General features: G+C 43.8%; 1 protein-coding gene across 1 annotated transcript; it reads right to left on the bottom strand.

The window, feature by feature from the left end:
• Nucleotides 1-15606: 15606 nt before the first annotated feature.
• Nucleotides 15607-53843, bottom strand: LOC310788703 (H-2 class II histocompatibility antigen, A-Q alpha chain-like). The gene is made up of 4 exons (XM_083650249.1): nt 53763-53843; nt 53195-53443; nt 29213-29494; nt 15607-16192 (listed from the first exon to the last, which is right to left on the bottom strand). Exons 1-4 carry the CDS (start codon nt 53818-53820, stop codon nt 16071-16073), a joined length of 711 nt encoding a protein of 236 aa, XP_083506375.1. The 5' UTR covers nt 53821-53843; the 3' UTR covers nt 15607-16070.
• Between the last annotated feature and the right edge of the window lie 18246 nt (nt 53844-72089).

Here is a 72089-nt window from a genome sequence, read left to right as displayed (position 1 = left end):
GTTGATGGCATGGCTGAAATCTCACACAGTCACCTGGAGGGTGAACCGCACGCGTCCAGCAACGGGCCGGAAAGTTCTTTACAGTGTAAGACACTTTGCATTCAACATCCTACAATCCTATTTTTTTTAGGTTTTTTATTTAGGTTTTTTAGGTTGATGTTCTAGTAAAAAAGAATTGTGTGTGTGTGTGTGTGTGAATTCACATTTTTGGTGGGGTAAATGCAGGTAGTCTATTATAATTATAAGACCTATAAGCTGTTGTAAAATAACACATGTATTGTCCTAAGGTGGACTTAAGATGCCAGCATAAGGTACGACCTTACGTACTCAAAGAAAATGCAGTGCCACGCAGGAGCAAGAACACAAACTGCCCTGCGACGATGACTGTGTCAATCCAAAGCACTGAGCGCAAACAGACTAGGTAAGTAAGGTAAGGCTTGCTCTAAATATGACATTGAGGATGCGGTTTGTTTTCCTAAAGAACATGACATTTTTGTCTATACATTTCTCAGCAGAAGCAAGGACCCTCACATGCTAACCTTTCCTGCAACAGTAACCATCCGCAGCGACCACAACCACAACATTTATGTGGCTGGTGCACTGCGGCACCGCGATGTGGGCAACAAGGCAAAAGAGAAACTGAGCAAGCTTTTTGAAGCAGGACACTCCCCAAGTTCAGCCTTAGATGTGCTCAAGCATGATCTTCAGGTGGAACATGGGGATGATTATGTGTTCGTCACAGCAGACAGAGCACTCTGTCCTACTCTAATGGACTGCTACAGGTAAATATGTTTGATACTTTTTTCTTTTCAAATAAATGCATGATAAAAGTAATTTATTAAACTCTCCTATATAAATTTACTCTTTTTGTCAGTTGTTGCCATTCCAGAAACAGGATTAGTACTTGTGTAGAACCTGCAAAGAATAATGTTTCATACTTGTGCTTCATTCACCTTGTCAGAACCTGTGAAAGAGAAATGTTTTATTCAAGGAAGATATCATTACTAAATAAGAAGCAGCATTAGTTAATTTTGAAAGTTGAGTATACAATTGCCTCGCTAATTTATTGTCTTTGGACAGACTTTACCATCAGATATTCAGTCAGGAGTATGGCAGTTCTGATGGAGTACAGATGGTAGCGGCTCTGGAGAGGCAGATTGAGCAGTACAACACTGAGTGCAAGGACCAATGCGCTAAAGTAACGACATCCAGTGGCAAGCGGCTTTTAATTGCCATCTGCTCCCCCTTGATGAAAAGAGTGCACACCAACCTCAAGCACAGTGGGGAGATGTGCTTCATGGATGCTTCAGGTAATATGGACCGGCATCATTGTCGAATATTCCTGCTGTTGACCCACAGTTGTGCTGGTGGCCTGCCGCTTGGAATTATCATCAGCCAGTCTGAGGAAGAGCAGGTCATATTCGAGGGCCTACAACTTTTGAAGAGCCTCCTTGATCAAGACGCCTTTTCAGGCAGGGGAGAGTCAGGGCCCATGCTTTTCCTCACAGATGACAGCCGGGCAGAGAGAGCAGCACTAAACAGAGCCTTCCCACAAGCCAAACTTCTCCTCTGTTCCTTTCACCTGCTGCAAGCTGCATGGAGATGGTTGTGGTGCAAAGAGAATGACATCAGCATGGGAGACAGGGCTACGTTGTTTGCGCTTGTCAAAGACTTGCTATATGCCCAGGGGGAAAGTTCAATGAACAGCCATTACCATCAGGCTTTACAGAGCTCTGCTTTCAACAGGTTAGTCAATTCTGTGACGTGGACAGCTAGTCTCCATATTTCCATAGCATTTTTTCACTTCAGAACAGTCCTGTTTGTCATTGGAGTTACTGGAATGGTACCTATTAATACTTTTTAATATCCATGCACTGTGTTTGACTCTAAAAGGTATCCGAAGTTCAGGGGCTATTTGGAGAAGCTCTACAGCCGGAGGGAATGTTGGGCTCTCTGTTACAGGGACACCATTCCTGTGAGAAACAACACCACCAACAACTACAGCGAGGCTGCAATGCGCATATTGAAAGACAAAATCCTACATCGCACCAAAGCGTACAATGTTCCACAGTTATTTGACTTTCTGACCACCCGCCTCACTGCATATTATGAGGCCAGAATAACAGCTGCTGCCCTTGGCCATTGGGAAGGCTTTCAGAAGTCCAGGTTGCTGGTAAAGGACAACAGTGTGAAACCTGAAGACATTCACAAGGTAAAACTTTTATTAGATTTAAATTTTTTACAAAGCAGAGTTGGATAGTAAATGTGATTAATTTCTCCTGGCAAAGTTTGAGACTGAAAGAAATGTCCAGGCAGTTTTTTAATATGCATGTTTGCTTCCTGTCTGTTATCCGTCTTCGCTGTCACTTTTCCACATAGATTGATGACAGCCACTTTGAGGTCAAAAGCTCCTCCACTCCTGGAAAGGTCTATGTCGTTGACATACAGCTGGAGATGTGCACCTGTCCCATGGGTAGCAGTGGTGGGCCCTGCAAACACCAGGCAGGTGTCGTCCTCCAGCACAGCGTCCCCAGCACCAACTTCCTGCCACAAACCGCAGACATGAAGGCAAAGCTGCTGTACATGGCAACTGGTAGTAAGTCAAATACAAAGTACAGGCTATGGCAGTGTAGTGTAGTCACAAACTGTAGGCTACTTAATGGAGGTGCGTGACATAAATTTTGGTATCTTGTTTCATTTTCAGAGGATAATGTTCCCCTCCAGTTTCTGCAGCCGTTGAGGGAAGAGGCTGTGCCATCCAGAGGGACAGATGCAGACGTGGACACTGCCAGTGACACCTGTCGAGAAGAGACTGATCTGGTGATGGTAGCTGAAGAGGTTCAACAGGCTGAATCGGAGGAAGGTATTGAGTCAGAACGCGCGCTTTCAACTGTGGCCTATATCAATATTCACATTTTGTTATTCATGTGCAAATACTTTTTGGTGCCGAGTTGGTATAATAGAACCCAATACACCACTAGACAACTAGACAATATTTCACAATTGTTGGTTAAATTACTATTGGTCTCGTTTTCCAGAATCACGTCAAGCTGCTGAAGAGGGATTAGCTGAAATATATAAGGAGCTGTTAGCCATGGTCAACAGCAACCTGTCTCTCACAGCCCCATTACTGGCTGCAGTAAAGGCCTTTAAAAAAATCAAAGACAATCCATCCAAGATCAGCACAGCCTTACATATGTTTGGCCGGTACACAAACAACGGTTTGACATCTGTTAGAGCTAGAGCCATACGTAGAGCTGCCAGGCATGCTGGCCCTGCTATCCCTGCACAGCCAACAGCAGTGGCGAGACGCAGGGTACCCTTGGGGTGAAGACGCCGCCTTGCCACTGGACGCCCCACAAAGGTCACAACAGGACCTGATCATGTTTACGGCCAGCCAGCCAAGAGGGTCAGAGCACCAGCTCCTCATCATCTGACACACTCTGTGTCAGAGAGTAAAAGACACCCAAAATGATACCTACTTCGTCTGAGTAGGTATACTTTGAAATGTAAAAGTTTCCATTTATTCACTGAGATGATTTCCTCGTGTAATTTACCTCCTCTCCTCTTCCCTCTCTCCACTCCTTTCCTCTCCTCCGATATTGTCCCAACCCAGTGACCATGCTGCCTGAAGTCACCTGCTGCTGCTCCTTGTGACCTCTGCCTCCATCACTGATAAGACACAGTAAGTATAGTTTTAAATGTAAAATGTTTCCATTTATCCACTGAGACTATTTCCTCACTATTTACCTCTCCCCTCTCCCCAGAGATGGATGCTGTGACCTGTCCATTCCAGAGACACTGGTCTATTCCATTCCTATTCCCAACAGTTTTATCTAGGTTTTATGATGCATGTTTGCATATAATTTATTTTAATTATAGCTTTATTGGTTGTGGTGTGTTCAACTTTTTATCTATGGTTTTATTGCATGTTTTGTATAGGCTATTGGTGTTTTACTTTATTGCTATTTATAATTTATTATTGATTTTATTGGTTGTGGTGTGTACAACTTTATCTATGGTTTTATATTGTTTTATATGATTATTTTTGTAGTTTTTTTGTTGGGACTGGAAGAGGGATTCCCAGCTGGACTTGGGAAAAATGTAGAAGAAAAAACTGGACTATTTTATTATTGTATTTGATTTTTTAGATAAAAAGTCTGCTTGTTGAAGCTTGGGACTAAAGCACCTGGGTTTATTCATCTTTTAAAATAAAGATGTTTAAAAAACTATTGCTTGTTACATTTATACAGTGCTATACCTTTTCTCTGGGTAAGAATTGAGCTTGACATTAACGATATGATACATTATATTATGAGGAAATTAACGATATGATACATATTATATGAGCTGTGAACACAACACCGTTTATACTATACCTTTTCTCTGGGTAAGAATTGAGCTTGAAATTAACGATATGATACATTATATTATGAGGAAATGAACGATACGTGAACACATGCATGTTTTTGTAGATTGTGTACATTGTGTAGATTACAATTATTATGCGACCATAATTCATTTCAATGTCCGCTCTCAATGTCCGCTGAAATCGCTGTCTGTTCTCAAGAGTTATTCAGTTGGTTCATGAAATCGCTGGGCTGCTGCGTGCCCTCCAGTGTTTGTGGTGTGGGAGATTCCATCTGTCAAAAGAAAAACACAAAAGACTTGCTCCGGCCAATCCCGGTGCTTGACTGCTGCGTAGGCGGGCACAGGGCGTGGTTATTGCCTATCTTATGTGGGGTTAGAAATCACGCATCACAGTCACCGTAGGCGGGGGTCGTCTGATCCAGAAGGTTCTGATTGCTGCTTGCGTTCTTCTGCAGGGTTGTGTCTAGTCTGATTTCCTCCGGTCGGTACAGACCCACAGGACCTAGTTTAAATCCACCAGTCTGGTGCCGTTCCGATGATGCCTTTTGTTGGTAGGTGGGTGTCTTTTCAGTGATGTCCATAGATGTCTGATCTATAAAAATACACAAGGAAGACAACATGTATTAGTAAAAAGTATAACACATGTACACATTAGGGCTGTTGAAACGAATTTTGATATTCGAATATTATTCGAATTTAATAATTATGAACGAAATTCGATTATTATTATTTTTTAAAAACGAATATTTTTTTATTAAAAAAAAAAAAAAAAAAATTTTAGAACACTAGAACAGTGACAAGTTCTGACAACATACTTGAAGAAAAGAGTGTTAACTGAAGTTGACTGTTGAAGCTGCTATACTGATGTAAACCTACCTGTAGCTCTTAAAATATGAAAATGAAAATATGTTCATTCATTGTTAACTCATTGAGTGCCAGCCACTTTTGGAGAACGGACGCTCCCAGTGCCAGAGTTTTCAGAGCGTTTTCAGTGATTTCTCGAGGCCCACAGAATATTGTGTGATATTACTATGTAAACACCGAACACGCAAAAAGAACAAGGAGACTCTATTGTATCATCAGCAAAAAAAAGTTTATTGATACCATTTTCCGTTCTTTAGTTATGAGCCGGAGAAGATAGGTTGTTTTCAGCGTTTTCAGGCATTTCAAATTATAAGCTGAGATATTCAGCCTTTTGTGAAATGCAGCATTTCAAGCACATTCACTGACTCTAGATACGGTAATATTTTCTGATGTAGTGATGTGGTGTAGTTGTGTCCTGCCCTGCGTGCCCCACCCCCCCTCCCCCCCCTCAGCTGAAAACTCCTCCCCACACTAGTAACACACAGCCTCGCACCAAGCGTCTCTAGGAAGCCTGGGAAGCGCCGCCTCCCAGGCAGCGCAACATGGAGAAGCCACACGCGGACTGCAGTGAAAGGTTTGGCTTTTCAGTGTCGCACTGCTGCTTTTCTAGCGGCTAATCATGTGGAGAAACTATGCTGACAGACAGACAGAGGCAGAAGGACTCAGTTGTGTGCGCGGATTGACTGTGTTCGCACGCACCGTCAGTTGCAGCCAGAACAATCTACATGGCTCTGGATTGCAGCATGAGCGGGTTCTCTTTCATCAAGGCTAATTCAGGCTGTGTATTCCTGACATTTCTGTAATCTGGAGAGCACTGTCGCCACCTAAGGGTTCTGTAAAATAGGTTATAGACCTCCAATAGCTACTATAGTTGTACAGGAGCTGCGGAAGGCTTTGATCGACGTCCCACCGTCAAAAAACGCATTGGACGTCGAAGGACGTCCGTGGCACTCTACGTCACTATTTAATTGGACGTCGAAGGACGTCCATGGCATTCAATGAGTTAACTGAAGTTGACTGTTGAAGCTGCTATACTGAATGTAAACCTGTAGCTCTTAACTAAGCTCTGGTTATCTGACCTATTTTCTAATGCAATGAATGTATGTACATTGTACAAGGAACATGTTTTCTTAAATAAACATCATTGCTGGACTATTTGTGATAAGCCTAATATTATTTTGAATATTCATCCACCATTCACTTTTCCATCTACATTTGGTAAAATGCTTAGAAAAAGTTTTACTTGGTCAAACCCAAAGATTCAGCTATATTTAGAATCAGAACATAACATAAGAGAAGACAACAATTCACTCAGACCAAATTTTTTTTTTTTTTTTTTTTTAATTCAATTAAAAATTAATTAAAATATTCTAATATAATTCGAATATTAAAATGTATAAAGCACTGAAATTCGAATTTGATTATAGAGGGAGATTGACAGCCCTAGTACACATACACACAGACACATATCAACAATAATGTTAATATCACAATCCTACCGTTTGCGGTTTGATGTTGTCGAGACTCTCAGCCATTTAAATCAAGGAAGGATCATCATCGACGCAAGCCTCTTTAGCGCTGCCATGGTCACTGTATACAAGACGCTTCCTAACATCACCAAGACGCTCATAAACCTTGTCGCGTCTAATGACCGCATCGACCTTGCTAAACATCGTGCGCAACCTATCCCAGTCGCGATATTGAAGATAAAAAAAAACATCAGTCCATTTTTCCACTCCTGAGTCACCCGTAGCGCGTGTAAAATCGAGCGCGCTAGATACACCAGTGGCTTCCAAATCTGGGCATCTGCTGAGATAGATGAACGAATCTCCACGCGCATTGCAGTCAGAACTACACCAGCGTTTAACTTCGACTCTGTAAAGCTCGGGGCCTGTACGACTGCCAAACAACCAAACCTGCCGCTGCATGGGGCCGTTTATCAATTCGAAGTCTATGGCCCTTGCAACTTCGGTCCCCATCAGGAACGAAAAGGCCTTCCAGTCTTTAACCGACATGTGACCCTCAACGTCGTGTCTAAAAGGGAATGGGGTGCTAGTAAGATAATCATCTTCGAGAGAGCCTCCAGCTGTCAGCCAACGTCGACCCATATTTTCACATGCACTAAAGTAGCTTGATTCTCTTGAGGGTACATTGTGTTTCAGGCCCAAAACAACCCCGCCGTCTCTATAACTTATATTATATACGTATTGATGATACCCTTCAAATTCAAATTCCCCCTCAACCCGCACTACACTTTGGCCCCTACGAACCCTGGCGGGGGCCCCTGGGATCTGGTTGATGTCGCACATACCTGTGTTAACAGCCGTCATCGTGAAAATATAAAATGGAGTAGCGCTCTAAGAGACCGATGGAGGAGTAGGAGTTTCCCGGAGGGCTGTAAAAAAAGTTTGAATAAAACGATGGAGGCGTAGGAGTTTCCCCGGAGAGCTGTAGAAAAAGTTTGAATAAAAACGATGGAAGGCGTAGGAGTTTCCCCGGAGAGCTGTAGAAAAAGTTTGATTAAAACGAGAGCGCCCTGTAGCAGCAGGTTAGGGATGATGAGTTTAATGCTGAGTTGACACGGGCTTTTATGCCTGAAGCATTGTAGGCCCCTCCTACGGGGTGGGCTCTAAAGACAATTGCATTACCAGCCCACCTGACACACACTAATTAACGACGGGGGGCATCCAGGACAGGGGGGGTCTGAGAGACCCGACCTAATATTCACACCTTTTACAATGACCCACTGTCTTCGAGCCCAGCTTCAAAGGACTAATTACCCCGTCTGGGTCCAACATCAACCTTATTTTGTCTCTCTGGCTGATGCCAGAACAGTACTATAACCAGACTAAATAGATTTGCTATGCATGTGTCGCTGAAAAAGACAGTGAACCAGCTAAGCCCTTGATAAACACACATTTTAGCATACAAGACAAGAGTCTGAGACCAAAGCTATTTAATTAAGCACCCTAGGAAGACCCACTTCGTGGGCTATCAATATGCAGCAGCCATTATTTAATTAAGCAGCCCCAGGCAGACCCCAATAAAACCATAACATTAATACAGTTTATATATATTTATTTATATGCATACATAGATTCACAGCACGCCACACTATGACCAGACTAAATAGATTTGCTCTGCAGTATATGTAGGTTATTTGTAATCACATACCTTTCAGACCTTTCAGGCGAAAGTTCATACAGGACAGGGTGTGTAGTGTGAAGGCCACAGAGTCTGAGACCAAAGCTATTTAATTAAGCACCCTAGGAAGACCCACTTCGTGGGCTAGCAATATGCAGCAGCCATTATTTAATTAAGCAGCCCCAGGCAGACCCAATAAAACCATAACATTAATACAGTTTATATATATTTATAGACCCCTTATACAGCTTGTCAACATTGAGCTGCGCGCGCAACGTGTAGGCAGAAAACCTCAGCCCAGCATTCACAGACAGTGAAAAAGCCCCGCTGTCAGGACTGCTCTATGCCCATCTGCAACACACAGTTATATTTTAGTTTTAAAATGCAGTTCTCGGCTTACTACCACAGCTTATCGCCTAGTGATAAGCAATGTTATGCATCGAAATTAACGTTGTTTAATGGGATATGTCTTACAGACCCATACGCACTGGCGCTGTCAATTGGCCAAGCCTAGTCATACATATCGTGCATTCCTTTATAACTGGGGATAGCGTAGATAATTATTCTGTAACTTGCAAAGATATATTGTTATGTTGATAATGCACACAACTCAATGACATTATGTAACGTTACTTGGTCGTTAACTAACCGAGCGATGTGGCTGAGCAGCCTACAGCTACAGGCAGCTTACCTGATTATGAAGAGCACTACAAAGTCGGGCATTTTTAATGATGTCCTCGTTCCAATCAGTTCAACTCAATAATGACATTATTTAACGTTACTTGGTTGTTACCTAACCGAGCGATGTGGCTGTTACTAGCAGCCTACTACAGTTTACCTGATATGAAATGAGCGAGCACTGCAAAGTCGGGCATTTTTAACGATTTCCTCTTTCGGCTTGCAACCAAAGACACCTACGGTTAGCATAAAAGCAGTATGAGTTGACGGGATTCGGTAAAACTTTAGTCCTTGCTTTTAATGCTAACCGTAGGTGTCTTTGGTTGCAAGCCGAAAGAGGAAATCGTTAAAAATGCCCGACTTTGCAGTGCTCTTCATAATCAGGTAAGCTGCCTGAAACTGTAGGCTGCTCAGCCACATCGCTCGGTTAGTTAACGACCAAGTAACGTTACATAATGTCATTATTGAGTTGTGTGCATTATCAACATAACAATATATCTTTGCAAGTTACAGAATAATTATCTACGCTATCCCCAGTTATAAAGGAATGCACGATATGTATGACTAGGCTTGGCCAATTGACAGCGCCAGTGCGTATGGGTCTGTAAGACATATCCCATTAAACAACGTTAATTTCGATGCATAACATTGCTTATCACTAGGCGATAAGCTGTGGTAGTAAGCCGAGAACTGCATTTTAAAACTAAAATATAACTGTGTGTTGCAGATGGGCATAGAGCAGTCCTGACAGCGGGGCTTTTTCACTGTCTGTGAATGCTGGGCTGAGGTTTTCTGCCTACACGTTGCGCGCGCAGCTTGCTTTGTTGTCATTGTGACGTAGGCGTATAATTGGTCTATTTATATGCATACATAGATTCACAGCACGCCACACTATGACCAGACTAAATAGATTTGCTCTGCAGTATATGTAGGTTATTTGTAATCACATACCTTTCAGACCTTTCAGGCGAAAGTTCATACAGGACAGGGTGTGTAGTGTGAAGGTCACAGAGTCTGAGACCAAAGCTATTTAATTAAGCACCCTAGGAAGACCCACTTCGTGGGCTAGCAATATGCAGCAGCCATTATTTAATTAAGCAGACCCAGGCAGACCCCACCAATAAAACCATAACATTAATACAGTTTATATATATTTATTTATATGCATACATAGATTCACAGCACGCCACACCTGAAGCCTGCATAAACCAGCACTGTTGTATGGATTAGACAGGGTTTTTTAGCATACAGTGCGCTTAGCGCAGAGGTGAGGGGCGAGGAGGGGGTGGGCACACATGATGCCCCGTGGAGAGGGGCGTGGCAGCTGCCCCCTGAGAGATGGGCGTGGCAGCTGCCCTCTGAGAGATGGGCGTGGCAGCTGCCCCCTACGAGGTGGGCGTGGCAGCTGCCCCCTGAGAGATGGGCGTGGCAGCTGCCCCCTGAGAGATGGGCGTGGCAGCTGCCCCCTAGGGGTGGGCGTGGCAGCTGCCCCCTGAGAGATGGGCGTGGCAGCTGCCCCCTAGGGGTGGGCATAAGAGGGGGGGTCAATATGCCACCCCCATATTACTACTACCAAGAGAGCTAGCTCCGTTGGCGGAGCTGGTTAACATGGCTTTATACCTGGGGAGTGAGTTTAACCAATCCACTCGCTACCACTCGGGACTCACGAGGAATCCGCGCTGATTCAACTCGGTTACACATACATCAGAAATACCTACATATCATTACAGATGTGTAGAATATACATAAACTACATCACATATTATGTATATACCATTACCATATCTTATATATATAATTATACATATAACTATTACCATCACCATATATATTATATATTACTCAACTCTGGGAGGGCTTCTGCAGAAACTGCAAAGAAGACGAGCCAATCAGCGACCCGCCTCGTAGTTGACATCGTAACCGGCCAATCAGAACGTCGCTAGCAAAACAGTAATGCCGCCTCCTTGCCTGTCCGCCTCAAGGAGTAACGTCAACATTCATCTTGTTTAAACAGCCATAAAGTGCAGTTATTGCAGAAATAGACTCAATAACAAGAATAAAACAAGTACAGGAGTATGCAACAGCAGAGTTTCTGGGCGGAAGTTTATATTAGTTTGACTGGATCCAACGCTGATTGGTTGACGGAGTTGTCTGTCAAGGCAAGTACACCCGCCCAACTTCCGCCCACTGTAAAAGACTGTTGTGAAGGCTTCAGGCCAGACGGGAACGAAGAACGAAATGTGAGTTCACATGACCGGCTGCTTTACCAGGCTAGAGTTTAACAGTCTATATTGAAGAAGATCCCTATTTATCATCCAGTCAAACGCCTTCTGGAAATCAATAAAGCAAACAAAAGAAGATTTTTTTTCCTTAATTCTTGACTGTATAAATATGATCAATACAGCCTCTAGCTATTCTAAATCCATTTAGCTCATCAACAAGCACCCCTGTCCTCTCAGGATGGTCAGTAAGTATACAGTTTAACAATGAGCAGTACAATTTCTACACACAACTAAGGAGGCTTATACAGCTTAAACTGTTGAGGGTTATGGGTTTGTAGGTGGTCAATATGTAATGAAAGGCCTCTATCAAACTTGCGCTTCACAGTGCTTAACCTCTTATCAAACTTTGCTTGCTTTTCCTTAAAATTTACTCTCAGCTTTTTGTCTATCCACCTTATGTCTAGATGCCATGATGCCTTATGTGAAATATGGGTGCTTCTTCCAGTGTAATCCTAGCACCCCCCCCCCCCCCCACCTGTTACATTCCCTCAAATAAGTCGTCAAATGAGTGTATTTATTGTGACAAGCAAGTTTTTTCCCCAGTGTTGGAGTTTTTAACGAGGAAATGCGCAATAATTTAAGCTGCTACAATCAGTCACGTTCTAAACCGGACCTTGCACCCATAATTATTTTACAGCGGGGCATTCCAAAAATAAGGTGGATACCTTAAACACCTTAAAAACGGTTTCTCAGCTGTTCTCACATTAACCCACAGGGCCACAGGGATTGCAGTTTCCAGTAAGGTTTGATCTGAAGACCTCAGATCTGCCCCAACGTTACTTACTTTTAAAAATAGACTAAAGGCTTTTATGTTTACCCTCGCTTTTAACTGCTGACAGCTCTTTACTGCCCCAACGTTACTTACTTTTAAAAATAGACTAAAGACTTTTATGTTTACTGTTGCTTTTAACTGCTGACAGCTGTTCCTCAATCACTATTATACAATTGGTTTTAAAACATAGATGAATTACTGCTAAAAGCTGCAGGTCTGGGGGATGGTTCCGTAATACGGATATACTCACAAGAGGGTGAGGTGATGCGTCAGGAGGGACGCACGCGTAAGGGAAGCTTACTTGAGCCGTGTTTTCTGTCCAGTGTCAGACTGAAGTTTATTTCTTTCTAAGTTGGCATCACCAATTTACTGACATTCTCCCGTAGGGAATTCCCTGTTTGCGCACCTGACCAATTCTGAGGTCTGGGGTTGTCACCCTGATGTGAGTGTGGTGGGGCACGGGAGGAGGAATCACCTGTTTCCCCGTGACCCTAATACAGAGTGAGTCAGTGAGCCTCCCGAGACATCTTTTATGTAGAAGCGGATGAAGGGACTGACTGAGGCCCATGATGCTGCCGCACAGATGTCTGCCACAGACGTGCCTCTCAGCAGCGCCATGGAGGCCACGGCCCTGGTGGAATGTGCTCTGATGCCCTGTGGAGGTTTGGTTCCTGTCATCCTATACTCTAGGGCCTATAGGCCTCTGTGATAGCGTCAGAGAGCCAGTGGGAGAGCCGCTGTGAGGAGAGAGCAGATCCGGGCGACTGGGCCCCGTAATGGATGAACAACTGTTGTGTTCGTCTGATGTATTCCGTGCGTAATACATATTGCGCCAAGATGTGTATTGGGCACAGGCGCTGCGCTGTTTTTGTGAGGAGGGGGAAAGAATCCCTCTCGAGAGATACCTCTTCATATGAAAAAGCTGTCCAGAGGGGGGGTGAAAGAGGGATTCGGCAGCAAGGTGGCTGACCCTCCGTCAGCTCTAATGGCTAGGCACGATGGTGCCATGGATAGAGCACAAGTTACTGACCCTTTAGGCTGATGTAAAAGCCAATAAAAGGGTTGTTTTTAATGAGAACATTTTGAGCAATATTTCGTGTATCGGCTCAAAGGGCGGCTCTCCAAGGGCGCATACGTAGCACTAGCGGTAGGTCCCACTGGGGCGCCAGTGAACGTACGATCGATTTGCTGCGTCTTAATCCTCTCAAGAAGCGATTAAGAAGGTTATTGGAAAAGACCGACCTGTCTCCAAACCCTTCATGGCAAGATGAATTTGCCGCTGCGTAACCCTTGATGGTTTCTGCGGCCAGATTTTTATCTGCCAGAGATTGCAAATATGAGAGGATGGTGGAGAGGGAGCATGATGTGGGCTCTGCATCCCTCTCTATGCACCATTTTTGGAACGTCTACCATTTCGCCATGTAAATTACACTCTGGCATTGTGGATGGTGTGCACCATGCTTGGAGACAACCCTATAGTCTCTTCAAGCGCTCGCGTTCAGCGGCCAGGCCCACAGGCGCTGTGATAACACCGGGGGGCGTTGGAGCTGTCCAGCTGTGACAGGGGAGCTGCTACAGTCTGCCCTTCAGGAGCTGGATTATTGATGGGAACTAGGATGCGCTCATGCGCTCCGGTGCCACCAATATTATGGACAGTCCCTCCTCTTGCACTTGTGCCAAGAGGTTTGCGATAATGGGAATAGGAGGGAAGGCATAGGAATAAGGAGAGTTTTCGGCCATGGCTGGTGGGCGAAAGTGTCCACCCCTAAGGGGGGGGGGTTGTCCCGTGGATTCAGGGAGAACCCCAGTGGGCATTGTGCATTGTCTTTGTTTGCAAAAAGGTCCACCTCTGCCTTGTTGTATCTGCTCCATAATTATTGCACTCGAACGGGATCCAATCTCCATTCTCCGTGCAAAGGACCGCCATGAGACATTAGGTCCGAAGCTTGATTTTACACCCCTGGAATAAACAGAGCCTTGAGAGATAGCAGGTGCGTCTGTGACCATGTCAGCAGAGTCCTTGCTATGTTCAAGAGTGTGGCGGAGCGTGTCCCCCCCTGGCAGTTGATGTAAGCCGCTGGAGTCGTATTGTCTGTCCTGATCAGGACATGATGACCTGTCAGCCAGTGGGCAAAGTGCCTCAGAACTTTTGATACTGTTAACAGCTCCAAGGCATTTATGTGTAAGGAGGGGGGTGTCCCCAACTCCCTCCTACTGCCTGAGACCTGAACTTGCCACCCCAGCCAAAGAGAGAGGCGTGTCCGCGTGTGTTGGCCTGGCCTGCATGGTATCTAATGCCCAGCCTGAATTATGGTCCCAGTCCGCCCCTGATCACTACTCTCATTTGAACAGTTATGAAGTATGAGCTGAGGGGGAAGGGTGTGATGCACTGGTTGGCACTTCCCATTCACAAGTTCCCAGCTATGAGCAATGGGAGAGGGATGCTCGAGCAGATTGTCATGAAGCTGGCAATATGCAATATAGTTTTTCCTTTCCACATGAAGATCTAACGAGTTGTCATCAAGTGGCAGACGGATTGTACAATTCTTCAGTTTGTGCCACTTGGAAGCTCTGGCCTGCCCGCAGATAACATCTGCACTCTCACCAAAGATAATGGAGAGAGGACAATAGGCCGCAGAATGGTAGGGCTGTTGGGCCTTGGCCCGACCTAAAAAAATATTTTTGCATAATTGCGTACATAAACAGCCTGTCTGACAGCCTTCTGTCAGACAGGCTGGATGGACGCACAACCTGGGAATACTGAACAGCAAGGCAGACCAGTCCAGAATGGAGACTGCACCCGAGGTAGTGGAACACATATGGGGTGAGTTCGGCAGAGCCACCATCAATCTGTTTGCCTCAAGAGAAACGTGAACTCTCGTGTTCTTCTGGCTACAGGATGGGAGCGCACCCCTTGGGTTCAGATGCGCTGGCTCATCAGTGGCCAGATGCTCCTGTATGAGTTTCTGCGCAGAGGGTTGTCATAGAGCCTAATATGAAGGCTCTATGACAACTTTGAAAAATGTACCTTTTGGAGCTGAAAATCGGCAGCCATTTGGATTTGAAGGGAAAAAATAGGTCAAATAATCAAAACATACATTCTGAATTCCTCGACCCAGAAAGTCCAAGGAACCATGTACTGTGCAGCATTATAGGCTAAACAATTGAAAAGATGATTGTATTATTTTCACACACAAGAATGCATTTACAATGAGTGGGAGGGGTGGGCATGGCTGTTTTCTCGACAAGGAGCGGTTTTGGTGCAAAACAAATACTTGCAATTGATTCGGCATCATGAAAAACCCCTAGTTTGACCCATCATAAGCTGTTTCATGCAGAATTAACCATTTTCCACTTTTTCTCATATGGTTCTGGGTACCCCAACTTTCAGCAGCTGTCACGGGTTTTCCTCAGGGAGTCGAATTTCAACCTTTATCACATGTGTTGAGAGAGACACTTTTACAAACACAATGATGAAGAGATTTTTTTGGTAAGTAATTTATTCACAGATTGGCCGAATATTTGATAAAATGTCAAAAATCACAATACCTCCGTAACCAATAACTTTTTGTTTCTTTGTTAGATTATTCTTTGGGGCATTTTGCCTTTATTGGATAGGACAGTGCATAACCAATAACGTTAATTATGGTTCCATTCCATTTAGGTGTTCCAGTTCCAGGGCCCTCATTGCTGCTATTAGTTACACCTGTGTTACCCTGCTTTGACTCAAAATGGCTGATATGAAAAGGGTCTATTTTAAACAGATTCTTTAACAACAAATGTATACATAATAAATGCAGTGATTGACTATTCACTCTAACTCTAACTCTATTCCTTGGCTAAATGCCAAAAGCTAACATGTTAGCCAAAAGCTAACATGATGTGAGCATTGCCAGACAGAAGCAGTTTAAATCAGTAGACAGAAAGCAGTGTCTTACTCTGCAGCTCCTTGCATCATATCAGTTGCATTCATTTCCTTTGATGAGGAAGAAGGTTCCTGTGGCCACGCCCAGCAGAGCCACGGTCAGACCCAGTCCACAAAACACAGCAGGTCCGATCCCCAGCTGCTCCTGCTCCACAGCTGAGGAGGAACCACACATCAACACACAGGAACACACATGAACACAGTTAACTGCACTTTTGGTTAAAGCAGTGATTCCCAAACCCACTAGTGGGCCGTGGAGGTGGGCTGCGAGTGGTCTGCCTCTGCCAACACTCCCGATTTTCGTGGGCAATCAAAAATAATGGCTGTAGCAGGGCCATTTTTAAAGCTACAGTGGAGATCATGTTATCAGAAGAAACTAGAAGAGCTAAGGCATCCCTATGTACCAAGCATAATATGCTAGCTTGTCGGGAAGGGGGCTAAATAACGCTCCAAACATAGGTTAAATTTTGGCAAGGGAAAACTATTTCAAAGGGCTTCCTTGACCTGTCAGCTCAATTGATCTGAGTCTCCCCTTTACAGATAAGGTAGCATTTTTTAAAGCCTAGCATTAATGATTTAACAAATTTCAATAATGAAGACTACTTAACAGCCAATGCCCAGTTCAGGTCATATCACAGTGCACGCCCCCTTTCTTTGAGGTTGTATAAATGAAACGGGCGTGCCTAACAAGGAATGAGGTTATTATAACCTCATTCATTGTTAGGCACGCCCCGTTTCATTCATGCTCCTCATCCATTCACAGTTTCCCATGCTGCTTCCCCTCATTTGGCAATAACCAATCAGCCCAAGCTATTCCTTTCCTGCTGAGCCAATCACCTAACCAGCGTAGTATATCAGAGTCCATGTTTTACTCTGTTTGCTATGTGCTACGTATGTGCTATGTGATTCTCAGTTGCTGATCATCATCGCTGAAGCAGTTGTTTTCGCCCCACCTCCTCCCCTGACCACCACCATCGTCATGACTCCTGAAGAATTCCCTATGGGGGATTTCCTATCCTATTCTTCACTGACAACGCCCTCTCATCTTCTCAGGAGAGCGTCATCATAGCATGGAGTCATACGCCAAAATTAATTTGTTGTATCATTAAAGTTTGTTCAACGTTCTACTCATTATTGAATAGCTTGTGGATTGATTGCTTCTGTTGTTGCTCATCACATTTTGTCTCAACAAATGTGAAATGCATACAAATACTTCTGATGAATAAGGAGGGAGAAAATGTTGGCAATCTGTTTTTTGGTATTTAGCCGAAATGTTTTTGTATGTGGATGGATTATTAATTTCCCTTATGCCCCAGTTCACATGCTCTGTTAATGAAATAAAAAATATATAATATTAAAAAAAACATTAGGGAAATACATAATTTTAGTCTCGTGTGTTGATCAGAGTTGTGATTAAAGGGTTGGGTGTGCCCCAGAAGATTTTCAGATTTCAAAGTGGGCTGCGCCATTCTTAAGTTTGGGAACCCCTCGGTTAAAGGAAGGCTTTGCCGTTTTTCAACCAGATTCCTTTATCTTCCCTCAGTCATACAGGGAGAGCTCCCAGTTCATTGTCTGGCAAAACGCTCCGTTGTGACGCGTTTCATGCAGAAGCTCTGCTCAATGCTGTCGAGGCGGCTTTCAGGGCGGCTGTTAATGTTTATTTTTAATTTTTTAAGTATGCGCACATCCACGGAGAATCACATCGAGAGCCTAAGGGGACATTCAAACCAAAAGCGCTTTTGGAGCTGCCAGCGTCTTTCTGCAATTAATTCTCTAAGTAAGGACGCGCTAAACGTGCTCCTCTTTTAATGAACGCACCTGCGTTTAAATGCTGGTGGCGTCTCGTCTTTTTGACGGAGCGCTCTGGGCATTTTAAAGCTGAAAAGGTTGAACATTTGGAGGAAAAGCGCGCTGCTCATCTTTTTACTCCTACATTTTCTCCTCCCAGAGGTATCCTCTACCTCGCTGCTGCCAGAATTGGCAATAATCTGGCTTTCATGTTGACAGTGAACAACATCAAACAGACAAAACCAGCTGGCTACCGTCCGTGTGGTCGTTGTGTGCCCAACTCTAGTGCACACGACTGCAGGGGAAAATAAAACGAAGTGGAAAAAAAACGCTCCAACATGATTTTCATAGCGTTCTGACTGAAAAAACCCGCTTTTGGTGTGAATGTCCCCTTAACGAGCCTTAATGACTTGCAGCTGACCGGGGCAGAGTTTCTGCAGGCAGACAAACCAAGGATATTTCTCCGTGTGGAAAACATATAGAGAAGGAAAACACTGCCCATCTGCTTATATTACCGAAATTATAATGATACAAAGTGGGATCGGCAAAGCCTCCGTTTAAGGTGTTAGCTAACTGCAGGTATTTTGGTTAAAGGGATAGTTTGGTTTGTTTGAAGTGGGGTCCTATGAGCTACCTGCATACAGTCAATGTACTACTAGCCTACATGCAGTAGAATGTAGCCGGCGTGGTCCCAGTTTGGAGAAATGGAGACCGGCTGCATCAGGCAAGTAGAGCTGTCTCCAGAGTGTGAAGGGGGCCATGAGCAAAAACTTAAAAACAACAACAGAAAAATACATAAAATACTTCCATACTGCTCACCTGGTATAATCCAAGTCTCCACAAGCCCTCAGATGCCAAATTGACTTGAAAAGATGTCATTTACACGGTACACCCTGTTTTAAGCTGAAATATTCACTGTAGCCAGGTAGCTAGTAGTACAATGAATGGAGTTACTGAACCTGACTACATTCATGTAAATTCTGTGTTTTCATCTCAACTTGGCATCTCAGGGCTTGTGGAGACTTGGATTATGCCAGATGAGCAGTAGTTATTTACATTCTTGCTCATGGCCCCGTGTTTTAAAGACAGGGTGAAGTTTCAAGCCTACCGTATCATGTTTTTTTGTTTGTTTTCAAAGTGAAAATCTCTGTTTGTTGGCAGGTATGTTGTCTTTCTTTAAATAATCTAAAAAAGACAAAGGAGGAAAGGAAAGATTTTGTTTTGTCAATGTGGCTCCTGAGTAGGGCAAGGTTGCATACCACTGGTGTTAGAAGTACAATAATCATGGGTAACATGCCCCTTAGCTTACTTAAAAAAGGTTGATTTTATTATCATTCTAATGGCAACTTATGTTTTTGTAGACTCAGACACAGATACTAGTGGTGATGAAGGCCCTTCAGCTTCTCCTGCACATCAGGGTATGTATACATTTGGCTTATTTGTCTGATTTGACTTGGGATGGGGATCTAGTTGGGACAAACATGGTAAATTAACGCTATTCTGACGTGTGCCGTGTGCATGCACAGTGCGAGCGAGTGTGTGTGTGTGTGTGTGTGTGTGTTTTTTGGCTAAAAGTCCAAAAAACATCAAATTTTCTTCGCCTCTGCCCTGGCGGGCGCCGCTGAGGGTCCCTTCCTGGCCACCCCTTCATAAGTCTGTGCCCCACTTGTGCCATCCTGGTAAAAAAAAAAAAAGTGTGGACATGCCACTGCACTGACTATATGCAAGTACAGGTACTTATACAACCCCAGTTCAAACAAACCGAACTATCCCTTTAAGGTGTTAGCTAACTGTAGTCTAGGAGCTGCCAAGTTTCCCCAAAAGTTTGGAGTGAGACTTCAGCGCAATGGACCTTGAAAACTTTTTGGCCGTTTGAAGCCAGGTTTAGAGTAATATCTCATTTTAAATTAACAGGATTACACCATTGTGATGGCATTATTGGTCTTAACCATTTGCTAATTTTATTATGATTTCCTTATGATTATCATGATATTGGTTTCAATCACCCAGCCCTACTTTTGGTATAGCCCCCCTCCCCCTGGACAAAAATGCACCAGCCACCCCTGGAGGTCCGTCTAGAAAGTAACATTATTTAAACCGTGAGTTAATGAGCAAGTTGTCGACAGTTTGTAGCTATTTATTACAAGTGGCACAGGCAGGTATATTGCTCAAATCGTGCAAAAATAAAACAGTGGGTTATCTATCATGTTGGTTGATATCTGTATTCAATTAATTCAACTAACTTAATGTTCATACTAAAGAATCTAGTCTCTTTAACATGGCCATGCTGAGCAGAACGGTAACTGTCTGCCTTTCCGAAACCCTGCCACTCCGAACGTTAACTTCCATTATTCGGACTGGCGGTCCTTCACCTTTTTTTCATAGTCCCACCATTACGAAAATTCCTGCCTTCATTATTCGAAATGTCGGCCCTTCCTCTTTTTTCTAAAGGATCCACCATTCTGAAGTTTGGCAATTGTGGAATATGGCACAAAAGTGCAGACATTTCAGTCGCACACTGTGCGTCTGAGCAGCGCAGCAGTAGCCTATTAGAACTGGGCTTTTACTGATGCTTTCTGAAGGCTATTTACTTGATTAGACTTCTATTTTCGTTAGGATATAATTTTTTTCGTTATTGTTTAATTGTTTTCAGTGAATCAGGCAAGCTTATCCTATTGGAATTTATAATTATTTCGTATGACATTTTACACAGCTGCAGGGCGCATGGAGGGACAACAGAATTTTAGGCTATGTTCCCGCAGGCGTGTCAGCATGTGTGTGCGCTGCTCTCTAAGCAGGGTGTGTGCGTTGTGCACCCACCTATAGAGACACATAGCCTATCACTATCTTGCACATTGTGGAGTTAGAGTGAGCACCAACAACACGGGCCCTATTCTCCCACAAGCCTTCGGCGCTAAAACGGGCCTTAAACGCAAAAAAACGTGCCCTGCGTCTGTTTTGGGACGATATCAATATGGCTTTACGCTGCCAAATGCGCTTTAGGCCGAATGGGCGTGGCGCAGTCCTAGAATGGGCCAAAGTGGGCGTGTCGGCGCTAAATACCGGCGTACTGCTATCTTCCGACCTGGCGTACATTTAGCGCTTTGCGCTTTTGAAAACCAGGCCTATTCAGAGTGCGCCAGTTGCGCGGAGCGCTCCCCTCTGGCTCTCTCCCTCCCCTCTGGCTCTCTCCTCTTTCACCCTTCTCTGTGTCACCTCTCTCCCTCTCTCCTCAGTCTGACAGGCACAATACCGACTGTCTCTGACTCCCTCGCTCAGAGTCCCATAGAAAAAATAAGCTGTAACTTCACTGCAATGTGAATGTCCCAACATGCATTGTGCCTCTCCATTTCGCTACTAAATAGCAACCAAATGAGCCGAAAACCTATATTAAGGGAGGATCTAAATAATGTGTAATGGTAAGACAACCTCCAATTGTAGAACATTTCAATATTGGACCAAATAAAACATCGAAATGAACACCACCCTATGTGAAACATATATGTCCTACTGGGGCTATAAATATCCCTTGTCGATTTAACGTGATTTAGATAAGTGACAGCGGAACGCGCTTCGGAAGCTTCTACTGTCATCTGCTATACTGTGATGTCCGCTCCAATAACTTGGCCCTACTCCACATTTAGTTTTACAATAAAAACACATTTATGCAATGACTTTACATAATGTAGGCTATATTTATGTGCATCATCCTTCCTGCAGCAGGCGAGAGAAAATGATATCTTTCTGGACAAACTTTCACCAATTTAATAGGCTATATTTTTCTAGCTGATGCATTTAGAACATTATTTTCACTTTGATCTTGCTATAGTGTAGCGTATTTACATGCTTGCAGTATTGAAACTGCAGTTAGATTGGTTTGAGAAGCATAATAATATGGAATAATAGCCTATAATGCAGACAGACAGACTGGATGAAGGGAGGGGGGGGGGCAGAGCGTTTGGCTTTCGTCTGGTTTTGCGGGACCACTGGAATTGGAGCTAAAAAGGCAAGCGTGCGATTCGTTTATTGCAGTTATCCAATGAGCATGACGGTGCATAATTTTACGCTTAAAAGGCGTGGTTGTAATGCTTTAGGCTGCGTGTAGCGCCAGCACGACGATATCAAGTGCGCTGGTCCACGCCCACTGATTTGCGCTGCGCCAGGCGCTCGGCCTAGAAACAGCGCCGATGCAACGATAGGGACCCACGTCTTTATTTTAATTTTGTTAGGCTCCACAATCATTTCAAGGATTCGAGGCAACCCATTTAGCAGCATCTGAGAGAGGTGCCTGTCTGAACGAGGTTCAGCTGCCTCAACGTGAACTGGAAGTCAAATCAAGTTCGGAGTGGCGGACCTTATGAAAATCGGAGTGGCGGGATTTCTGAGTGGCAATATTTCTGATTGCCGATATTTCTGAGTGGCGGAACGTCGGAGTGGCAGCACGTCGGAATGGCGACATGTAACCGAGCAGAACGAGATCAAAGAAACCATGCACATTACACAAGCACAGCAGGCTACTGCGCTTACTGTACTGCTCCATTTATCAGACTTTCACAACAAATTGTGTCATGAAAGTCAATATTCCAGGATATCTCCCTTCCAGTACTCTGTCGCGATGTGGCAATAGAGAGGCAAAGTGGAACGTCACTTCCTGCTTCAGCACTGTACCAGAGATTTTCATCATCCACCATTTATTTTCCCATTTCATAAAATGCTTATAAAATAGTTTTACTTCGTTGAACCAAACGGTTCAGCTAACGCTATAATCGGGAGAGACCATAGAACATTTCTCAGACCAAAACTTAAAAAACCAACATAGAAAAAATATTTTCTTTAAAGGCCCATTCCGTTGGTTCTGGCGAGAAATAAATGTGCACAAAGTGTTTTTTATTGGCAATGAGTGAATGCGCCTTGACGTAACTTAAAAATGGCGACCAGGGGCGTTTCTCTCCGACCAGCCGTTCAGAAGATACATGGAAATACCTCAGTTTCGAAGGGGTTAGCATTTCCCGCCACAGCTAGAGGATGTGACGTCTCGCGCGTTCATGAGCTTGTCTCTTGTCCTAGACGCTAACAGGAAATGGCTAAAGTAGCTTATAACGTTACGTTCGTCGCTAGCTGCTAGCAAAAGGAAACAACAACACAGACTCCAGAAAAAGGCCACACTAAATAAATAAATAAATATTTATCTAATGAAGCCCGTCTGGCCAGACAGCAGCAATGTGACCGACATCGGGGGGAAACTAGAGTCAGGACTGTGTTTTCGGTTCATGAAGGGAACTTGCTGCTTGTAGCTACTGTAATGTGGTTTTGACCAGATAACGTTAGAGTGCTTGCTAATGGATTTTCAAGATTCAAGATTTTTACTGTCAGGAGGTACGGTGGTGTAGTGGTAAGCACTATCGCCTCACAGCTAGAAGGTCGTGGGTTCGATTCCCATCTGGGGACGAGGTGAGCGCTGAAGGAATGCGTGCCTGTCCGTATATCCCCGAGTGCCACCCCTATCGCCCGGGTGGGGGTCGACCTAGGCCCCACGGCCTTTCTGTGTGGAGTTTGCATGTTCTCCCCGTGCCTCCCGGGGGTTTCCTTCATATAGGAACCCCCTTCACTAAAAAACATGCATTGTCCTGGTTGCTAGTGTGGTTCCTCCTATCAACGTTGAGGGGCGCCTGTTCAGGGGGAGGGGAACTGGTTGGAATAGCGTGAGCCTTCCACGTGCTATGTCCTACCGGTGAAGCTTCCCCTGTCAGGTGAAAAGAAGTGGCTGACCGACTGCCCATGTCTCGAAGGAAGCATGGAATCAGTCTCGGCTCTCCCTGATCGGCATAGGATGAAGTAGCAACCAGGATAAACTTAGAATCAGCACTAATGGGATAAAAAATCGGGGGGGGGAAAAAAAAAAAAAAAAAAAAAAAAAAAAGATTTTTACTGTCACTCCGTAGTACAAGTATCTGACCACCTGGTCAGAAACTCTGCTAACATTACCGTCTTGTGTGAAGTAATGCAACCCTAACGTTACTACCGTTATGCTTATGGTCATGGAACATTTTTGTTTGACTGTAGTTAGCTGCGGTGGTGAGTCTGCCTATTAGAACCATAACGTTAGCTTGATGCTATACGCGGCTAACTAATAGATTTAGCTATATTTATAGAAATTACCACCAGCCCCACTAATAACGTTACTGTCTTGTGTTGATAATGAATCTAACAGTCGGAAATATGCCTAACGTTAGCCTACTGTCTGTTATGCTTACGGTAAATTGTTTGACTGTTCAGTTTGGTCAACTCCAGGCATTACACGGTACCATACATGGGGACACCTCGGCATTCCGAAATGTCGGCACTCCGAAATACCGGCATTCTGACAAAATTGAGATCTGTCTCGCCATTGCGAAAGAACCCTCCCCCAGACCCTAACCCTAAACCTAACCTCTCCCACCCCCCACGCCTAAGCCTAACCTCCCCCAGAACCTAACCTCTCGGCGAAACATTTTTTGGAGATAAAAAGGGCCGCCTCTCCGAAAGCATAGAAGTCAATGATCGGAATGCCGACACTTCGGAATGGCGAGCTGACCCCACCATACATACAGGGGGAGAAGGCTATTTCCTGGCTTGTGCTAACATGAGTATCCATTTCCCCGCAGCCAGCAGGCTCTGGCTGCAGTGGGACTGCACATAGTTAACGTCAGCTTGATGCTAATCGCGGCTAACTAATATTAATTTACATTTATAGAAATTACCACCAGCCCCACTAATAACGTTACCGTCTTGTGTGGATAATGAATTTAACAGTCCTAAATATGCCTAACGTTACTGTTATGCTTATGAAACATTGTTTGATTGTTCAGTTTGGTCAACTCCAGGCATTACACGGTACCGTACATACAGGGGCAGCAGGCTATTTCCTGGCTTGTGCTAACATGAGTATCGACTTCCCCGCAGCCAATGCAAGCCAAAATACGGCCAAACATAACGTCCCCTAATTCATCCAGAATCCTTCCTGGGCATCTCGAGGCTGATCTGACCGATAAATTGTCCAGGTTGCCGTTTTCAAGTGACTTTTATGAGTTAACGTTCCAAAGCAACCAACAGCTCTGCTGTTGCCAGGCAACTGCTTGTGCGCGTGCGAGTATGGTGCCCGCGCGTCAGCTCGTTCACACGCTGCCTGCAGTTATACTAACGGCCACCGGCGTCAGTAATAGTGAGTATTGACAGATTGGGCCTTTAAACCTGCATTTTTTTAAACGTTTTGGTCCCAGTGAAATGTTATGCGATCTGTCCTGTTTCTAAATATATCTGTGCCGTTTGGTTTGAACCAGTAAAACTATTTTTATACGCATTTTACGAAATGTGTATGGGAAAATAAATGGCGGATGAAAATCTCAGGTACAGGGCTGAAGCAGGAAGTAGGCGGTCACTTTGCCTCTCTATTATAATACTGTAGCGAATCAGGTAATCGCTAGTATTGTGGTGTTGCCGTGTTACCTAGGAACTAATATGTGTGGGTGTGTTCCTAGGGGGGTGGGGGTATATGGGACCAGCGGCCGGGTGCCGGATGTGAGTCTAGCTATGCGAGCGAGCTGACCGGGTGTCGTGTGTAGAGCTAGCTGTGAAGCTAGCTGCTAGGAGCTGAATGGTCCTGTGAATAAAGAACCTTGTACCAACTACAACTCTCCGTTCCTGAACGAATACTCGATTCGTTACAATACTTACTCATACTTTCCTCTCAGCACCTGCAAGCCACCTGGAGCATGCCCTTACTGCGTGGAGAGCTCGGTGCTGTTCTCGAGTCGCACGTATTTCCTTCTGTGAGGAACCCATATATAATGCTGATTATGGCGTTTGTGACCCACTGAATGTGTCTGAGCTGCGGGTTCAGGGGAGTTTCTCGAGATGGAGAGGAGAGCAGGGATGACGCATGGCGCGCCTGCATGAATGCAAGAGAGAGAGAGAGAAGGCAATTTGCGATTCTGGCTGTGTGAAATAGAAGGTGTGGCGTGTGTGAAGAGGTTGTGTGACTTGCACAGTCAAAACGTGAGACTTGGCAGCTCTGGTTATAGCTACAGTAACTGTAGTTTTGGTGGGAGCGTACCTATGTTCCCCGGGTTCTATGTTCCCCGGGTTCTATGTTCCCCGCTCCTGCTAAAAAGGGTCCTATGTTCCCCGGGTCCTATGTTCCCCGCTCCTGAAAAAGGGTCCTATGTTCCCCGGGTCCTATCTTCCCCGCTCGTATGCGTAAAGTCGGCGAGTAGCGCACCGCCGGACGCCTCCACAACCATCCTTCACTTCACCCCCAGCACCCAACACCCACTGCCCAGAGACAGCGCACCTTTTTCAGCGTGACTCCATACTACAGTGCACTGCCTCGGGTCTCTGGCTCTCTCTGGCTCATCTTGAAAATATGGGGTTCGGCTTGCAAAAGTTTCTGCGATGCGCTATGGCGCAGTAGGCTATGCCTCATGTTTTCCTGGCACAATGCCACGATAAGAAAGTTTTAACTAGCAATTTGTAACATTTATACATAGGGATGCACGATATATTGGCAATCATATCGGTATCGGCCGATGTTAGTCATTTTTTAACATATCGGTATCGGTCCGATGTTGCAATGTTAATATCGGTTATCGGTATCAGCCAAATTCTTCACATTGAGATGAAATAATGCAGTAAATCTATGATTTATGGGCTTTTACAAATGTTTTTGAAGAAATGCATAACTTTTTCAAATTCAGTGTTTACATGTGTTTTTCAGTATGTACAAAATTTTATTATCATAGAAATGTGTTTTTATACAGATCATATTGACATCGGTAAATATCGGTTATCGGCCATAACAGCAATCTTAATATCGGTTATCGGCATCGGCCAAAATTTTCATATCGGTGCATCCCTATTTATACAGAGGCTAGAGAAGCATATGTCGGCCACGTAGTGATATAACACTTATTATTTTGCTTTATTTTTTCTTCGCCCATTATGCTTGCGAAGTAGCCTGTGGGAAGTAGCCTGTTGCAGAGGAAAGCAAAATTAAACAATTTATTTGAATGGCTTTACAGAACTTGTGCATGTCTGTGGGTTATATACAGTGCTGTAGTGGTAAAAAAAAAAGGTGGGTAAACTATACTTTTGACTCGAGGCAGCTTTCTCACGCGGCACCGGCAGTGTTATAACGGCGGATAAATAAGCTTCCGTGACCGATATACAAGACAAAATATGAGAGTATATAGAACAACTTAATCTGAATCATATAGCCCTATAAGGTATATCAGGGGGTTCCCCCACATTTCTGAGTAGCCAGCCAGATAGAAAAAGTAGCTGGCTATGGGATGGGCCTTGCCCCTCAAGGGGGGTCCGGGGGGATTCTCCCCCGGAAGATTATTTTTTTACATTTTAAAGTAAAATTCATCAACCTGGTGCATTTGAGAGCAAAATGAACTACATACATCTCTAATGTGTTGTGACTTTACAAATAATTAGGCCTAAACAATCAATATAAAATGTATTTATTGAACATTTGTTGAATTTCTCCAGGTATGAAAAGTTAAATTATACAGTAGGTAGCCTACTTTAAAGGACCTTGTATGAACCCAGTATATACAGTTTGAAGAGTAATATAGTTCTCTCTCTCACACACACTGTACCTGTGATTGTCAGCTTCAGCTTTATAGCTAAAAGTATGTAGACAGATTGAATCTGTGATTCTTGAATACCAATATATAATTCAAACTGTCCACAAACACATTGGGCAAGGATAGGTATTAGGTAGACAACATAGCCTACTGTACATGGAAATAAAAGTGGTTCTGCCACTCTGGCCACTAAATTTTAGTCAGCCAATATTTATTTATACAGATCTCGGCACAACAAACACCAGTATGTTTCTAGATAGTTTTCAACATGGTCGTATTATATTGGCTTTATACAGTAGCACCTGGACTATTCAAGTCGACTCGCACGCACCTAATGTTACAAACTTTACTTGATCAGAGGGAAATCAATCATGTTTCTTACACCAGTGATTCACTCTTCAGTTGTAAAACGGTGAGCCTATATGATTTTCCCCACTCCGGACACACATTTTTAACCAACCTTACCTATGTTCAGCTCACCATGAGCTGGTCTCCAAATGCGCATTGCGCATCGCTGGCACAATGGCACCGTTAAGTTGTTTGAAGGGAGCGCTGTCTGGGCAGGCAAGCACAGCTCGATAAAGGCACCAACGTGACCGGGGCCGTGTACGTTTCCCGCGGAGCACTCCACAAAAATAGGCTACGGTTCGCGGAGATCCTGGTCAGTGCCATGCCCATGTGTAATCTTTTTTCTTTTCTTTTGGTGTGTGACGTGCTTGGTCTCCGCATCAACGGAGTTTACGCGAACGTGTTAAAACTCGTGCAATAATAAGTGTGCATAAACGATTTAAACATGTGAGTAAACGATCTTAAAAGGTGCCTAAACGCTGCAGAGCATTGAAAAAGGTACGTAAACACCGTTTACGTGCGTTTAGCCACCACTACAGCCCTGGTTATATAGGCAGAGGCGATTTGTGCTGCGTGAATGTTGCAAATATTGATCTCTCTCTCTCTTTCTCTCTCTCTCTCTTCTCTCTCTCTCTCTCTCTCTCTCTCTCTCTCTCTCTCTCTCTCTCTCTCTCTCTCTCTGAAAAATGTAATATTATGGATAGCATGTTGCTGCTCCTGCTGCTGAATGTGTGCATATACTGTATCTGAGCCTATAGACTCGAGCTTTCCCTCATGCAGTCTGTCAATGAAGTCTCACAACCTCGAGATATTGTGGTTTGCACTCGCCGACTTTACGCATACGAGCGGGGAACATAGGACCCTTTTTCGGGAGCGGGGAACATAGGACCCGGGGAACATAGAACCCTTTTTAGCAGGAGCGGGGAACATAGAACCCAGGGAACATAGGGGATCATGTCTATGTTGGGGTTCTATATTCCCCGTTTTTCACTAACCTCTCCCAGCCCCCACGCCAAACCTAACCTCCCCCCATGCCTAAACCTAACCTCCCCCAGACCCTAACCCAAAACCTAACCTCTCCCACCCCCACGCCTAAACCTAAGGTCGGCATTGCGGGTGGTTGGCATAGCGGGTGGACACCATTTGGGAAAAACGGGGAACATAGGACCCGGGGAACATAGGGATGACCCCTTTTGGTTGGTGTTAGCTAACTGTAGTTTTGATTGGTGTTAGCTAACTGTAGTTTTGGTTGGTGTTAGCTAACTGTAGTTTTGATTGGTGTTGGCTAACTGTAGTTTTGGTTGGTGTTAGCTAACTGTAGTTTTGATTGGTGTTAGCTAACTGTAGTTTTGATTGGTGTTAGCTAACTGTAGTTTTGGTTTGTGTTAGCTAACAGATAAAGGTGTATCACCCCAGAATCGGGTCAGCGGGCGGCTCAAGGCTTGGTGCTGCACAGTACAGCTGTAGGTGTCTCCAAGCTGTGGCATGAAGCTCAGCCTGGAGACCTGCTTGAAGGTGCCATCTTTGTTGGGGTAGGGGATGTTGAGTCTGGTTCCTTCGGTCACGTTCTGGTCATTCCTGGTCCAGCAGACCTTGACGGGAGCGGGGTAGAACCCGGTCACATGGCAGATGAGGTGGTTCTCCACTCCGAGCTCCACATCATCTCTGGTGTAGATGGAGCTGTGAGGGGCCTCTGAACAATAACACAACGTAAACATCATGTAAACATGAACAACAACACCATGTAAACACCAGGGCCGGTATTCACAAAACATCTTAATGGAAGGTGTACGCTTTGTTCACACTATACGCCAACCATACACCAATACCACGCTAAAGTCATGCTGAAGCTGAGTGAGTGTCATGCTAAACCGGTCACACCAGAAACACTCTCTTTGCTTCAGTGCCTGGCTCGGGGCTGCTCCTCCGGCCCCTCCCCCCCTCACAGCCTGCATTGACTTCATGCCTGGCACGTCAGCTGCTGTGCGCTGCACGCTTGGAAAATAGAACAGAATCTGAAATGATCAGTTCAGCATAGCTTTAGCGTGGCTTCAGCATGGCTTCAGCATAGCTTCAGCATGGCGTGGCATGTAGCTGGTGTGAACGGACTCGCCTGTTAACAAGGACGCCGAAATTAAACTGCGTGGCTTCAGTGTGACTTCAGCTTATTAATGTTTATAGTCATGCATAACAAGTTATAACAAGGTTTATAAAGGATTATAAGCGGTTGATATAATGTCTTATACGTATATGTAATGTCTTACGTAAAAATCTTTCTTCTTCTGTATCTTGCTCTATTTCTCTTTCTTCTCTTTCTTTTGTTATTGTGTATGTATAAACATTTGAACTGTTAAATGAGGTGGAGTGTGCCTTATAAGCCCTCTGGGCTTTCTTTGCCTCCTCCTGCACAGTACTCCTGTCTGTATTTTAGCTCTGTAAATATCTCATCTGACTTGTCATTTGAACTGTCATAATAATGCCTTTGTTTTGTTTCTACTGTGCGAATAAATAACACCTAAAACCTAAACCTAAACCTTATAAGTCCAGCATTCATAATGCTTTATATCTCCAAGCACAAGTGTTTGAAAGAAGAATCTCAGTCCTGGGTTACATAGCACGTTATAACTACCATAACTTTAGCCAGTTATAAAGACACACAGAGAACTGCACTACCGTGTCATAACAGATAATAAATTATATGTTTCTGGATTGGAATAATAGCTTATAAACAGCAATAATGCATTATAGCTTGACTTTGGGGGCTTTAAGTAAAATGACAACACTGTATAAGGTTATTAGCAATTGTATGATGCTAACACAATTATGGGGATTTATGAGCAGTTTTGAAATGGAATAATATCTTATAAACAACATTAATGCATTATAGCTTGACTTTGGGAGCTTCAGCCATGGTTATTATAGTCTGATCATTATTTTTTTGATTATTTTTTTTCTGGGTAAAAAACAAATACAAACATCTAGTCCAGGTCCTTATGTATTTTCGTTCAAAATTTTTGGAGAGTTTGTAAACTATACATTTTTGGAAAGCTTAGAGTGTGACGAAACCCAAAACCAATGTTGCCATTTTTTTCAAAGTCACTATGGTGGCCATCTTGGCCTTTTAAAATGGCGACCACCAAAATTAAACACCTGCACTGGAAATCCCTATATGACCCAGCAATGTAGTTTCCTATGAGCATTTATGAATGGAATGTCATCTATAGGCGTAGTGGATGAAATTGAACTTGGTTGCTAAGAGTTGCATGTTGAGAAATTTGAGTAATTCGCATAATGAGCCAATTAATTGCCGAAAACTGGAAAATGGCTATAATTTTGCTTCCAGTTAACTTAGAAAGATGATCTAAGAGTCTAACTCCATGTTTGTTATGTGCAGGACTTCATCTATTACCATAGTGCAGTCATGCAACCTTTCCTAATTAGCATAATTCGTATAAATTTGGTTAAAAAAAAGGTAACAATCAGGAAATCTTCTGTTTTGGGCAACTTAGAACGATTATCTTAGAGTCTAAGTCTATGTTTTGATGTCTAGAAATTAATGTCTTGCCATAACTAAATCATGCAACCTTTGTTCATTAGCATAATTTGCATAAATTATATGATTAGGCTGAAATGGACATCTATATTTTGGCTTTAGTCAATTCCATTTTGGATTTTAAAAATGACAAATGTTCAAAACACTTTAAGTAAAAAGGGAAGGAAAATCAATTGGATATAATATAAAGTAAATATATTTATAATTTGAATTCAAGCATCCATAACAAATGGATTGTAACAAAAATCTCTGTACGTCAAGGCATATTGAAATTCATCATTTGCAATTATAACTAACTTCTGTTAGTTAAAAACCCATCTCATTCAAGATCTTCAGCATCACTGCCATCTGAATCCCGGTTTTCAGATCTTGAGTCCTCATCGTTCTCACATTGTGTACTGCAAAGGCAAAGGTCAGTGCATTGTAAGTTTCTCTTCCTACAGGAGCATCTTGGTGTTGAACAATCTCCTTTGCAGCGGCATCTCACCATTTCAATGATGGACTCAGGAGCTGGTAGTACATTAGTGGTAGTGGATCTTAACTGGCCTTAATCATCCTTGAAGTAGCCATTTTTGAGAGGATTTAAAGGTACTTGCTGCTCAACGCTTGCCTGTCCCCAAACATGAGCTTGCACATGTACCCTATCAATGTGCTTTTTCAAGGCACCCTCTGTAGGTGGTAGCCTTTAACTCTCTGCCATATACTTGCAGAACATGTGCCAATGCAGCTCTGGAATGTTTCTTAATGTTTATTCCTTTTGGGCAGTAGGCAGCACACACAAACCTAGCCAAGCATTTCTGTTGTTCCTCCGTTACTCTGGAGTCATCTGAAAGCTTCCGTACTTTAGCACGCATAGTGCACAGACTTGAATGCTCTTACCTTTTATTCCATAAAAGTTAACCTTTGGAACCACCCAGGTGACGTGACGCTGACGTGGAACACCGCAGCCGCTCCTGAAGGCATCACCTGGCCGAACCCTGTCTGTGATTGGATGCGACCGTCAGCCATTTTGTAGCGGCCCGCCAGACAGGGAACCCCACTCCAAGCATTCAACATTGAGCCAAGTATATACCCGGACAGCAAGGCTGGATAGTGAGAGCGCTCGCTTTCACTCGTAAAACCTGGGTTGTTGCACAACCCCTACGTTTTACTTCGCTTCAGCTCGAGCTCTCACTTACGGCCGGGACACACATCTTGCGTGTGCTGTGCGTCTGCGTGGCGTCTGCGTGGCGTTTTCATTTCGGTTCCCATGTTAACAGGTTACAGCAGCCACACCACCGCGTCTCAAGCGCGTGTCTTGCGAGCGTGAGACGCGCGTCATCTAGAGCAGAGGTTCTCAAATGTTTTTCAGTCAAGGACCCCTTACAAGATAGAAAATATACCGGGGACCCCCTCATTCTGATTTGTGATTTTGGGCTAAGCTTAATTGTTTCCATGGTAATGTAGGCTACTTGACTTTTAAATGGATAGTTTTGTTAGATTAGAATGTAATCCATGAACCATTTTAGATTTAAAGCATAAAATATTTTCGTTGAACTATAGCTTTTGCAACAAAAAAAAGTTTTTATTTTTATTTTCCTGAAAACTTTTCGCGGACCCCCTTGCAAAGTGCCACGGACCCCTGGGGGTCCCCGGACCCCCATTTGAGAACCAATGAGTTAGAAAACACTTCTGCCACAGATCTAAATCCAACTGAAACCACATTGGATTTGGTTGAAGTTGAGGATGAACTTGAAAAAAATTAATCTGGAAAATAACTGAGTTTGAGATGATATAAACCCCCCCCCCCCACCCTGCCACCCACAAAAAAGTAACTTTTACTCAGAGTACATTTTAAATGAGCAACTTTTTACTTTTACTCAAGTAGATTTCTTAACCAGTAATGTTACTTCTTCTTAAGTAACATCTCATCAAAAGTAACAGTACTTCTACAGTACTTGAGTAGATTTTTTTAATACTCTTTCCAGCCCTGGTAACGAGGCTATTTGTTTGTACTTGAGTACTTTACGCCTCTGTAGCTTTAAAAAAAAGAAACGCTGCACAAATCTCTCTCAGCTCCCACGGTGCTGGTGGACGTGGAGGAGGACGATGCCCTGATGGAAGAGGAGATATTCGGGCCCATTCTGCCCATCATCACCATGGAGTCTCTGGAGGAAGGCATCGCCTTCATCAACCGCAAGGGCAAACCCATGGCCCTCTACGTCTTCTCTGAAGAGGCCTCTGTAAGAACATACCATGCATCCCTTTTCCCCTCTACCACCAGTGTTGTAGTCCAGTCCGACTTGACTCAAGTCAGAGTCCTGGACACATTTTCAGGACTCATGACTCGACTTGCCTTGGCCTTGGACTCGAGCATTCATGCATTCGGAGTCGGAAGTTTGAGATGAGGACTTGTTAATTGATAAAGACTGGCTTTTTGTTTTTGTTAGTCTTTTTGTAATAAGGCCCTAATAATTTGGTATACGATGATAGCTACTGTATTTAGAGAATAGAAGCGAAGCCTATTTTTTCCTTTTACCGCGCGCGTGTCTCTAGCGTGTCTCTACACAGACACAAAAAGACATTAAAATGATATTTTACAGGGGCAGCCACAGCCAATCAAGGCTCGTTTTGATTTGAGACGAGAGGATGAGCTGAGCTCACAGCTGCAGTTCTCCTGCCCTCTGAAAACCACATGGCTACAACGTGGCTTCGTTCCTCCCCTCCCCACCACACACACACACACACACACACACACACACACAAATCATACTGCCTCGATTCTGAAGTGAGCCCAAGCGATCTTCAGTTAAAATCATCATTGTATTGTTTATAGCAAATTTAATAAAAGGTAAACTCTATAGGAAGATAGTTGGCAGACAGGCAGCAGCGCAGCAGCTGCACGCACCAGCCACGCTGCCTGTGTGGATGCCGCGGGTGTGCCAGCCGCAGCAAGCACGCCACGCACACGCCACGCACATGCAAGATGTGTGTCCCGGCCATAATGCTACCTACAACTGCTGCTGCAACGAACCTTCGGACGAAAGATGAAGCAACACCCCGCATAGCGTGAGCTTTAATGGCCTCCGGTGGAATCTTCCCAACGGCAGAGTAGGTTAGAGTAATGGCCTCAACTATCCAATGCGACAAGCGCTCCTTGGACAGAGGCTTACCTAAAGCTGTAATGATTTGCGAGCGACCTCTGACCTATGACCCCTCCCCTGAGAGTTAGAATAGCGTCATCGGAGCACTCCCAAATCACGGAGGCGAGAGACCGTGATAACCAGCGGATCTCTTCCTAATAGAGGCTATCCCATACGACTATAAATACCCAGAGTAAAAGGCAGACACGTAAGTTCCCCCCGATGAGTAACAACACGTTAATCCTTTGTCCACCTCCGGGTCTTAATCTAGGACCTCTACCCCCTCCTCCCCGAACATCGGGTGGGCAGTCTACCGATACAGGTGGCCGTACGGCACTTTTTCCCTCCAGGGTGAAAGAATTTACTAACCTATATAGTAGAATCACCCAGTACATATTTTCTCTGGTGAGAACGAAAACGAGCTGAAGCCCGAGATCATTCTGTCATTTCTACATGCATGGAGGAGGCTAATTATCTGAACCCAAAATCATGCCTCTTACCTTATTAGATGTGTGGACCCTTCTCAATGATGTTTTGAAGAAGAAAAATAATAAAATGAAAAATCCTTGGTTTTTATAGGTTTTATATATAAGTTAACACTTCTCCTTACAAAGCATACTATCATTGTCCATTACATTCAGTCCAATATACATGACATCATTATCCAATGTACGTTACCTTAATTTTCAACATGGAGTTCATTATACTCTCCCTATTTAAGTATCACTCTTGGCTTTTAAAGATTTATTATCTGAGGTGGCCAACCTCTCTAAATGAAACCTTGTTTTGTCGTTTAGATCATTCCTTTATTCTAATGGCCTGACTAAAGGCCTCTGTTCTTCGTGCTCCACCCGTAAATTCACAGGGGATTTCCTGCACGGGCACCCAATTCAGTGCTTCTTTTATCCCTAATTCCAGAACTTCTTTTAACTTCTCTTAATCTAATGGTCTGCCTACAGACCTCTGTTCTTCGTGCTCCACCCGTAAATTCACAGGGGATCTCCTGCACGGGCACCCAATTCAGTGCTTCTTTTATCCCTAACTCCAGAACTTCTTTTATCCCTAACTCCAGAACTTCTTTTAACTCCTCTTAATCTAATGGTCTGCCTACAGACCTCTGTTCTTCGTGCTCCACCCGTAAATTCACAGGGGATCTCCTGCACGGGCACCCAATTCAGTGCTTCTTTTATCCCTAATTCCAGAACTTCTTTTAACTTCTATTAATCTAATGGTCTGCCTACAGACCTCTGTTCTTCGTGCTCCACCCGTAAATTCACAGGGGATCTCCTGCACGGGCACCCAATTCAGTGCTTCTTTTATCCCTAACTCCAGAACTTCTTTTAACTTCTATTAATCTAATGGTCTGCCTACAGACCTCTGTTCTTCGTGCTCCACCCGTAAATTCACAGGGGATCTCCTGCACGGGCACCCAATTCAGTGCTTCTTTTATCCCTAACTCCAGAACTTCTTTTAACTTCTCTTAATCTAATGGTCTGCCTACAGACCTCTGTTCTTCGTGCTCCACCCGTAAATTCACAGGGGATCTCCTGCACGGGCACCCAATTCAGTGCTTCTTTTATCCCTAATTCCAGAACTTCTTTTAACTTCTCTTAATCTAATGGTCTGCCTACAGACCTCTGTTCTTCGTGCTCCACCCGTAAATTCACAGGGGATCTCCTGCACGGGCACCCAATTCAGTGCTTCTTTTATCCCTAATTCCAGAACTTCTTTTAACTTCTATTAATCTAATGGTCTGCCTACAGACCTCTGTTCTTCGTGCTCCACCCGTAAATTCACAGGGGATCTCCTGCACGGGCACCCAATTCAGTGCTTCTTTTATCCCTAACTCCAGAACTTCTTTTAACTTCTATTAATCTAATGGTCTGCCTACAGACCTCTGTTCTTCGTGCTCCACCCGTAAATTCACAGGGGATCTCCTGCACGGGCACCCAATTCAGTGCTTCTTTTATCCCTAACTCCAGAACTTCTTTTAACTTCTATTAATCTAATGGTCTGCCTACAGACCTCTGTTCTTCGTGCTCCACCCGTAAATTCACAGGGGATCTCCTGCACGGGCACCCAATTCAGTGCTTCTTTTATCCCTAACTCCAGAACTTCTTTTAATCTAATGACCTACTCTTAATCTAATGGTCTGCCTACAGACCTCTGTTCTTCGTGCTCCACCCGTAAATTCACAGGGGATCTCCTGCACGGGCACCCAATTCAGTGCTTCTTTTATCCCTAACTCCAGAACTTCTTTTAATCTAATGACCTACTCTTAATCTAATGGTCTGCCTACAGACCTCTGTTCTTCGTGCTCCACCCGTAAATTCACAGGGGATCTCCTGCACGGGCACCCAATTCAGTGCTTCTTTTATCCCTAACTCCAGAACTTCTTTTAATCTAATGACCTACTCTTAATCTAATGGTCTGCCTACAGACCTCTGTTCTTCGTGCTCCACCCGTAAATTCACAGGGGATCTCCTGCACGGGCACCCAATTCAGTGCTTCTTTTATCCCTAACTCCAGAACTTCTTTTAATCTAATGACCTACTCTTAATCTAATGGTCTGCCTACAGACCTCTGTTCTTCGTGCTCCACCCGTAAATTCACAGGGGATCTCCTGCACGGGCACCCAATTCAGTGCTTCTTTTATCCCTAACTCCAGAACTTCTTTTAATCTAATGACCTACTCTTAATCTAATGGTCTGCCTACAGACCTCTGTTCTTCGTGCTCCACCCGTAAATTCACAGGGGATCTCCTGCACGGGCACCCAATTCAGTGCTTCTTTTATCCCTAACTCCAGAACTTCTTTTAATCTAATGACCTACTCTTAATCTAATGGTCTGCCTACAGACCTCTGTTCTTCGTGCTCCACCCGTAAATTCACAGGGGATCTCCTGCACGGGCACCCAATTCAGTGCTTCTTTTATCCCTAACTCCAGAACTTCTTTTAACTTCTATTAATCTAATGACCTGCCTATAGAATCTCTGCTCTCTCCCTGGTGGATTCGAGAGCATCTAAGTGACGGTCTCCCGTCTGACTCCCTGCCTATGCAGGAGAGCACCAAGGCTCTGAGGTCCAGTCCTTTTATCTGTCATTGTTGAGGGTGTGTTCTATATTTTTGCTGACTCAATGACTTCAATTCTTATTGGATCCAACATGATCCCTCTCCTAATGGTGGCCCTGCCCATCTACTGGGCCACCTCCCTTAGGTGTCTTGAACTCAATGATACTCTAAACCATCCTTATCTAAAAACATCCATCAACTGGGACACCTCCTATGGTCTTGAACTCAATGACACTCTCTTCCCACTCTCATCTGAAAACATGTTATGTAACAGGCTTACTTCTGCACACAACAATGCATTAATACAATTGTCATTTCAAACTTTGTGCATGTAACACAGACTATTTCAGCATACAATTAAAATCCATTCATATTGAGATTACATTCTCCACTTGGAAGTCCATAGACACGTGTTCACATCCCTCAGTCAACACAATGCATTTCAACGATATAATACAATCCATGTTTCACGTGACATATGGTTATAACATTGTGACTTCAGTGCACACAGGATATATAGAAAAACTTTGGTGAATAGGATTTTGATTAAATAGGAGTCTCCTCTCCTCCAGTCGGCTTTGCCCCCTCGCAGGTGGTGGAGCAAAAGTTCATCCAAAGTTCAGCTTTGCCAACAAAGCCTGAGCTCCATGGCATACCAAGAGCTGGTTAGAAGTGCGCAATGTGCGCGTCATATTCACATAGGCTAGAAGCGCCCGTACGGGGCAAAGCGCCTGCAGTCTCCTCTCCTCCATTGGATCCGAGTAAGGAGGGTTAAACACTACCAGATCTATGGTCATAGACCTGAACCCGGCCCTAATGTTCTTGGGCTGGTAAGCGGGGTTGGGGTATACTTTGAGGGACTGTGGCGACTGGCCCGCTTCGTACAGGCCTTGGAGGAAGCAGAGAATGCACTGTATGCCATAATACACTGACTGGATCCAGGTCCTTTTCCGCACACCAGCGCGCGAAGGACTGCCACTTGTGAGTATACCGTATAACCGTTCCCCTTCAGGAACCAAGCTGCCAACTTCCACTTGTGTGGGGAAGCAGATCTGCGACGGCCAATGTGGGGCTACCAGAATGAGCTGCAGGCCCTGCTGCCTCACCCTGGCTAGCACCTGTGGAATCAGGGGGATTGGGGGGAACGCGTAGAGGGCCTCCCCCGGCCAGACGTGCGCCAGTGCGTCGTGGCCCAACGGTGGGTCGTCCCCGAGGACAGAGAACCACTGAGGGCAATGGTGTGCGTGCCGCGATGCGAAGAGATCGACGCCGGGCTCGACCGAACTTGGCCCAAATTTCTTCCACCACCTGTGGGTGGAGAACCCATTCCGAGTTGTGCAGGTTGCCCCGCGACAACAAGTCTGCGCCCAGGTTGAGGTGGCCCCGAATGTGGGCCGCCGACAGGGATAGCAGCTGAACACGAGCCCACTCGTGGATGTCCGTCGCTAGTTCGTTCAAGGCCTGCGACCGGACACCGCCCTGGCGATTGATATACGCCACCGTGGCAGTGTTGTCCAAGCGTATCAGTATATGGTGACCCAATATCAAAGAAAGATCATCATTCTAAGATGACTAAAAGTAAAAGATCTAGCCATTTCCTAATTCTGACCTAATTTTTACATACCTTATGCAAATCATGCAAATTAGGAAATGTTGCATGTCTGCACTATGGTAATAGATGCATTTCTGGACATGACAAACATGGACTTGGACTCTTAGATCGCATTTCTAGGTTAACTTGAAGCTAAATTTTAGCGATTTGGCGATTAATTAGCTCATTATGCTAATTACTCAAATTGCTCAAGATGCAACTTTTAGAAACCACTTTTAATTTCATCCACTAGGCCTATAGATGACATTTCAGTCATAAAAGATAATAGGAAATAACATTGCTGGGCCATATAGGGGTTTCCAGTGCAGGCGTTTAATTTCGGTGGTCGCCATTTTGAAAGGCCAAGATGGCGACCATAGAGACTTTGAAAAAAATGGCAACATTGGTTTTGGGTTTCGTCACACTCTAAGCTTTCCAAAAATGTATAGTTTACAAACTCTCCAAAAATTTTGAACGAAGGTTAAAATCAGAACATTGGGAACCTGACTAATCACAGGATGCAGGTATTGCCCAAAGGATAGCACATCAAAGTATTTACACACTTGTTTCCAATGTGGTCTATGAGGCTTCTTATATGGATAGTATACCTGCTAATCGTTAACGAGCTGCAAGACATGTAAGAGACTGACAATTAGCTGCACATACAGTATACTTTGCTATAGTCAGTAGCCCAAGGTTCAATGTAGTCTTACTACTATATTACTACTATAGTATATATACTTGTTGGGGATATTTTACCAGATGAAGCGCTTGGTTGTAAGACAAGCTTCCCCAGGCTCTTTTACCAAGATCGTAAACCCACTCAGACTCAAAGATAGACAGACTCGAGTTCTCAGTTTTACTTGCTGAGCAAGGAGACAGTGTCGAGCGGCACCTCTGCCCGTCTCCAAAACACTTCTGCTATCCACCTCCCGTGCTCAGTCTTTTATTTACTATAACTCGTGGTTACACATGAAGCAACATGAAGAAATGGTCCTCCCAGTTCCTGTTTATCAGATAGTACACGTATGCATATTTTCAGCACACATCAACAACGGTTGGACTGAACGCTGACTGCGCGAGCTGTTATTCTGCAACGGCAGATGAAGACTTCCTCATTCTAAAGCACAGCACGCACTAGTGAACATCCGTTTTGCATAGGTCGTCTTATTTTGTAGACACACACATGACTGTTCCATTCCTGCACAAGCTGCAAAATATATAGGTCACAGTGCAGTAAACCCGTTCAGTCAGCAGAGTGGCAGAACACAGGCCAACAGATAAAACATGTTTAAGCAAATATGAAAACACTTTCTTCAAACCCTAACAATACTGTAGGAGCCATTTTGCTTGTTTTATAAAAAGAACTACAAGGCGCTTAGTTGAGGGCGCGTGATGATGCAATCACTGTGCGTCGGACAGCAAGACTGATTTTTGATTTGACACCCCTGCTGCTGGCTGGGTTTGAGATGCCAGACAGATAATGTTTTTCAACCGCAAGTACCAAGTAAAACCGGACGCAAACGCTTTAGTATTTTTTGTTTGGAACTAAAGTCGCTTTTTGTTGAACGTTTAAGAAATCCACATCATGTTTTAGATGCATGCATTGAGCCTTATTTTTGTTAATGTAGCTAATAGCATGCACTTCCACACTCATACACCTTGCCAAGACCTATCTACAGACCTTCAATCAAGCCATCTCATCAAGTAAGTGAACCAGAGGATTTGCGTGTTGGAAACAAGTCCGTCTTAAAACGTCTCCCTGTTGAAAGTCGTAACAAAAGTTGAAAAACACCTCTGAAGCATACGGACTGGAAAGGAAGGATGATATTGGACATCGCTATGAATAATAATGGATGTTAATGGATCATAACTGGATGACTGCTTGTATCATTAAATTAAGAAGTTTGTGCACGTTTATGAAGTGGACTGGATGCGCTTGGAAGTTGTGACATTTCATTGTACGGAGAAGCCGTTTGATGTCGCAATTATATCTGTTCACTATTAACGTTACGTGCTGGAAAAGCTAAAACCAAGCTAAAACCACAATGAGCAAACAGCATGGTCTGCTACCGCAAGGTAAAACACACACTACTACGGTCAAGAGCAAATCAGATAGCGATATGGTAAAAATCATGCTGAAGCAGAACGAAATAACAGAAATGCTTATTAAAGAACAACGGCTTTCGACTCTTCCATCAAGAGAAATTCCTGTTTTTAAAGGCAACCCTCTTCACTTCATGACTTTCATTCGCACCATCGAGCATTGTATTGAAGATAAAACAAGTAATGATCGAGACCGATTGTTCTTTTTAGAACAATACACAGCGGGCCAACCTAAAGTACTTGTCAGAAGTTGTCTACATATGAAGCCCAAAAAGGGATATAAGAAAGCAAAGCAACTACTGCAGCAACATTATGGAAATGATGTGCTCATTGCTTCTGCTTATCAGGAAAAGGCTTTGAATTGGCCAATACTCAAATCTGAAGACCGAACAGCACTACAGGAGTACGCCCTGTTTATGAGGAGTTGCTGCAATGCTATGATGGACATTGATGCTCTGAGTGATATGAACAATGCATCCCACATGAGAACAGTTGTCTCAAAACTTCCCTTTAAGCTCAGAGAAAGATGGAGGAGTGTGGCTTATGGTCATTATGAGCACACCAAGAAGAGAGCAAAGTTCAAAAAACTTGTTGACTTCATTGAAAGACAATCAAACATGGCGTCTGACCCACTGTTTGGGAATATTCAGGATGTAATACCAAAAGAAGACAAAAGAAAACTTCCTAAAATGAAGTTTGACTCAGTAGCACGTAAGAGCAGCAGTTTTGCTACAGTAACAGCAGAAGAAGCAGTTCAAAGCCCAGCTCCACAAATCAAGATATGTCTGTACTGCAAGAAAGATCATATGACAGAAGCCTGCAAAGAGTTAAACAAGAAGAAACACACAGAGAAAGTTGATTTCTTTAAAGCAAACGGTATCTGTTTTGGGTGCGTTAATAAAGGACATATAAGCAAGGATTGTAGAAAGAGACTGAGCTGCAAGCTCTGTGCATTAAAACACCCCACAATCTTACACATTGAAAGAAAGAAATCAGAAGAAAACAAAAAAGAAGATGCAAGCATCGTAGACAAGGAGACATCAGTGAGCAGCGCTTTAGTTTCATTGAAGAAGCGTGCTCATAATGGGGCTGGTGACATTCAGACACTAGCCATCGTTCCTGTCAAAATAAAGCTGTCAAACAGTAACAAAACTGTGCAAACATACGCTTTCCTTGATCCGGGGAGTTCTGCTACATTTTGCACCGAGGCCCTCCGAAAACAATTGAATGCCAAAGGGAAGAAAACACGCATTCTGTTAAAAACACTTGGACAAGTGAAAACCGTGAACATTGATGTAGTCTCTGGTCTTGAGGTATCAAACCTTGAAGGAAATGACTTTATAGCACTGCCAGCAACATATACACAACAAGAAATACCGGTTTCAAAGGAGCAAATTCCCACATCAGAAGCTTTGAAAGAATGGGAGTACCTAAAGGAGGTTGAATTGACCCATATTGAAGCAGAGATTGGACTTCTGATCGGAATAAATGCACCTAAGACCATGGAACCATGGAAAGTGATTAACAGTCAAGGTAACGGACCATATGCTGTTAAAACCAAGCTAGGATGGGTGATCAATGGACTTCTAAATGGCTGCAGTCGCACTGAAGGTCAACTTGAACAGGTTCATAGTCATCGAATCTCAGTAGTTAACTTGGATGAACTCTTGAAACAACATTTCAACCATGACTTCCCTGAGAGGGTTTATGAAGGAAAAGCAGAAATGTCCATGGAAGACAAGCAATTTATGCACATTGTATCTTCCTCTGCCATGCTAAAAGATGGACATTACCAGCTACAGCTTCCGTTTAAGAAAAGTGAAATCTACATGCCAAACAATCGCCAGCTAGCGGAACAGCGAGCATTGACCTTGAAAAAGAAGCTCCTCAAAGACACAGATTTCCATCAAGAGTACAGTTGCTTCATGGAAGATGTCATCCAGAAGGGACACGCTGAAATAGTACCCCAAGATCAGCTGAGTCAAGAGGATGGGAAGGTGTGGTACTTGCCACATCATGGCGTACGACATCCTAAAAAACGCAAGTTGCGCATTGTGTTTGATTGTTCAGCACAATTTCAAGGGACCTCACTGAACGAGGAGCTAATCCAAGGACCAAACCTCACAAACACACTGTTGGGAGTCCTCATGCGCTTTCGTCAAGAACCTATTGCTGTAATGGCGGACATAGAAGGAATGTATCACCAAGTCAAAGTAACACCAAATGATTCAAACTTCCTTCGGTTCCTGTGGTGGCCTAAAGGCGATCTCAAGCAGAATTTGACCGAATTCAGAATGACAGTGCATCTTTTCGGTGCAACTTCCTCAGCAAGTTGTGCGAGTTATGCTCTAAGAAAAACTGCAGAGAACAACAAGGAGCAGTATTTGGAGGAAGCTGTGGACACTGTCATGAATAACTTTTATGTGGATGACTGCTTAAAATCTGTCCCAAAGGAACAAGAAGCCATACATCTATGTGAGGAGTTGAGATCTTTATGTGCTGAGGGAGGTTTTCGACTAACAAAGTTAATCAGTAACAGCAGAGCTGTGTTGACCTCCATCCCAGAGGAGGAGCGTGCCAAAGAAGTAAAGGACCTTGATCTGGACAAAGAACGTTTACCTGTTGAAAGAGCCCTTGGGGTTGAATGGAGCATCGAAGAAGATTCCTTCAAATTTCATGTGGCTTTAAAACCTCAGACTTGCACCAGAAGAGGAATCCTTTCTACAGTGTCTTCTGTTTATGATCCCCTAGGATTTCTAGCTCCCTTTACGTTCACTGCAAAGTACATCTTGCAAGAACTTTGTAAGCTGAAATATGGATGGGATGATGCAATTCCAGATGTCTATCAGAAAGCATGGCTGAAGTGGCTCATTGGATTGCAGCAAATGGAGAGCTACAGGATAGAAAGATGCATCAAACCCAAGGACTTTGGAGAGATTACGTCTGCTCAGCTTCATCATTTCTGTGACGCCAGCGAGGCAGGCTACGGCACAGTAACCTACCTGCGTTTGATGAATCCTGAAAATGCAGTACACAAAACCTTTCTTTTTGGGAAAGCCAGAGTGGCACCTTTGAAACTGGTAACCATCCCAAGAATGGAATTGACTGCGGCCATGTTAGCGGTTAAAATTGAGAAGATGTTAAAAACAGAGTTACAGATCCCGCTAATTAAGTCTGTGTTCTGGACAGACAGCACATCTGTGTTAAAGTACATAAAAAACAGTCGATCAGTGGTGATATATTAACACCAGAAAGAACCCAGCAGACTATGAAACCCATAGTATTTCTGCTGAAGCATTCCTCAAGTGTGATGCTTGGAAAAGAGGCCCTGATTTCTTACTTGACACCAAAGAAAGGTGGCCAGTCAATCCTGAGGATTTGGGTTCAATTTCCCACGACGACCCTGAAATCAAGAAAGAACCAGTCACAATCAATGTAATTCAAACGATGGAACAGAAAGCAACTGACATGTTTATGAACTACTTTTCAACATGGACCAAACTCATACGAGCAGTAGCGTGGTTTCTTCATGTAAAGAGCCTCCTGAGACAGTTAAAGGATAAAAGGAAAGAGATAACTGCCAGCATAATAACTAAAGAGCTGGACAAGACCAAGCACGAAGCCCTCATCCAAAAAGAAATGAAGACGCATAAGAGCGCCTTGAGAGCTCAAAAACTCTCATTGGAGGATTTACAGGCTGCAGAGACTTCAACTGTAAAATTCTGTCAAGCACAAGGCTTCTCAGAAGAAATTGAAACGTTGAAAACGGAACATCAGAACGTCAAAAGACAAAGTTCAATTTTTAAACTTGATCCCCAGCTGGATCAGGGCCTACTAAGGGTAGGTGGAAGGCTCAGTAAGCTGGCCATGCCGGAAGAGACGAAGCATCAGACAATCTTGCCCAAGAATCATCATGTGTCTCGACTCCTTCTTGAACATATTCACAGAAAAGTAGGACATAGTGGAAGGAATCACATGTTATCTCACTTACGTCAAAAATATTGGATTCCCTGTGCCAACGCACTGTCCAGAAAAATTCTGAAAGACTGTGTAGTATGTAGACGCTTACATGCGAATGTTGGTGAACAGAAGATGGCTGATATGCCCAAAGAAAGAGTCACACCTGATTTTCCACCTTTCACACAAGTTGGAGTAGACTTTTTTGGACCCATCGAAGTCAGACGTGGAAGAGGCACAGTGAAACGTTATGGAGTAATTTTCACTTGCTTGACCAGTCGTGCTGTGCACTTGGAAGTGGCCCATTCGCTTGACACGGATTCATGCATAAATGCAATAAGACGTTTCATCTGTAGGCGAGGTCAAGTGACAGAGATAAGATCGGATAATGGGACCAATTTCATTTCCTCAGAAAGAGAATTGAAAGAAGCCGTACAAGCTTGGAACAAAGACAAAATCGAACAAGCCTTGCAGCAAAAAGGTGTGAAATGGACCTTTAATCCTCCCGCTGCTGCACATCATGGAGGAGTTTGGGAGAGATTAATCCGCATGCTGAAAAGGATTCTGCTATCTGTTACAAGACAACAAACATTGGATGATGAGAGTCTCCTCACAGTCATGTGTGAGGTGGAAGCAGTCCTTAACACGTTCAGTGCCAGCGACGCCATATGGCGTCATTAGAAATTTACCGTACAGTGCCAGCGACGCCAAATGGCGTCATAACTCCAAATTGTTTTTTTGACGGGGGGGTGTCGATCTAAGCTTCTTACGTCGCCTCTAACAATATTGTAGCTATTGGAGGTCGATAACCTATTTTACAAACCCATTAGGTGGCGACAGCACTCTCCTGATCAGAGAAAAAGGAGCCAAACACACAGAAATAGTCACTGGGGAAAATGAGGAAATCGCATCGCATCCGTCCGTATGCATCGACGTGCCTCCATAAACGAGCACAACGCCAGCTGTGCCCCCAGCAGCAGCATCTGCTGTCACAACTGAGCACCTCCATGTACGCTGCAACAGCACATTCACATAATCAGCCTTATTATTCCGAACTGGAAGCATGCCAGCCCGTGACAAACACACGCGGAACCAAAAAGCTGAATGTCGCGCACCATGTGTGTGCGCAGCAAACTCAGCAGAGACTGAGAGCCACCAGACACATAAGACACACCCAGGAGGCGTGTGCAGTTGAGGGGGGGGGGGGGGGGAGCACGCAGAGCAGCAGAGCAGCATACACTTCACCCAGACAGACCCAGACATCAGAAAATTAGCTTCAGAGTCAGTGATGTGCTTGAAATGTTTAATTTCACAAAAGGCTCATTATCTCAGCTCGTAGAAAAAAAGGGATGTTTTTGCTTCAATCAAGCTATCTTCTCCGGCTCATAACTAAAGAACGGAAAATGGGATCAATAATTTTTTGCAGGTGATAGAAGAGAGTCTCATCGTTATTTGTGCGTGTTCAGTGTTTACATAGTAATTATTAAAAAAATTATATGACTGTTTTAAAATGCATTGCGGCCTATGTGGCACAGCAAGCAACCTTTTGCCCAAGGGCCGTGGCACTCAAAGTGTTAACAGCCGCCCATTGACAACAACGTCAGATGATCCTAATGACTTAGAGCCACTGACACCAAACCACCTGCTGTTGCTCAAAGTTCAGCCCATGCTTCCACCAGGCATCTTCAAGCAAGAGGATGTATATGCTAGACGCCGTTGGCGCCAAGTACAGTACATAGCGGATCTGTTCTGGTCTCGTTGGGTGAAAGAATACCTTCCCCTGATGCAAGAGCGCCAAAAATGGAACAGAGTCCGAAGAAACTTTGTACAAGGAGATATTGTGTTGATAGCTGATGCTAATGCTCCACGAGGCTCATGGATAATGGCTAAAGTCATTAATACCAATCCTGACAGAAGAGGAATAGTGAGGAGTGTAAAGCTTCAGACCAAGACCAATGTTCTAGAGAGGCCAGTCACTAAGATCTGCCTCCTGGTTCCGGCCAGCAACTGAAGTCTTACATAAATACACTCACATCTAGATTTTACATTTTATAGACATTTTTTGTTGGCTCCAGTGTTTTGAGTTATTGTTATTAGCACTTCGCCCTTAACAATAGGGGCCGGTATTGTAGGAGCCATTTTGCTTGTTTTATAAAAAGAACTACAAGGCACTTAGTTGAGGGCGCGTGATGATGCAATCACTGTGCGTCGGACAGCAAGACTGATTTTTGATTTGACACACCTGCGGCTGGCTGGGTTTGAGATGCCAGACAGATAATGTTTTTCAACCGCAAGTACCAAGTAAAACCGCACGCAAACGCTTTAGTATTTTTTGTTTGGAACTAAAGTCGCTTTTTGTCTTCAACCAAACTTCAGCATCTGCATCGTTAGACTGTCCTACACAAAATTTTCAGATTTTTGTTTGATCCAAAATTTAGCCCACAGTGCACCAAAATGTTTTACTGTAAACGGTACTACTGTAAACAACTACTGCAAATTCTCGCTAAATATAGCTCAAAACTTCACACATTTTTTGTACAAAGTTTTGCTGTCACAGTAGTTGAAGTGTGTAAAATCTTAAAATTGTATCTCAAAAACTACATTTTTGACAATATTTTGAATTCTGCCCTCATAGCCTAAAGAGCATCGATGCCTTTGCCATCCTGGGGAACCGTGGGACATGCTCTCGCCATCCTGGGAAAACACACACACATTTTTTTTAATTTTTTTTTGCAAAAGCTTTATTGTTCAACGAAAATATTCCATGCTTTAAATCTAAAATGGTTCATGGATTACATTCTAATCTAACAAACCTATCAATTTAAAAGTCAAGCATGTTACCGTGGAAACAATTAACTCATTCATGGCCAGTTTAGGACTGCCAATATTTAGCACAGGCCAAAGATTTTCATAATTGTTGGTCATCTTTCAAGACCCACAGTAAATTATCTATTAGCACCAAAGTGATTTGCAATACCTCAAAATGAAGATGTACGTCTCTGGGTTCACCAGAAAAAAAAGTGAGCTTTTAGCATGTTCTGTACTCTACTTATAGCCATTTATATACACCCTGTTTTCACCAAAAAGGTCTCTCTGAGAAGAGAAATTGCAGAAAATTGCATTTTTGTAAAGGACACAATCTCAGGCAGAACTCGCTCTCAATTCTTTTATTTTGAACTGTATTGACATCAGACATGTAAATATTATTCGTTATGACACAAATGACAAAAAAAAAATATATATATATATATATATACATGAAGTGCTTTTTTTACATTCAACAATACAGTTTACTCAGTGTGAGTGAGTGTGAATGTGTGTGTGTGTGCGCGGGGCCCATGTGTGTCTCTTTACATTACATTACATTTCGTCATTTAGCAGACGTAAATGACCGTCCTGACCGTCCTGACCTCATTCTGAGATGTGGGCTCACAATCGGCTCCTCATCTGAAATAAAAGCAACATATCCTCAGTAAACTATATAATCACATTTAGTACAGAGACAGTGTAGTGTACTAGTGTCTCAGTAAACTATACGATCATAGAATGCAGAGATCAGTGTAGTCTCTCTCTCACACACACACACACACACACACACACACACACACACACACTCCTTACCGCGAGATCATCCGGGTCCTGTCGCATTGGAGTCCAGTCTTCCTCGCCCTCACATGGAAAGTGGCCGTGCTGCTTGGCTCTGTGTGAAAGCAATTTCTGTGGCGAGGCTGCTGTTCTCCTCCTCCTCACAAAGTTGTGACTCCGTCTCGTCTCTTTCGGGCTGGCACACAGGAACGGGGTCCAGGAACCAGGATCGATCATGTTGGTCACGGGTTTGACTACCGCGAACAACTGATCCATGTCCGCTGCCCTGCAGCAAGGCGACCAGCTCGTGCAGCGCGCCGAGGGGCGTTTCAATGGCGTTTCTCCTCTCTGCACAAGGAAGCGTTTCTCCGTTTTCTGTTCTTTCCTCCTGCTCAATTTCAAAACAACAGCTGCGTAGTTGTTTGTTCACGTGTTGTCGGCTTATCTTTGAGGCCAGGGACCTGATACCATGTCACAGGTTAGGGAAGTCTTTGAACTACGCGCTGCACTAATAAAAACAAAAACACGTCAAACACGTCTTTGGCTGGGAGGCACATTCCTGATAACACGTTAAAGACGTCTTTGGCCATGAATGAGTTAAGCTTAGCCCAAAATCACAAATCAGAATGAGGGGGTCCCCACCCGGTATACTTTCTATCTTGTAAGGGGTCCTTAGCTGAAAAACATTTGAGAACCTCTGGCCTACATGCTTTGACTCCCTTCGTTTTAGCTATATGCAGTGTTCTAAGCAGACTGGATGGCATGGAGCACATGATAGAACTCTCATCCATAAGAGATTGAGACTTGACTTGGACTTGTGACCAAAGACTTGAGACTTGACTTGGACTTGTGACCAAAGACTTAAGACATGACTTGAGTATATAGCTAAAAGACTTGAGACTTGACTTGGACTCTAGCTCAAAGACTTGAGACATGACTTGGACTCTAGCTCAAAGACTTGAGAGTTGACTTAGACTCTAGCTCAAACACTTGAGACTTGACTTGGACTCTAGCTAAAAGACTTGAGACTTGACTTGGACTCTAGGTCAAAGACTTGAGACTTGACTTGGACTTGTGACCAAGGGTGAGACTTGAGACTTGACTTGCACTCTAACTCAAAGACTTGAGAGTTGACTTGGACTCTAGCTCAAAGACGTGAGACTTGACTTGGACTCTAGCTCAAAGACTTGAGACTTGACTTGGACTCTAGCTCAAAGACTTGAGAGTTGACTTGGACTCTAGCTCAAAGATGTGAGACTTGACTTGGACTCTAGCTCAAAGACTTGAGACTTGACTTGGACTCTAACTCAAAGACTTGAGACTTGACTTGGACTCTAGCTCAAAGACTTGAGAGTTGACTTGGACTCTAGCTCAAAGACGTGAGACTTGACTTGGACTCTAGCTCAAAGACTTGAGACTTGACTTGGACTCTAGCTCAAAGACTTGAGACTTGACTTGGACTCTAACTCAAAGACTTGAGACTTGACTTGGACTTGTGACCAAGGGTGAGACTTGAGACTTGACTTGGACTCTAGCTCAAAGACTTGAGAGTTGACTTGGACTCTAGCTCAAAGACGTGAGACTTGACTTGGACTCTAGCTCAAAGACTTGAGACTTGACTTGGACTCTAGCTCAAAGACGTGAGACTTGACTTGGACTCTAGCTCAAAGACTTGAGACTTGACTTGGACTCTAGCTCAAAGACGTGAGACTTGACTTGGACTCTAGCTCAAAGACTTGAGACTTGACTTGGACTCTAGCTCAAAGACTTGAGAGTTGACTTGGACTTGCAAAAATAGACGTGAGCATGTCTGTCAGTGCCCGGCCACGACACATTGCTGCGCAGCAGCTATAATTATTATTGTATTTTTCATTAGATTTTATTTTCTATTTACTTTATTGGCATTTAGCAGACGCTTTTATCCAAAGCGACGTACAGAGATTATGTACAGCATAGCAATAAAAACAGATACAGTACAAACCAGCAACAAACAGACAGCATAGATAGCAATAATAATATGAATAGACAGCAATAATAAATTAATTCAATGATTCATGCTATAATCAGGTGAAACAAATTGTCAAGTCTAATAGTCCATTGTTTAAAAACAATGAAAAGGTGGTGCATGAGGAAAGTCAGTCAGGGGGGAATCAGATGGGATATAAAAAGATGTGTTTTTAGTTTTTTACGAAAAGAGGGTAGTGTTTCTGTGGTTCTGATTGCGGGGGGGAGTTCGTTCCACCATTTTGGTGCGAGGTGTGTGAACAGTCGTGAGGTGCAGCGATATGGTCCATGAAGCGGCGGATTTCCCATTTAATTTTTGTTTTCAACTCAATAAACATATGCACCAATGCCTCATGCTTGTCGTGTTGACACATAACCAAATTGACAAAGACTAAAACTAAAGATATATATTTATTTTATTTTAGTTAATGTTGTACAGTATCCACCTTATTTTTGGCGGCCATTTTTGCCTGATCTGCATGTGGGTGCTTCTTCCGGTGTGATCCTCCCAGCCTTGTTGCTGACAGCTTGACACCCGTCTGGGCGAATGGAGCAAATTACTAATCAGGTCCAGCTTGGCAGAAATCTCGTCGATAAATATCCCTTTAAGAGCGCAGTGCATTCATGGGTAATCGCCTGCTGTGGCTAATATTAACCATTTCGAGTAACACTGTTTCCATACGGATCACCAGCGTTAGTTTGTTGTGTTTATAACGTGGCTATATTCATAACGTTTTCTATCTCGGATGCGTTATTTCGAATCGCACATAGGTTGCGCCAAACCACACATAGGTTACGCCTGGCGCAACCTATGTGGGTTTCAGGACGAAACGGACTTGAGCCAGTAACGTCATCTTAAGAGCACAATATTCCTGGAATGCAAGTTTAACTAAACAGTTACATGTCCTCTGCATTCTACATAAAATTAAGATATTACGGGTTGTTTTATTTTGTATGTTTGTTACATACTTATTGACCAAGTTATGTTCAATTCAGCCAGGGTACAAGAGACTGAGTGTAGGTGGCCATCTTTTCAAATCAAGTAGAATACATTAGGAAATGGCAAGCTGCAACAATGAGTCATGTTAAACCGGAACTTGTACGCACAATTATTTTTTACAGTGGGGCATTCAAAAATAAGGTGGATAGTACACAATATCGTTTCAGTTAGTTTTTTTTAAGTGTAGGTTTTCTTTTTAGTTTAGTTCACTAATAATCTTGCCTCCTACAGTATTTATATCATGACTTCACTGACAGAGACCCAAAACAGCCAAAGACCCAAGCCAGCCAATCACAGTTTCATGAAACATGACATCATCCATAGCAACAGGGCTAACCCCGCCCTTTCTCTTAGCTTAAGAGTTTTCCCTGTTCCTTAGTACAAGTTGGTCTGAGCAGCTAGTTAGGAACTTTTAGTGCTTTTAGTGCTTTTAGTGCTTTTAGTGCTTAGTGCTTTTAGTGCTTTTAGTGCTTAGTGCTTTTAGTGCTTTTAGTGCTTTTAGTGCTTAGTGCTTTTAGTGCTTAGTGCTTTTAGTGCTTAGTGCTTTTAGTGCTTTTAGTGCTTTTAGTGCTTAGTGCTTTTAGTGCTTTTAGTGCTTAGTGCTTTTAGTGCTCTTAGTGCTTAGTGCGTTTAGTGCTTAGTGCTTTTAGTGCTTAGTGCTTTTAGTGCTTAGTGCTTTTAGTGCTTAGTGCTTTTAGTGCTTAGTGCTTTTAGTGCTTAGTGATTTTAGTGCTTAGTGCTTTTAGTGCTTAGTGCTTTTAGTGCTTTTAGTGCTTAGTGCTTTTAGTGCTTTTAGTGCTTTTAGTGCTTAGTGCTTTTAGTGCTTTTAGTGCTTAGTGCTTTTAGTGCTCTTAGTGCTTAGTGCTTTTAGTGCTTAGTGCTTTTAGTGCTTTTAGTGCTTAGTGCTTTTAGTGCTTAGTGCTTTTAGTGCTTAGTGCTTTTAGTACTTAGTGCTTTTAGTGCTTAGTGCTTTTAGTGCTTTTAGTGCTTAGTGCTTTTAGTGCTTAGTGCTTTTAGTGCTTAGTGCTTTTAGTGCTTAGTGCTTTTAGTGCTTTTAGTGCTTAGTGCTTTTAGTGCTTAGGAGTGGTAAGATGAAATGTTTTGTGAATACTGTACCGGCCCTGGCTGGCCCATACAACAACACAATGTAAACAGCATGCTAAGATCTGAACAAGCCAATGTACAACATAATGTAAACATTTGTACAACACAATGTACAATGTTATGTCTCATGTCTGTCATTTAAAAAAGGGCTTTTATTTTCCCAGTAACATTAAACACTATAAGAATGATTTCATGCAGGCTTTTCCTACATTACAGTGTGTTAAAAGTATAAAACACTGCAGTTCCTCATCTGTAAATTGTTGAACAGCAGTAAATTAAACTTTGTCATGTTTCCTTACCGAGCTGCAGAGGAGGGTTCTTGTAGGCTTGTCGATTTCCTTTCAGGTTGTGTCTGCAGGTCTCCTCATTAGCCACAGCGAATGCATAAGTAGCTGCTGGGATGCTCACATGATCTACAAACTTGGGCTGAGGATCAACTGCTTTCTTGTTGATGAAGTCTACGTACCACCTCTCTTCACCATCCAGTCCATACATAAACTCTCCATCAGTGTCTGAACAGCCAGTGATCCGAATATCCTTATGTACAACTGAGAGGACACAAGAAGAAAAACAAATGTCAAACTTCTTCACATCCAGAATCACAGACTGAATGAATTGTTCACATCCTGCTGCCAAATGTTATCCAGCCATGTTTGTAAAGAGTCTGTTTATTGTTTTCATATTAAAATAACAGTTTAATAACAATAACAACAGTGAAAAGCAGAATCCTGTCCTTCTCTCTCCTCTGAAGTCAAGCAGAAAGCTGTAAACATCTCACAGACTCTAAACCTCTGTGGAGAAAGTCTGGAGCTCACATCAACATCAACATGAAATATCAGAGGTGAAAGGTCAATGTGCTGTACTTACCACCTGCTGTGACACCAAGGAGACATGAGAGAAAGAGGAGGGTCTGTGAGCTCTTCATCTTCACCGTGTTGACTTCACACTGACTGCTGCAAACTGAAGCAAAACTGAAGCAACGTTATCTTACACACAGCTCCACCAATCACATCGCAGCTTTGACTCGCATCATCAGTTTCCAGGTAGACACAGTGGGCAAGTGCTGAGAGATGAAGTGAATTGATGATGGAGAAGAGTTGACTCTACACTTTATTAGACTCACACAATGACTCTATTCATGGTGTTAATCAATAATAATAATCACTTTATTGATACAGCTTTTTTCAAAGTGTTCTACAGAGACCAGGAAGTAAAACAGAAGAATACAACAGACACAGAACAACCCAGTCGGCAGAATAACATGTCTGCATTGTATGTTTCTGCAATATACGTAGAATCTCAATGTACATTTGAAACAAAACATCTGCATTTTATGTTTTTAAAACTTACTATCTCACCATACATTTGAAAGCCTTGCTGCCTTTCCAATGTTAAATGCAAATAAAACAAGTTAAACAACTTTGGTTATGTTTAGACATCTAGAAACGTGATGTTTTTTTGGTTCACAAAATGTTGACATTCTACACGTACAAAGCCAACATTTTAGTCTGGCAGGCTGGACAGAAACACAAAGAGAAATAAGAAGAAAAACTAGAAGAAAATTGATGAGAGAGTAAAAGTAGAATTGTCAGGAATCCAGCCAGCCTCTCTCTCTCTCTCTCTCTCTCTCTCTCTCTCTCTCTCTCTCTCTCTCTCTCTCTCTCTCTCTGTATTGTCAAAGCATGTGACTATAACAATATGAATAATGTGAGCTGAGTGACACAAGCAAAATAAAAACATGACACGTTACTACAATTGTAACATAAATTATTTTAAACAGACAAAATTAACTCATTCTGGGACGTGTACGTGTGTGTGTGTGTGTGTGTGTGTGTGTGTGTGTGTGTGTGTGTGTGTGTGTGTGTGTGTGTGTGTGTGTGTGTGTGTGTGTGTGTGAAAAACGGTGAGGAAAAAATGGGACAAAAACACGATGGGACTTGAACCGACTCACAACAGCAAAGTTGTGGGAAGACAAGAATGCTACAATCACACCCCTTCATCCTCACCTGTCAGTGAGCTGCTTCAGTGTAACACACGTCACTTCCTGCTTCATCCTCACCTGTCAGTGAGCTGCTTCAGTGTAACACACGTCACTTCCTGCTTCATCCTCACCTGTCAGTGACCTGCTTCAGTGTAACACACGTCACTTCCTGCTTCATCCTCACCTGTCAGTGACCTGCTTCAGTGTAACACACGTCACTTCCTGCTTCATCCTCACCTGTCAGAGACCTGCTTCAGTGTAACACACGTCACTTCCTGCTTCATCCTCACCTGTCAGAGACCTGCTTCAGTGTAACACACATCACTTCCTGCTTCATCCTCACCTGTCAGTGACCTGCTTCAGTGTAACACACGTCACTTCCTGCTTCATCCTCACCTGTCAGTGAGCTGCTTCAGTGTAACACACGTCACTTCCTGCTTCATCCTCACCTGTCAGTGACCTGCTTCAGTGTAACACACGTCACTTCCTGCTTCATCCTCACCTGTCAGTGACCTGCTTCAGTGTAACACACGTCACTTCCTGCTTCATCCTCACCTGTCAGAGACCTGCTTCAGTGTAACACACGTCACTTCCTGCTTCATCCTCACCTGTCAGAGACCTGCTTCAGTGTAACACACATCACTTCCTGCTTCATCCTCACCTGTCAGTGACCTGCTTCAGTGTAACACACGTCACTTCCTGCTTCATCCTCACCTGTCAGTGAGCTGCTTCAGTGTAACACACGTCACTTCCTGCTTCATCCTCACCTGTCAGTGACCTGCTTCAGTGTAACACACGTCACTTCCTGCTTCATCCTCACCTGTCAGTGACCTGCTTCAGTGTAACACACGTCACTTCCTGCTTCATCCTCACCTGTCAGAGACCTGCTTCAGTGTAACACACGTCACTTCCTGCTTCATCCTCACCTGTCAGAGACCTGCTTCAGTGTAACACACATCACTTCCTGCTTCATCCTCACCTGTCAGTGACCTGCTTCAGTGTAACACACGTCACTTCCTGCTTCATCCTCACCTGTCAGTGAGCTGCTTCAGTGTAACACACGTCACTTCCTGCTTCATCCTCACCTGTCAGAGACCTGCTTCAGTGTAACACACATCACTTCCTGCTTCATCCTCACCTGTCAGTGACCTGCTTCAGTGTAACACACGTCACTTCCTGCTTCATCCTCACCTGTCAGTGAGTGCTTCAGTGTAACACACATCACTTCCTGCTTCATCCTCACCTGTCAGTGACCTGCTTCAGTGTAACACACATCACTTCCTGCTTCATCCTCACCTGTCAGTGACCTGCTTCAGTGTAACACACATCACTTCCTGCTTCATCCTCACCTGTCAGTGACCTGCTTCAGTGTAACACACATCACTTCCTGCTTCATCCTCACCTGTTGACCTGCTTCAGTGTAACACACATCACTTCCTGCTTCATCCTCACCTGTCAGTGACCTGCTTCAGTGTAACACACGTCACTTCCTGTTCATCCTCACCTGTCAGAGACCTGCTTCAGTGTAACACACGTCACTTCCTGCTTCATCCTCACCTGTCAGTGACCTGCTTCAGTGTAACACACATCACTTCCTGCTTCATCCTCACCTGTCAGTGACCTGCTTCAGTGTAACACACGTCACTTCCTGTTCATCCTCACCTGTCAGAGACCTGCTTCAGTGTAACACACATCACTTCCTGCTTCATCCTTACCTGTCAGTGACCTGCTTCAGTGTAACACACATCACTTCCTGCTTCATCCTCACCTGTCAGAGACCTGCTTCAGTGTAACACACATCACTTCCTGCTTCATCCTCACCTGTCAGTGACCTGCTTCAGTGTAACACACGTCACTTCCTGTCAGTGACCTGCTTCAGTGTAACACACGTCACTTCCTGTCAGTGACCTGCTTCAGTGTAACACACGTCACTTCCTGTTGAAGACATGATTGTTCTGAGTGTCACAAAGAAATTAATCAAAACGTGTCCATGAACACGACTCAATATGACACAACGTGACTTTCAACATCAACAGCTGTGAGACTGGTTTGTCTGAGCAGACTGACTGCTCGCCCCTCACTCAGACTCAGACTAAAACTGATGGAGCCTCAAACTGTGGACTCTGTTCCACTGGACTGGAGCGTCACTGTTCATGACTTCTAACTTTGTTGTCATGAGAGAGCCACTTCCAGCCATGCATCCAGTTTTTAACCCCGTTGTACCTGTTTTTAACCCCGACCCAAACCATAACCCCTAACCCTAAACTTAACCAGTGAGTCCAGCTCTGGCTCCTACAACACATTACTGAGCTGAGTAGGTGTTCACAGAGCGGTGAAAAGTGATGAGAGAAACTGGACGAACAAACCCCATCTTTATTTTTGTGAAAGACGACACACCGCCACATACACACACGGCAGCCAGTACACACACACACACACACACACACACACACACACACGCACGCACGCACGCACGCACGCACGCACACGACACACGCACACACACACACACAGACACACACACACGCACACACACGACACACACACACACACACACACACACACACACACACACACACACACACACACACACACACACACACACACACACACACACACACACACATAATGTCAGCAGGATTACAGAAAAACTACTGGGCCTATTTTCATCAACCTTGGTGGAAGGGTTTAGTATGGGCCAAGGAGGAACACATCAAATTGTGGAGCGGATCTGATCTGAGCTCATGAAATGTGTGCACAGCAGACTGGACTCTACACTCTCTGAGTGCACTGCTAGTTTTTAACAATTGTACGTTCTTATTTGAAATATTTGACTCTTGTGAAGCACTTTGTGACTTTGCTCTGTGAATGCTGCTGTATGACTAAACTTTACATACGGACAGCCTACTTATTGACTTACTTATTACTAGTAGTAATGGTACTGTAATCGTCAATGTAACAGTAAACTGAGCACTGTGGTCTGTTCAAGTTCACAGTTTCTGTTCCAGGTTTTTCTTCTCCATTTCCCACCAAACCAGTCGACCAGCCTCATGGTGCCTTCAGGTGCCTTCAGATAAAGCAGGACTTTACCTCTCTTCACCACAGAGAGCGAGGAGGAGCTGGCCAAGTCCTGACTATATTGAATCTGTCATAGAAACAAAGTGAATCAGATCTCATCACTTCTTCACTTCTAGTGTATTTCTCTGCAGTCAGCAGCTGGTGGATATTGTGTTCTAACATGCTGATATATGAAACACATCATTTTAACCTTGAGTCAGCCTGACAGAGCGTGGTGCAGGATCATTTTAACATGTCAGCCTGACAGAGCGTGGTGCAGGATCATTTTAACATGTCAGCCTGACAGAGCGTGGTGCAGGATCATTTTAACATGTCAGCCTGACAGAGCGTGGTGCAGGATCATTTTAACATGTCAGCCTGACAGAGTGTGGTGCAGGATCATTTTAACATGTCAGCCTGACAGAGCGTGGTGCAGGATCATTTTAACATGTCAGCTTTACAGAGCGTGGTGCAGGATCATTTGAACATGTCAGCCTGACAGAGCGTGGTGCAGGATCATTTTAACATGTCAGCTTTACAGAGCGTGGTGCAGGATCATTTGAACATGTCAGCTTTACAGAGCATGGGGCAGGATCATTTTAACATGTCAGCTTTACAGAGCGTGGTGCAGGATCATTTGAACATGTCAGCTTTACAGAGCGTGGTGCAGGATCATTTGAACATGTCAGCTTTACAGAGCGTGGTGCAGGATCATTTGAACATGTCAGCCTGACAGAGCGTGGTGCAGGATCATTTTAACATGTCAGCCTGACAGAGCGTGGTGCAGGATCATTTTGACATGTCAGCTTTACAGAGCGTGGTGCAGGATCATTTGAACATGTCAGCTTTACAGAGCGTGGGGCAGGATCATTTTAACATGTCAGCTTTACAGAGCGTGGTGCAGGATCATTTTAACATGTCAGCTTTACAGAGCGTGGTGCAGGATAATTTTAACATGTCAGCCTGACAGAGCGTGGTGCAGGATCATTTTAACATGTCAGCCTGACAGAGCGTGGTGCAGGATCATTTTAACATGTCAGCTTTACAGAGCGTGGTGCAGGATCATTTTAACATGTCAGCTTTACAGAGCGTGGGGCAGGATCATTTTAACATGTCAGCTTTACAGAGCGTGGTGCAGGATCATTTTAACATGTCAGCTTTACAGAGCGTGGTGCAGGATCATTTGAACATGTCCGCTTTACAGAGCGTGGGGCAGGATCATTTTAACATGTCAGCTTTACAGAGCGTGGTGCAGGATCATTTGAACATGTCAGCTTTACAGAGCGTGGGGCAGGATCATTTTAACATGTCAGCTTTACAGAGCGTGGTGCAGGATCATTTTAACATGTCAGCTTTACAGAGCGTGGTGCAGGATCATTTTAACATGTCAGCTTTACAGAGCGTGGTGCAGGATCATTTTAACATGTCAGCTTTACAGAGCGTGGTGCAGGATCATTTTAACATGTCAGCTTTACAGAGCGTGGTGCAGGATCATTTGAACATGTCAGCTTTACAGAGCGTGGTGCAGGATCATTTGAACATGTCAGCTTTACAGAGCGTGGTGCAGGATCATTTTAACATGTCAGCCTGACAGAGCGTGGTGCAGGATCATTTTAACATGTCAGCTTTACAGAGCGTGCAGGATCATTTTAACATATCAGCGTTACAGAGCGTGGTGCAGGATCATTTGAACATGTCAGCTTTACAGAGCGTGGGGCAGGTTGAATTTCTCTTTAGCTGGAAGAGAAAGTAAAGAGTCGGCACTTTCCAGAGCTGTTGTTAGTGAGAGATGAGTTCAGGTGCAGCATCTAAACTCGCCCTAACACCAGCTCAACTCACAGTATATATAAAGTACATTATTTGATGCATTCAGCAGATTTAGAGTTTACGAGCAGCCCCTGAATGCAGCAGCATCTCTGGAAAATCCCTGCTGGCTCTTTACTTTCACTTCCATGTCCAGACTCCAGTCCAGTCAGGAGCCAATGAGAAACACAGCTAGTGGTTGTGTCACCTGTTGCTAGGTAAAGCATTTTGGATTTGACAGGAGCAGAGAGAGATAGGGTTGCCATGGGTCTGGAAAGTGCTTGGATTTATGAGGTCCTTGAAAGTGCTTGGACGTAGCACGTCCACGTCCTACGTCACTACGTCACTGTGTTTGTGTCTGTCGGAGAGTACTGCTGGCGTCGAGTGTGGCTGCCGCTTCTTCGTCTGACTGTTTGTCTTTTCCCTGTTTTTGTAACGTTACTTTATTCTTTTATCGACTTTTGTTTTGCTTTCTCTATACCGTTTTCGTCTCTGTCCGTCTTGTCTAACTGTTTCCCTACCCCCCCTACCTACGCTCCTCTGCTAACCGGCTGTTAGCTCCATCTGGCTAGCCGGCTAGCTAACGTCTGTTGAGCTGCCCCCGGCTCTGTCCCTAATTTCTCCGCTCGTATTTCTCACCCCGACTATTTCCCTCTGCTCATTCGGACTACCACTACCCTTACCTCACTCACTGGACCCTCCGGACACCACTCTCCCTGGCCTCATTCATCACAAACGCACCTGTACCGTGAGTAGCACCGTAACGCTTGCCCTGTGCTAACGTTACTCTCACCCCACTTTCCCACCCCTCCGCTGCCATTATGGGTCCCGCATTCAACTTTCTCCTGTTCCTATTCTCCCTACCCCCTGTTTTACTCCATGCCACTCCCTACCTGTTTTTCCCTCAGCCCAGCTTCCCCCCTCATATCCACTACTCTTCCCATGAACTCCTGCTTCTTAATAACAACTACAGGCTCCACCATGATGCACTCATCCCCACTCGCTCTGCTGGCATCCTCCGCCGCCGCCGATATCTCCACCGCAGCCCCAGACACCCCCGCCATCCTCATTCCTCCACTATCTCCAACATCCATCCGGTCTCCTACATCCATACAATTAGCTCCCACCGTCCCCCCTCCACTGTAACATCCCGCACTGTCAACCTCGACAACCTCCGACCTCTTCTGTTTACCCCCATTACTCCACCCTCCCATCCAACCACTTTTGCCCTCCTCAACACCCGATCACTCAACAATAAAGCCCCCCTCCTGCACGAACTAGTACTGGACAACTCACTTGACTTTCTCCTCCTCACTGAAACCTGGCAACAACCTGATGACTTCTTCTCCCTCAACCAATCATCCCCCCCTGGCTTTAATTACATTTCTAAACCCCGTCCCTCCCGCCGTGGAGGTGGTCTTGCAGTAATATTCAACCAGAACTTTCGGACTTCAGAACTCATCCTCCCCACTGTCTCCTCATTTGAATCACTTGCCTTCAAAACCTGCTTCTCACTGACTGTTATTCTCATCTACCGGCCCCCCAAACCAAACCCATCTTTTTTATCTGATCTGTCTGAACTTCTCACAATTGCCTCATCCCTCTCCTCCCGTCTACTGCTCCTCGGCGACTTCAACATTCACATCGACTCACCAACCTCCAAGTTCACCTCTGAATTCACCACCTTACTGGACAACTTCAACCTCACCCAGCACGTCACTTTCCCCACCCATGTCAAAGGCCACATCCTCGATCTCGTCTGCTCCCTCAATCTACCAGTCCACAACATCCATCCGTCCCCATTCCCTCTGTCAGACCATAGCATCATCCAGTTCACTGTCCCATCCCCAACCCCACGTCCACAGATCCTCAGGCAAATCACCTTCCGGAAAATAAAATCCATTGACCCCCTCCAACTCTCCGATCTGATCTCCAACACTCTCCCCCAGGAACCTCCCCCCACCTCACCTGATGATCTCACAAACAACCTCAACAACACACTATCTGCTTCCCTCAACCTGCTGGCCCCTCTCAAAACAAAAACCGTCTCCTTCACTACCTCTGCACCTTGGTTCACACCTCAACTCCGCACACTCAAACAGACCGGCCGCCAATTGGAAAGACTCATCATGAAAACACCACTCACCGTTCACCTCGAAGCCTACAAACTCCACCTCTCAACTTACAAAGATGCCCTCACTGCCGCCAAGTCTGTCTAATTTTCCTCCATCATCAACGATCCCAGCCGTAATCCCAAAACCCTCTTTTCCACCGTCAACAGCCTCCTCAAGCCCCGCACCGACGCCTTCCCTACCTCCTCATCTGAACAATGCACTGCTTTCCTTCACTTCTTTGCTGACAAAATCACCACCATCTACCAATCACTGTCCCCTCTGTCCCCCCCAGCTGCCCCTACCCCTGCTTCTCTCCTCTCCATCCCGCTTGCCTTTCCTAGCCCCCCCCCCCACCGCCGTCTTTCCCGGTTCACCCCTGTCACTGCCTCCACCGTCTCCAAACTCATCAGCTCATCCAAACCCACTACCTGCTCCCTTGACCCCCTCCCCACCCCCCTTTTGAAATCATGCCTTCCTGTCATCTGCCCCTACCTCACAAACCTCTTCAACTCCTCACTCTCCCATGGCACTGTCCCCTCTGCTTTCAAAACTGCTGCCGTCACTCCCATCCTCAAGAAACCTGGTCTTGACCCATCCTGCCTCAATCACTACCGGCCTATCTCCAACCTCCCCTTCCTCTCAAAAACCCTGGAACGCATAGTAGCCACCCAACTTCAACACCACCTGCACTCCAATGACCTATTCGAACCCCTCCAATCTGGTTTCCGCCCCCTCCACAGCACTGAAACAGCACTCCTTAAAGTCTTCAACGACCTCCTCACCTCTGCCGACTCCGGATCCCTCACCATCCTCATTCTCCTCGACCTGAGTGCAGCCTTCGATACCGTGAACCATAACATCCTGCTCTCCAGATTGGAAGATCTCGGTATCGAAGGTACTGCACTCAGGTGGATTCACTCCTACCTCTCCAACCGTTCTCAGTTCATTTCCCTACACAACCACTCCTCTGCTCCCTCTATAGTTTCACACGGTGTCCCCCAAGGTTCTGTACTCGGTCCATTTCTGTTCATCACTTACATCCTCCCCCTCGGTCAGATCCTCCGTCACTTCAACCTGGACTTTCACTGTTATGCCGACGACACTCAGATCTACCTCAGCACCACCTCCCCCCACAACCCACCCCTCTCCCACATCAACTCCTGCCTGTCTGCCATTAAATCCTGGATGCAAGAAAACTTTTTACAACTCAACAGCAATAAAACAGAACTTCTCCTCATCGGCTCCAAGTCCACTCTCTCCAAAACCAACAACCCCACCCTCACCATCGACAACACCACTGTTTCCCCTTCCTCCCAGGCACGCAATCTTGGTGTCATCATTGACCCCACCCTTTCCCTTGAACCCCACATCCGTCAAATTGTCAAATCCTCCTTCTACCACCTCCGTAACATTGCCAAAATTCGCCCCTCCCTCTCACACTCCACTGCTGAAACTCTCATTCACGCCTTCATCTCCTCCCGCCTGGATTACTGCAACTCACTCCTCCACGGCATCAACTCCACCCTCATCAACAGACTCCAACTGGTTCAGAATGCAGCAGCTCGACTCCTCACCCACACCAAATCCTGGCACCACATCACCCCTGTCCTCAAAGAACTCCACTGGCTTCCCATCCCCTACCGCATCAACTATAAAATCCTGGTCATCACTTACAAAGCCCTTCATAAACTGGCCCCCCCTTACCTCACAGATCTCCTCTCCCCCTACCAACCCTCCCGGTCCCTCAGATCCTCCTCAGCCGACCTCCTTTCCACCCCGAAGTCCAAACTCCGCAGCTTTGGGGACAGAGCTTTCTCTCGGGCAGCTCCCAGACTCTGGAACGCCCTCCCCCAAGACATCAGAACATCAGAGTCCCTCACAGTCTTCCACTCCCGCCTCAAAACCCATCTCTTTTCCACCGCCTTCCCTTAGTCCCTCTGCTCCCTCCCCCTATCCTTGCTAGTGTGCTGTCTCTGTCTACTGTCCTGTCCCACCACTATCGCCCCCCCCCCCCACATAGTACTCAGTGTTTAGTGTAATCTCTGTCGTTATATGTTCACTAACGTCTCCCCCCGCCCCCCTCAGTGTTTAGTTTTGTTTAGCCTATTGTAAAGCGTCTTTGAGCCCTGGAAAAGCGCTATATAAGTCCCATCTATTATTATTATTATTATTATTATTTACCCTCTGAGTTTGAGCCTCATTTGATCTCAAAATTCACCTAAACCGTTTTTATGATACATGTGGAGTGCTGGGCCAAGCTTGATATCACATGATTTGCCATCTACAGGAACCTGTTTTGAGGTGCTTGAAAACTGGCACAAAATCTGGCACATGCATCAGAAGAGGTGAAGATGTTCATCTGATATGGGTCTTGGTCTTGGGCGTGACAAGATGGCTCGCTAGCTCCCCACTGTGGCTGTGGTACACCCTGACATGCACAAAGGTGTCTCAGCTGCTCACTGTATGTGGTCACTGTGTGTGATCAACTAAAATACTGACACCAGCTAATTGACCTGATTAGCACCTTCAACCTGATGAGTGAACTAACCTCTATGGTAGCCTAGGTAAACCCAGCCCCCACGTGACCTGCTCTCTCAGTTCCCAGTCACTAGCGTCTAGACTCCGGGCCATTCAAATCGATTTCTGGGGCGATTGAAAGACCCGCGCAGACCCGCAGCCAATGAGTGACGGCGTGACTGCCAACATCAGTCCTGCCGTGATCGGCCAATCAGAGAGTGCGTCTTTGTCAATGACGTGTAACAGCTGCTGCGGCTTAAGCACTGGTAGCCGTTAGCATTTGGCCTCTCTAAAGCATAGCTCCCGAGCTAGCTACTAGCTATATGGCTAGCTATATGGCTATGCAACTACATTGAGGAAATGAAAACAGCTGTTAATGTTAATGTGGGAATCATGGTGGAACCGAATAAAAATGTTTTTGTTTGATACTCTATTCTGTTGTATTGTCATGTGAGAATGAAAACAGCTATAGTAATAGTACTTCAAAACAGTGGTTCTCAAAATGTTTCCACATAAGGATCCTTAAACTGAATAATGTGATGCTAGGTCTGTTGATCAAAATAACACCTATATCGAAATCGGATTTTAGCGGACCATACAAGCCGGCCGGGGCTTCAGAGCTGATCACCTGGACACATTTTACGGCGAAATTATCTGATAAACTTGTCTGTGCAGCTCTGTGGTGATCAGCTAATGTCTTCATAGCATTGTGATTATGATTTAATGCATTATGGAAGATAAACGCTGGAAGGCTGGGTAGCATTAGCTAACGTCATCCAGGCTACAGTAACATTAGGCTATTATAGTTATGAAACGCTGATTCAAACGTTACAATAATAAGACACAATAGGAGCCAGTTACCCTACAGTAGCTAGAGAGTAATTTCAGACCACCAGATATCACCATATTTATGTTATTAAATGCTGTAACGTTAACGGTAATTCTCATGTGTATGGTTTATTTATAAGCATTCATTGATTGAAGCAGAGTGCTGGTCGGTTAAGTTTCTCTGTAGTCATGTCCTCTGCTCCTATCTTCATTCATAGTTTCTTCTGTCTCTCGTCCAGCAGCTGCAGATGTCATCATTATCCACGTTATTGATGATTATTTATAAAAAAAATCTCATTGTGTAAATATTTTGTGAACGCACCAATAGTTAGAGAAGGAAACCTCTCTTTGCATTTTATTTTGTTTTTTAATAAAAGTAGGCTACTTGTGATATCTCACGTGGTCGATCATCATTGCAAATTTAGCCCAATTTGTAGAAAATGCAGATGTGAACAGCTAGGTGTAATGACAAATATGGAATATCACCCAAGGAAATACCACGGTTTAATGCCAACAGATAAACCATACAGATTTGTTGTAATTGTGAACACATAAGGGAGCAAAGACATGGTTTTCAAGTATAACACAATGTACAACTTTTATTCAAAGACAGGATTGAAAAATATAGGTCACTTGTATTCACTTCAGTAATGTCAGGTCTCAGTCGCATTCACGCTAACCTCTTAACGTCTAGCTATAGCTAGGTTACATCTGGATTATGTATAATATACAGTATAATACTACGCTCACTAGGTCATGACATTCACATTAACGCCTCCAAAAATCTACTGTAGCTAGCTAGCGTTAAATAGGTTTATCTGTAACCACGCTGAAATGTGAGGGCATTAACGTTAATATTTCAATTAGGTCAAACACACCTTACCGTTATGACTGCGGCCGTTTTTGATTAACATTAGCGTTAAGTCCATGATCAAATCTAGCATTTCGGTATATTCAGTGTGTGTGTGTGAAAAGGATGTTAGCATGCTAGCATTAGCACAGAATGTATACAGTCCATGGTACAACGTTAGGCCTTCAAGTCCTGAGGCGAACAGCGCCGGAGGATGAAGTCTGCAGACTGGCATTCAGTGTCCAGCATAACAAGCACGCCTGTTTCCTCATCAGGTTGGCAGCAGCTGACCAGTTGCCCTTCTCCACAATACCTGCGGCTGATGTGGGGCATGGCACCCTGGTCTGTTTGGAAGGGTATCGAATGAATACCTGAAAGAATAAACAGAGAGGACGTCAGTACTTACATTGCAAGTTGTGATAAAATAAACAGATCATGACAGGAGTCTATCCAGAGAGAGAAGGAGAGACAGCTGTTGAGGTTGAGGTCTGTTGATCAAAATAACACCTAGCGTTATCGAGCTAGATACTCTGACGCTGTAGCTAGATACACTGACACAGAAAGGCAGACAAGCTAGCAGCAGGGATCTTGTCACACTGATTCCAGATAAACTCGTCTGTCTAGCCAGCTATACAATAATACTGTAGCCTACATACCACAAGCTAAATGCAGCTATGCCAATGTAAGGCTGGGTAGCATTAGCTAACGTCATCCAGGCTATAGTGACTAGACAGAGAGATATGTAGTGTGTGTGTGTTGTTTTGCCAAGGCAGGCAGGCTAGCTAGCTAGAAACGTAGCCTTAGATTAAAACTAAAGTACCAGGAACAGCGTTACATTTATGATCTTTTAATGATGTTAGTAGACACATGTAACAGTATAGATCCCCGTTATGGGGTCTGTAGATCAGAAATCGCGTTTTAGTGGACGGGCAGTGAGCATCCAAACTGGGGTTCATAGCTGGTCTACGGCTAGCTAGCAACGTAGCCATTGATTAAAACAACGATACATTTATGGTATTTTAATGATGTTGGTAAACACACGTAACAGTATAGATCCCCGTTATATAACCTTTATTTAATCAGGTAAAATCACATTGAGATCAAGATCTCATTTTCAAGTGAGAGTTATGAGGTCTGTTGATCAAAAGATCACCAAAGGCTATATCGAAATCGGGTCTGAGCGGACGGCAGCGACCATACAAAGGACAGCTTGTACAGCTGGGGCTTCTCATCACCTGGACACATTTAACGGCGAAATTATCTGATAAACTGGCTGCGCATAACATTACTTATTTGCGGGAGTGCACGGGGGAAGTGTAGATGAATCGTGCTGCACTAATACATAAGGTTACAAGTACATACCTCAGTCAGACTCTGGCAAATCCGACATGATTTGCTATCCTGTTGGTGTAGTTTCACACCAACCCTCTCCAGGCGTAGAAATACCCCCTTCTCGAGTGGTTTGCAGCTGCCCAACTTGCCTTTAGAATGAAGGTTTCTCTTACACAACCTGCAAAAATCGTTCACATTGCTAGTAGCCATCGCGCTCCGGTTGTGGTTGCTAGCAGTAGCCTAGTGAGTTAGCTAGGTGGAGTTAGCTTGAGCGCTAACAACAAAGGTCGCAGAGTGATGACGCCATCTGTTGCACTGCGCATGTGCTCTGTGCACCAAGCTGATTGGATGACGGTTGGCTGGTGGAGTGGTCTATCGAGGGGGGCCCAACACTCCCTAGAAATCGGTTTGAATGGCTCATTCTCCAGACCATAGTGACTGAGAACAGGTCTGAGAGCAGGTCACGTGGGGGATGGGTTTACCCAGGCTACCTCTAGGGTGGTTGGTCCTGACAAAACATCAACATAGGATGCTTTGGGAATAAGACCGGCTGATAGAGTCAAGATTCACTTTATTGTCCCACAGGTGGGACACTTGTCTTGGGCTTACACCCATCCTGCAGCTATAAGAACATACATGTACAAATACATGTTAATAAAAACAGACAAATGAGTCACAGTGAAATGCAAAAAAAAAGTATCTCCACAATGAAGTTACTGGCAGATACTACAGTCAAAAAAGTCATTCACAATAACCAAGTGGGTAAGACACACATTAGACAATAGACACACATGTGAACAACAGTTGAACTGAAACAGGAATCTGATGAAGGTCTTTGGACTGAAACGTTATTATTTCTGTTAATAAACCTTTTTGCAAGTGGAGACAGTGTTTGGACTGTAGTTGTACAGATAAGTTACCAAACCAAGCTGTCAGAGATATGAATTTGAGATGCTTAGTGTTTGAACACAAACAGAAACCACATGATTTCTGTTGAGTTGTGTCATCTTAGTTCATAATGTAATGCAGTCAACTGTTTATCACAGCTCAGGCTCATTACCAGCCGTGACAGCGATGGTATTGTTTTCACCTTGTGTGTGTGTGTGTGTGTGTGTGTGTGTGTGTGTGTGTGTGTGTGTGTGTGTGTGTGTGTGTGTGTGTGTGTGTGTGTGTGTGTGTGTGCACGCGCGCGTGCGTATGTACGTGTGTGTGTGTGTGTGTGTGTGTGTGTGTGCGTGCGTACGTGTGTGTACGTGTGTGTGCGTGCAGTGATAGGGGTCGAGAGAGTACATACAATCTTTGTCACGTGACGTGAGTGACCCGTGGTGACCTGGAGGGCCCCCCTCTATTTAGACCCAGGTCACCCCGGAACCTTCCTCTTCCAGAACCTTCTCACCAAGATTCTGATGGGACCACGGAAGCTGTTTTGACCACTTTGTCTGTCTGTGTCTGGAGAGATTTCGTGCACGCGATGGCATCTCTCTCTCTCACACACACACACACACACACACACACACACACACACACGATCTGTGTTGGTTCCTCAGGAACATGTGACCGTCACCACTAACAAAATGGACTGCTTCTGCTGAACACTAAAATAAATGGTTTTGTTTCTAAGCAGAAGTAAACATTTTATATGACTGTTTCCAAGGTAAAAACAAACAAAAAAGCATTTACAACCTCCCAAATTGTAGGAAAATTACTTAAGAAAATGTATTAAACAAATGGCATAATATGTAAGGTTACATCTCCCTCGTATAGTTATGTATTGTAAAAAGAAATTGGTATGTTTTTTGTTTTTCTTTGTCTTGTGTTTTTTTGTTTCATGTCTTGCTTGATCATTCAAATTGTGAAAGTGATGGTTTCATATTGTATCCAGTTCAATATTTCGTATGATATAATGTAATGCAATGGTGAAATGAATAAAACAACGTATAGACACTATACTGTAGTGACAGTGATATTAACTATAGTCATTACTTCAGACAGTATATACATATATACACTATACTGTAGTGACAGTGATATTATCTATAGTCATTACTTCAGACAGTATATACATATAGACACTATACTGTAGTGACAGTGATATTAACTATAGTCATTACTTCAGACAGTATATACATATAGACACTATACTGTAGTGACAGTGATATTAACTATAGTCATTACTTCAGACAGTATATACATATAGACACTATACTGTAGTGACAGTGATATTCACTATAGTCATTACTTCAGACAGTATATACATATAGACACTATACTGTAGTGACAGTGATATTCACTATAGTCATTACTTCAGACAGTATATACATAGACACTATACTGTAGTGACAGTGATATTAACTATAGTCATTACTTCATACAGTATATACATATAGACACTATACTGTAGTGACAGTGATATTAACTATAGTCATTACTTCAGACAGTATATACATATAGACACTATACTGTAGTGACAGTGATATTCACTATAGTCATTACTTCAGACAGTATATACATAGACACTATACTGTAGTGACAGTGATATTAACTATAGTCATTACTTCAGACAGTATATACATATAGACACTATACTGTAGTGACAGTGATATTCACTATAGTCATTACTTCAGACAGTATATACATATAGACACTATACTGTAGTGACAGTGATATTCACTATAGTCATTACTTCAGACAGTATATACATATAGACACTATACTGTAGTGACAGTGATATTAACTATAGTCATTACTTCAGACAGTATATACATATAGACACTATACTGTAGTGACAGTGATATTAACTATAGTCATTACTTCAGACAGTATATACATATAGACACTATACTGTAGTGACAGTGATATTAACTAAAGTCATTACTTCAGACAGTATACACATATAGACACTATACTGTAGTGACAGTGATATTCACTATAGTCATTACTTCAGACAGTATATACATATATACACTATACTGTAGTGACAGTGATATTAACTATAGTCATTACTTCAGACAGTATATACATATATACACTATACTGTAGTGACAGTGATATTAACTATAGTCATTACTTCAGACAGTATATACATATAGACACTATACTGTAGTGACAGTGATATTAACTATAGTCATTACTTCAGACAGTATACACATATAGACACTATATTGTAGTGACAGTGATATTCACTATAGTCATTACTTCAGACAGTATATACATATAGACACTATACTGTAGTGACAGTGATATTAACTATAGTCATTACTTCAGACAGTATATACATATAGACACTATACTGTAGTGACAGTGATATTAACTATAGTCATTACTTCAGACAGTATATACATATAGACACTATACTGTAGTGACAGTGATATTCACTATAGTCATTACTTCAGACAATATAGACACTATACTGTAGTGACAGTGATATTAACTATAGTCATTACTTCAGACAATATAGACACTATACTGTAGTGACAGTGATATTAACTATAGTCATTACTTCAGACAGTATATACATATATACACTATACTGTAGTGACATATATTAACTATAGTCATTACTTCAGACAGTATATACATATAGACACTATACTGTAGTGACAGTGATATTCACTATAGTCATTACTTCAGACAGTATATACATATAGACACTATACTGTAGTGACAGTGATATTCACTATAGTCATTACTTCAGACAGTATATACATATAGACACTATACTGTAGTGACTGATATTCACTATAGTCATTACTTCAGACAGTATATACATATAGACACTATACTGTAGTGACAGATATTAACTATAGTCATTACTTCAGACAGTATATACATATAGACACTATACTGTAGTGACAGTGATATTCACTATAGTCATTACTTCAGACAGTATATACTAGGGGTGTCACAATATATCGTCCCACGAAATTTCGCGATAGTAAAACGTCACGATATGTATCGTTGAGATGAAATCTCATATCGAGAGGAAAAAAAAAAAAAAAAAAAAAAACTTTTTTTTTTCTTCCAAAAATAGACTAAGAAACGTCTTTGTTTGTTGAAGTTCAATGTGTGGAAAGTAGTTCAGTTGAACAAGTCTCTGAAGAGACACATGAGAAGTTATACAGGAGAGAAACCATTCAATTGAGTTTCTGGCAAAACTGTTTACTTGACAGGAAAAACTGAAGATGCATAAAAAATAGATTAAGAAAAGTCTTGTTGTTTGAGTTTGAAGAAAAACTGAAGATGCATAATCAGAATTTATACTGCTGGAAACCTTTTAGTTCAAAGTAAATCTAAGTGACGGTGTAACTCATTCTATTTCAAGATAAGCCTTATCTCCAATCTCATGTTTTTTCTAGTTGTTATTGTAATAACAATTTCCCACAACAGCATGTTTTGTATTTGTGCATTTCAAATAAAATACTACTTTTCCAGTCATATATTGTCATTATTCAAGTTTAAAAAAATATTGTTAAAATCGTATCGTATCGTATCGTTATCGTGAACCCAGTATCGTGATACGTATCGTATCGTGAACTGAGTGTATCGTGACACCCCTAGTATATACATATAGACACTATAGACCAAATCAGCGGGATGTTTACATTTACTTCCGGGTACCCCTGGGTCCACACATTATAATGGCGGTGGACGGCACAAACTGACGTGTTGAAGACAAAAACAGACAAAGAAGACAAAAATGGTTCGTCCGTGTT

The sequence above is a fragment of the Poromitra crassiceps genome (genome assembly GCF_964638095.1).
Source record: "Poromitra crassiceps genome assembly, chromosome: 13".
In the NCBI taxonomy this organism is placed as follows: domain Eukaryota; kingdom Metazoa; phylum Chordata; class Actinopteri; order Beryciformes; family Melamphaidae; genus Poromitra; species Poromitra crassiceps.
Note: the sequence above shows the minus strand (reverse complement) of the source record. Positions and strands in the feature narration are given on the sequence as shown.

What these genes read in the sequence shown, in the direction of transcription:
- LOC310788703 (XM_083650249.1), bottom strand. Translation starts at nt 53,820, where the DNA reads ATGAAGAGCTCACAGACCCTCCTCTTTCTCTCATGTCTCCTTGGTGTC. An exon ending in CCTTGGTGTCACAGCAGGTG is followed by an intron (nt 53,444 to 53,762) that starts GTAAGTACAGCA and finishes GTGTCCTCTCAG; the next exon opens with TTGTACATAAGGATATTCGG. An exon ending in GAACCCTCCTCTGCAGCTCG is followed by an intron (nt 29,495 to 53,194) that starts GTAAGGAAACAT and finishes GTTATTGTTCAG; the next exon opens with AGGCCCCTCACAGCTCCATC.